We start from the raw sequence: 72,089 nt of genomic DNA on the forward strand, positions 1-72,089 counted from the left end.
AAGCTCGGGACACAGGTAAGAAAATTGTTGTACCCATAGAGTTGTGTTGCAGGGCATGACCCTATATGATTGTGTTGCAGGGTTGTAGACCTTTGATTGAGTTTATTCAAGTTTAAGTACATGTTTAGTTATGCTATGTGTGCATATATGTGAATGAACGGCAAGAGCCGGGAACGGCAAGGGCTGAGAACGGAGAAGGTCGAGAACGGCGAAGGTCGAGAGCGGCAAGGCCGAGAACGACAAGGGGCCATGAGCAGCGTTTAGCCCGCGGAGTGCAAGTTGCTAGGGCGAGACCCTAAAGGATACCTGGGATGTCCTTACGGTGTGGACCTCTAATCTGGGGCCTGGTAAAGCACTTGGGACGGCATGGCCATACGTGTATAGCCTGAGGATGGCTTGTGTATATGTTAAGTGTTTGATATGAATATGTTATCTGCTTGTGAGGGTTTTCTTGTTGGGCTTCAGCTCATGGGTGCTCTATGGTGCAGGTAAGGGAAAGGGGAAAGTCGACCAACCATGAGTACGGAGAGCGTGAAGCGACACGTACATGTTTGGCCTGCCTGGCTGCCATGGCCAGGGGAATTTTTTTGGGAGATGAATGTACTAAACCTGAATTTTGTCGTTTAGACGAATCTGAATATATTTTTGAGTTGTAAATATTTCCAAACAGTATTTTGGGATCAAATGTTAAACGTTTTATGGTTTTCAGTAAAAAGAATTATTTTCATTATTTTCAAAGTTTATGACTCTATTTATGGTTTAATTACACGTTTGTCGTAAAACCTCGATTAGCGAGTTAAATGCACGTTTTAAACTCACTTAGTAACAACTCTAAGGAAGTAGGGCGTTACAGTGCCTACACTATAAAAGGGGTAAATTAGAGTTGAAAAGTATTGATCACACTTCTCAATTATCTCTTTAACTTGTCTCTCTCTCTCTCTTGCTCTCAAGAACACTTCTCTCTAAGAGATTCATCAAAAATTGTTTGACTTGTATGATTTTCAAGGCTTGTTGAATCCCAATTCTCAGTTCACTACTGTAGAAGCTTCAAGCAACTTGAGAAAGGCTTGCAATAGAGAATCTGGACAACGATTCTCTTTGTGACAAGCTTTGTTACTAGGATTTCAGTATCTCTGAGATAGAATGTTTTGATTTTGTTTTTTAAGTTTCCCATCTTCTTTTCTATTATTACTTTTGATATTTACATTGTACTTACTATTTAGAATTGTAAAATTAGGGTAGTGACGACTCACTTTCCGAACAAAGTGTATCACCACTAGAGTTGGGTCACTGAAGACCCCAAATTTTGTCATTGATACGTATTATGGGCGATATATTGTCGCTAATATGTCACCCATTCTACGTCAATGCTATATTCATTATTAGCAGCGACTGAAGATGTTGCCCCTAATAGTTAACGAATCGTTGCAAACTATACTCGACGTGGTGGTGTCTTGTTCTTTTTTGCAGTGACCTATTTGAATATGTCGCCTCTGATAGTCTTAATGTTGCCACTAATAGTTGACACTACAAGAAAATTTACTTTTGCCAGTTTTTTTTGTGCCGGTAAAACTTACTTTTGTCGACGAAGTTTAGCTATGCTCTGGGAAAAGTAAGTTTTACAAGCACATTGACGAAATGTGCTGACAAAAATAAAAAAATGTTTGACGACGACACTTTTCCAAGCACTTTTAATCTAGTTTCACTGGGAATAATTTATTTTCATATAGACATGTTGGCTTTTGGTGACGTATTATACAAATGCGATAGGAAAAGATAAAAAGAATGCTCCTGGAAAAATCATAAAAGTGTCGGCAAAGGTATAAATTGTGCTAGGAAAAATATAATTTAATAGAAGACACAATTTTTAAAAATTTAGGAGTGCATAATTCTAAGAAGCATATCTAAGAGTCCCCACTAACTCAACCTCTCTGAACGGGTCTAAGGTATTTTGTGAAAAAAAATAATTTAGAAAAAATTATCATTATGTGATAATATATAACCCTTCTATCCTATCTTTGGTTATCAAATTTTTCCATCAAAGAAAAGGAACAAAAATCAAATATATTCTTATGCCATTTTATGATGTCTTATGATATCTCCTATAAATTATAATGTTTTGTAACGTCCTTTTGTAAAATGTTTATAATTAAATGCTATTTAATATTTACCTTTATATTTATTAATTATGTTATTGTAATTAAGATTAATTTAATTTATATTTTAATAATAATTACTATAATGAGTAAATGGATGTTAAAATACTCAATATTTTTAATGTTTTCAAAATGTTGTACTTTTATACCCAAACTTTTTTTTGCGCTAAATATACTCAATGTTTTTAAAATGTTGCAATTTTATACATATTTTTTATTATTTTGATAAATAATAAGAAAGTGAAGGAAAAATATAGTATTTTTTTTACATTTTAAATTATTTTCTCTTTCTTATTCTTTCTCAAAATAACTATTTTAAATTAAACATCAATACATTTTATATTAAAATTAATAAAAAATAATTAAAATAATTAAAAACTTATATAATTTCATCAATTTAAAATATAAGTTTTTATTATAAAAAATATAAGTTTTAATCATTTTGATTAATTTTACTAATCTTAATTTTTTTTATTATTTTGAAAGTGCAAATAATTTAAAATTTTAAAAATAACTAAAATCCTATATTTTTTCTTCACTTTCTTATTATTTTTCAAAATAATTTAAAAATAATAAGTATAAAAGTGGAACATTTTAAAAACATTCGGTTCTTTTACTGCCAAAAAAAGTTTGGGTATAAAAGTGTAACATTTTGAAGACATTGAGTATATTTACCGCAAAAAGATTAGGTATAAAAGTGCAACATTTTAAAAATATTAAGTATTTTAGCCGCCATTTACTCTATTATAATTAATTAATTATTAGTAATTATTTTCATAATTAATTTTTTTGTCACGGTTTTCAATAATTAGTTAGGCATTTTTTAGTTTTCAAACTTAGTTTTTCTTCCTTTAAAAAAACTTTGTGTTTTCTTTTAATTATTAAATTTATGAATAATGTTATTTTTTCGAAGTTTAATTTATCAATTTTTTATTTTTGAATAATTAATTTAATAATTATTATTGTAATTAATTATTTGTAATTATTTTCATAATTATTTAGTAGTTTATTAATTGTCAAACTTAGTTTTTCTTTTAATTATTAAATTTATGAGTAATCTTATTTTAAGAGTGTAATTTATTAATTTTTTTATTCTAAGTAATTAGTAATAGTATTTTTTTTATTAAATTTAGTAATTTCTTTAATAATGTAATTTTCTACAAATTTATTTTATTTCTTAATTTAATTTTTTGAATAATTATTATTTTAGAATAATTCAATGGTTATTATTAATGATTTTTTATCAAGCAAGTATTTTACTTTTTAATGTTCATTTATAAAAATTATTAAATAAAAATATGTTTTTACTAAATGTATTTATTATTCTAAGTCTAACGAAATTTCGACAGCATAACGACTGCATTTTAACTTACCCAAAATTTTTAAATCTTGTTTACAACACAAACTTTTTTTCCAGAACATTACAAATAATATTCGTAAATAATAAATTAATTATAAAAAAAATATTTTTCAATTAAAAAAATAATACAATATAAATCTTTTTCCAACAATGTCATTTAAAAAAAACAGATGTCATTTTTTATTATAATTTTAAGTTAAATCAAAATATTTAAACATGAAACATAAACTTATTATATTAAGCAAACTGTATATTATATATTAAACATAAAAGCTAATTTACATAAGTATATATTATAAAAATATATATATATAGATATAGTGCCATAAATGTAGAGAGGGAGGACTAGGGAGCACCACAGAGGGCAAGGGAGGGTCGGCAGGTGTCTGGGGAGGCTGGGCGATCGTCAAAGCTTCTGCTTCCTCGGAGGACAGAGAGAAAGAAACATACAGTGTGAGGGAAAAAAATAAATAGATAATTATAAAAATAAAAAATTGAAAATCATTAAAAAAATTACACAATGAGAGAGAGAAAGGTTGGAGAAGTCAGATTGAGGGATTTTGGAGTTGGTATTTATGGGTTTTCAGATTTGGGGATTTTGGCAAAGGGGAAGAAGATGGGGTGAGTTTTGGGTAGGATTGGCTTGAGTTTTGAGTTTTTGGTGTGTTTTTGGGGAAGTGGGACGCGAATTTCGTGCAGAGAACACCTCGGAAGTCAATGCATCCTTTTGGGATCTCTAGGTCGAATAAGGAAGACAATGCACATATTTGTATACAACAAGACTATTAGCAGTGACACTTGTCAATGCTAATATTAAGTATGATCGCCGCTAATAAACTAAATGACAATGTATAGATTAAATTAAAACACAAACCCTAAAACATTAGCAACGACCCGTCGCCACTAATAACGTTTCGGCACCCCTAAAAAATAAACTGCAAATTTTTCCCATGTCTTTTTTTTAAAACAAAATTTTCAAAATATATCTCTATCTATTAGCTACGACAAGACGTCACTAATACTAATTCATGTCGCCGCTAATAGTTTTCTAAACCATAAAAATTTAGCAACGATAATATCAACGACGACACTCTCTTGTCAAAGTTAATAATGTGTCTATCAGCGACGACATGTCGTCGTTGCTAATAATGTTGCTGCTGAAATACATTTTTCTTGTAGTGCTATAAAAAGTGATTTTAATAGTAATTTTTTTTACTTGAAGAAATTAGAAAGACAATACTAATGACTCCTAAACCCTTAAGAAATTGTTGTTATTAAGAAATTTTTTTAAAATTTAAATATTACTTATGCTGCCTTTTTAGCATAAGAATTTTATAATTTGAGTTCGATTCATTCAAGATTATAATAATAGTCTATTAATTGTAATTATTTGGTACAAAGGGATACCTTTTGATTCCAATCACAATGATATTAATTACGTTAAATAATTTTAGAAAATTTCTGGTGAATTTGGGATTGCGGCTACTATTAGTGAATTTGAATAATATTGAGTTGCCTATATACCTTCTTTGAGAATGATCAAGGCACTTGTAGTTTCAGTATTTGATATTTTAGAAAATGAGTGGAAGAATTCTAGTAAATGACATTTATAGGAATCCACCATAATTTTTAGAATTAAACAAAATTTTGGTAGAAGACCTTATTTTTGAATTGTTTGTAATTTTAAAATTTTGAAAAAATTCCGAGGTAGATTACATTTTATGGAATTTTAACAGTTGTGTTTGATATTTAATGATTTTGAGAATTTGTGATTATACTAAGCTTTAGCAACAAAGTTGCTCGTATTTTTTAAATAATCAAGTCATACATAGTTCAGAACAATCTTTGTGATGTGTTGAAATTTTTGAGGTAAATAACTTATTTTGATATGGTTTTATAATTTTGTTGTCTTTCTAACAAAATTGTGTCTTGCAATCTAGAATTGATTTTACTAATGAGAATAATGCCTATTTTGACATATTGAGATTTTGAGAATTTAATTATTCTGAAATTTGGGAATGGATAATTATTTACCATTTTATATCAAATAATATTTTTTGCGTAAATTTAAGCAATTAAAATTGTGCAAGTGTATACAGTTGACAAACAAGTAATAAAGTGATAAGTTGAATATTGTCTCCATAGTGATTTGAATTAGAAAATAATTGTGCACAACACTTATTTATAAGTATATTGAAAAAGTCTTATAATATCTAAAGAAAGAGAGGCAAGTGAAAATAATAAAAAAACTTAAAAGGCGGAAAAATGAAAAAAGAAGTGGAAAAAGAAGTAATTGTGTTATATTATTTGTTTCTCTTCTCTTTCTTTCCGCTGATTGACAACACACACAAACAACCCTAGGCCTCTTATTTCTTTGTCCCACCAACGAAGCACACAATCTTATCTTCACTGCCTCTCTTTCGCCGATCTTCTCCTCATCTTTCCCGAGGTTTTTCATTAACACTACTCTTTCATTAGATGCATATTTTTCTTGAGTATTATATTTTTGTTCGACTATATTTTTGCATACTCAAATTCTTTTATTACAAATAAAGCCCTAATAATGGTAAGTTGTGTATTTTTTCATTATGAGTTTATCTTATGTCTTCCTAAATATTTGAAGAATTTTAAGGGTATTTTATTGATTAATTTTATTTGTTTATATATATATATATATATATATTTAAAAGCAATTTAAGGAATATTTAGATATTTTTTTTTATCGATTTGGATTGGATGGGTGGTTTTTTTTGGCTGTGCTTATGAGTGCAAGCCAATGGTTTTCTCGATGGGAAAGAGATAATAAAAACGAGAAAGGAGACACAAAGCCATATATTTTTCCAGCTGGGTTTCTATCTCGATGGGAAAGAGATAATAAAAACGAGAAAGGAGACACAAAGCCAATGGTTTTCTCGATGGGAAAGAGATAATAAAAACGAGAAAGGAGACACAAAGCCATATATTTATCGATTTGGATTGGATGGGTGGTTTTTTTTGGCTGTGCTTATGAGTGCAAGCCAATGGTTTTCTCGATGGGAAAGAGATAATAAAAACGAGAAAGGAGACACAAAGCCATATATTTTTCCAGCTGGGTTTCTATATGTGTATTTTGCTCTTGCATATTTTCATTTTCTTCCAAAGTAGGTTACTAGATAGATTTTGTTTTTAGTGATTGGAATGAATTTATTTATTGTTATTATTATTATTATTATTATTATTATGTTTATTTTGTGATTACAAAGAACATGTCATCAGATATTTTAGCGGGGATAAAGATTATAAGAACTTGACACAGAGGTATTAGACTTTCCTTCTTTCAAATCAATTTTTGAGTTTCCTGTAAGCTACCATCAAGTATTATAAAAATATTATTTTGGGGGAAGTACTCAAAACAAAAGTTAAAAAACTTAGAGATTTGTTTAGTCACAAGAAGTAATGAAGTAAAAAATAATAATAAAAGAATAAAAGTTACATATGCTTTGAAATATTCTAAATTGGAGTCTGTAAACTCTGTAAAAATAATTTTTAGCATTTTGCAAGTGGCGAGATTTTAATTTTATTTTAAAAAAAAGACTAAATGACCCATACAAGAGAAAAATAACACATTCATTGCTCTTTCTCCAATGACCCATACATCTTTAGCCACCAAAGTTTCGATTAGACTGATAGAGTGATAATAGAGATGCAGCTTATACAAGCCGTTTCTTTTTATAAATAGCAAAGCAAGAGACATACCAATTAAGAATCACAATGACAGTGTTCTTACATGTATATCCCTACATTTAAATATTCTTCTCAGACAACAGAATGATAAGTTAGAGGTGAGTATAGTTATTGTTTATCTTGTTTCTTGTTTGTGTAGTTTTAATCACTTCAAGTATTCACTTATTTCCTCTGAGTCTGTTTCATATTGATTTTGTGGTGGCCTTATCTCTCAGCTAACAAAGTGCATACATGGGACCTGAATTAACACTAATGTATTGTTTTTAAGTAGCATGATGAGTACTAACCATGAGATAAACTTAATTTTGTTCTATATATATTCCAGGCATGGCATGATAAGATCATTGAATTTGTTGTTCTTAATTATTTCAAACATGTTGGATTTATTTTGTGACTATAGGTTTTTGGTCTAATGTTCATGCTCTCACTATAACCATTTGACTATATATTATTATATAAGTAATATTGGTTTACAAACTCACAACTTGTATTTTGTTTGTCCATATTACAACATAAATTTTGTTTTTGAAAATAATAGTTAGATAATTTATAAATGGACAATTTTAAATATAAAATCTAAATGCTCCCCATGTGTTTGTTACATTGTTTCATTACTGTCAATTATCATTTCATGTTCTTGTTGTACTTATCTCTTTTCCATAGGTATTATATATTTGAGTTGGTATTAGTATTAACAATATTAGCGCTGAACAATTGATTTTACAATTTGTTGACCATGATTTTGGCCAACTGACACGGAGTCAAATATGCTTGATGTGGACAAATGCGTTGAAATGAATGTGATGACAAAAACAATAAAGAACACAAGAGTTTATAGTGGTTCGGTCCCAGAATCTGGTAACAACCTACATCCACTTGAACTATTATTGATATAGGATTCAAAGGAGTGATAAAAAAACTAGGGTTCGATAAGTTTCACAAACCTCTGAAGAACAAAAGAATATATTGAAAGTGATAGTTCAAATACACTCGTAAAACTCTAATCTCCAATAATTCGAAAGACAAAAGTCCCTTCCTTGAGCTATCTTTCTCTATTTATAGGCTCAAGGGGGATTAAATTTGTTACAGATATTCTTTCCTAAATAATCGGATACTTAGGAAATCATGGGAGTCAATCTCGGGATTGACTAAGATCTTTATAAAAATTATTGTGAGACACGCGGAATGTGCGACCATACTGGTCGCAGGTAAACCTCAACCGCCTTTTGCTTGCAATATCTTTATTGGTCGATACCCTAGCAGAATTCTGCCAGGTGTCAGTCACGTGTCCAGAAATCACTTGCCACATCATCCGTGCTTGTTTTTTGGATAACATTTGCCCCCCAAGTTTATTTATTACGAGCAATAAATAAACTTTTGAGGAAACGACTCTTCGGTTACCCCACCAGACCTGTCAAAACAGTTCGTGCAATCTTGGAAACAGCAACCTACTCTTGTCTAATCACGGCTTTTCGCTTCCCAAGTAACCTTTCGACGGCCATCACCCTTCCCCATGCTTCGAAAAAAGGGAAACTGATGATTACTTCCTTTTAATGCTTACAGACAAAAATATATATATAGTCTCCTCAAAGTCTCGTTTTTCTTTTTACACAAGCCATCACTCCTTCAAGAAACCCTAACACCAGAGCCCCTGTCTTCCTCTGGAGACCGTCCTTCGGCGTTTCAAGATTCAGTCCGTGAGTTCTTTGACGCCCGAAAAATTTCTCAGATCTCCACGATCTTTATCCTGGTAAGTTTCTGAACTCTTATGCTTTATATTTTTGCCGTGCATGCTTCTGTAGACTGAATATTGGGTTCATTCGTTTCCGGGTTGAGATACATGTCAGTAGAGGGTTTAATGGGTGATACTGTATTAATTGATATTTCTCTGCCACTAAGGAGCTACGAGTTAGTTTAATAGTTGAGATCACGACTTTTAGGACGTAAAACCGAAGTAAAAATTCGATTTTTATGCTAGCTGAAAAACCAAGTTTTTCCCGCCCTAAAAGGAGTTGAAAAAGCTTTTTCAAAAAACTTTTTGCTTTCACTTTTGATCTGTTTCTCAAACTGTTCGTGCGAAAAATTTAGTTTTTTGTTAGAATGTTGTTGTATAAAAGCTTAACTTTTATACTCGACCAGCGTTATTCTAAAAAACTTTCAAAATTCTTCATCCTCACCTCCCCATTCTTCTGTTTGCAGACTTTAATGCCAGATTTTTGGGGAGGTGAGCGGCCCATCGACGACGATCTTCTTACTCAGCTGCTCGAAGGCGAAGAACAACCCATCGACCGAGTTCACGAGATTCCATTTTCTAGAGTTTCTTCTAGACCTCATCCATCACTACCTCAAATGGCCCGCTCTAAGTCTCTAGGCAAGAAAAGACCTGACTCTGAAAACAGTCCAAATTCTCCTGCCCAGCCTGATTCACAGGCAAGGGTTCCCTCGACCAGCTGTCGAGAAAATGCCGCCCCAGACCCTCGTATCCAAGTCAGAGCCCGCCCTCGGCATCAAAACCTTCCTGATGTTGAGTGGTATCTCTCCCCTACCAGCCAAGGGACTCCTCGGATGCTTGCCAATTATCGTAGAAAGTATCCTCTTACAAGAGTCAATCTCACAATCTCGGCTGCTGACCAAAGAGCTAACCTCCCCGGGGGTGCCTATAGCGCTTGGTCTAGATATCACATAGAGGCGGGGGCTATCCTCCCTCTACATCCTTTCTATCAGGGGGTGGCCAACTATTTCGGTGTCGCCCCCTTTCAAATTACTCCAAACGGATATAGAATGCTGACCGCACTCTATATCCTCTATAAACTTAAAAAATGGCCAGAACCCACCCCTCATGAGGTCAATTTTCTCTTCAATCTTAAGTCTAACCCTCAACAATACAGGACGAGCTTCTTCCATCTCTATCACCAGGAAACTAACCGAACGTTCCTGAGTGACACTACCCACATTTCCAACGTGGGGCAGTACAATAGAGAGTATTTCCTCATGCCAGACATGACTACGAACAACCTGGCCTTCGCTCGAGGAGGTAAACGATATTTTCACTGGTCACTACTTTTCCTTAATAAATTCTCCTGCACTTCTCTAAAGTATACAGTGCCTTTCAGGACCATGGTTATGCCCGAACCCAACACCAGACATGGTGTTGAGGTCCAACACACTGGCCAGGATGGCAGACGCAGAAAAAAGCGTTAAGTCCCTGGTTACTGATGAAAATCTGAGGCTATCTGGCCTCCTGACTCCTCGCCATGAAACAAGAGAACCTGTGGTAGCAGATGCCATGGCCGAGGGGGATCCCGAGCAGCAACCCCCGGCGTCCCCTCCCTGAAGGAGGCCAACGGGGGTTACAATCAGGGAACCCACTGGCGTCCCTTCAGCAGAGAGGCCTTCTGCGCCCCAAGGCAAGGGGAAACAAAAGGCAACAGAGTCTGTCATAGACCTGGATGAATCCTCAGATGAAAACGGTATTGTGATCTTGCTTTTAAATAGCTTGCCAATTCCCTGTCACTTATTTGATGGGGATGACAATTTTACGTATACTCCAAATCTAGGGCCAGACTTCTTCGTGCCAGATAGTGAGTGTATGACTAATAGAGTTAGTAGTATAGCGACCAGTAGTTGTAGCTCGGGTATTAAACTTTGTGACCTCTTTTCTGTTTTACCATGAATTTTCATCCACCTTTATCTTACTATCTGCATATTTTTCTTTATACGCAGAGATGGCTACTCTCAACGTTTTCGATCTGTATTAGGCTTAGGAGGAAGAAGAAGATCCCCTGGTTCGACGGAAAACATCCAGGAGGCACAATGGCGAATCAAGCCAAGGACCCCCGGCCAAGAAAGGTCGAATAGATGATCCTTCCAAGGGCGTGCCTACTAGACAAGCTTCTGCCCAGCCTTCTGCTCCTGCTGAGAAGGAGGCTGCCCCTGCTGCCAACCCTCCGCCTGCGGCCCGAAGGGAGCACACCCCGCAAGCAGAGCTTCCTGGGACCAAGCTCTCGAACCGCTCCCTGCGATCAGCTAAAGATCGCCTTGCTCATATCTTAAAGCACGACCGTTGCAGGGAGGCAATGGCTGAAGCTGAGAGTATGGGAGTTGACCAGATCCTCAACAGGGCTCTTAACGAAGTAGCCAGTGTAAGTATTTTTCCTCTTAGATTTTGCTTCTCCTTTTTGTAGCATAGTCTAACTTTTATTTCGTTGACTGCAAGCCATGCTGACAATAACTGCCGCTCGCACCCGTGCCTTGGCTACCATCGAACAGGCTCGGGCAAAGGCCATCGAGGAGTTCCAGGTGAAAGCCATCGAGGAGCTTCAGGCTGTAGAAGCCAGGCACGCTGGGGAGTTGGAGGTGGTCACCCAGCAGAAGGATGCTATGGTGGCAAAGCTGGCGGAGGCTGAAGCTTCTCAGGCAGCTTTAAAGAAGCAGAAGGATGACTTCCAGGAGTCCAATCGAATCCAATATCATGAAGTCAAGAGGCTTAAGGAGGAGCTCCTTGCTAAGGACAAGACCATATTTGTTTTTGAGAGCCAGGTGGAGCAGCTGAAGCTTACCAATGCTAAAGATCTGGAGACGTACAAGAATGCGACACTTCGCTGTTTCTACGACTTTTGGAAACACAACTGGGGTGCCAACTTTAATTACCTTCCAAAGGATGCTAGGAACGCTGAGTTGGCTCGCTGCACTGCTCAATTGGCTGTAGAAGAAGAAAGAGCAAGGGTCCCTGCTTCCCCAAGCATCCAGCCGACCGTTGACGCAGAGGAAGGAGGAGTTGTTGAGGATGCAGCCAACCAGACTGCTGAGCAAGACCCTCCTGCTCCTTATATTTCTCTTTTTATTTTTCTTCAATTACACGACCCACGGGTCGTGATGTAAAGACTAAATTTTTATTTTTAAATTTGCTGCACGGGCAGCAAACTTTCCCTTTTATTTTAAACAATTGCATCCAAGCAGTGATGCTTGCGGTGTAAAAGAATGCCTTATGATATTATAATATTTCCATCTATTATAACATCTGTTCGCATGACCGAACTTAGCATAGTACTTTGGCTTGATTTAGAAAAATATAAATTTTGAAAAATACTCTAAGTACCTTAGCATGCTTTCACTCATTTTGTTCATATGTTTACATACCTCTTGGAATGCTTTGTTATCGATGTACCTTATATGCCCCCCAAGTGATCGAGGAGCTTTAGGTCCTTGGTCACTTGCCTTGACCACGACCTGTGCGAACATTATTGCTCGATAGGAAACGTAGTACTTATAGTACAGCAAAACAACACACATAATGAACAAATACTTGTAAAAATAAATTTATAAAGGTTGGCAAGAATGACTAGCTGCGCACAGTCCCTTATAATCTCGTATTAAAAATGGACTAAACATGTCTTTACGAGTGATCTTAAAAAGATCTTACACTTATAAGCGATTAGCCATACAACGTGGCTAACTCTTTTTCGAAACTTGTAAAAAGTAAAAATTAATACAAGCCAGTTCTTTAAAAAGGATTGTTTATTGGTAGTACTTGCGCAGGTGTTCACCGTTCCAATAGCGTGGAACGAGATCTCCATTCAAGCGTGCAAGTTTGTAGGTGCCCGGATGAAGGACTTCTTCAATTTGGCAAGGTCCTTCCCAGTTTGGTCTGAGCACTCCAGTAGTAGGGTCATAGGTATTTAAGAAAAACTCGTCGTAGCACTAGGTCACCGACGTTGAATTTCCTTTCTTTCACTTTTGAGTTAAAATAACGGGCGACCTTTTGCTGGTACGCAACGACTCGGAGTTGGGCTCTTTCTCATATCTCCTCAATTGAGTCTAGGGACTCCATCATCAGTTGGCTATTCTGGTCCTGGTCATATGTAATGCGTCGATGTGAGGGGGAATCTAACTCGACAGGTAACACAGCTTCATACCCGTATGCTAAGGAAAATGGGGTATGACCTGTCGCTGTTCGATGAGAAGTTCTACATGACCAGAGTACTTCAGGCATTTGTTTTGGCCATGCTCCTTTAGTGTCTTCAATTATTTTCTTCAGGGTGTCCTTAAGCATTTTATGCACTGCTTCGACCTGCCCATTTGCTTGTGGATGCGCGACTGAAGAAAAGTTTTTAATGATCCCGTGCCTTTCGCAGAAATCTGTAAATAAGTCACTGTCAAACTGGGTGTCGTTGTCTGAGACAATTTTGTGAGGCAAACCATATCGGCAAACAATGTTCTTGATGACAAAGTCAAGAACCTTTTTGGTCGTTATGGTAGCAAGTGGCTCAGCTTCGGCCCATTTGGTGAAGTAGTCTACTGCTACGACTGCGTACTTCACTCCGCCTTTTCCCATTGGCAGGGATCCAATCAAATCTATACCCCACACTGCGAAAGGCCAAGGACTCTGCATCTGTTTTAACTCATTTGGAGCTGTGCACGAGATTTTGGAAAATCTCTAACACTTATCGCATTTTCACACAAACTCCATTGAGTCTTCGTTCATAGTCGGCCAGAAATAGCCCTGCCTCAGAATCTTTTTCGCCAAACTTTGCCCCCCAGCGTGATCCCCGCAGAAGCCTTCATGTACTTCCCTCATCAGCTCCTTAGCTTTCTCTGGTGTAATACATCTGAGCAGTGGCGTGGAATATCCTCTACGGTATAGAACACCATCGACTAGTATATACCTAGCAGCCTGCCTTTGAAGAGTTCTGGCTTTGTTCCTATCTGCCGGTAGTACACCATTTGTAAGATATTCCAAGTAAGGCGCCATCCATGTGTCTCCCATCCGGATTTCTATACTGGTTTCATTTGGTCGTATGCTTGGCTCGCTCAATCTTTCTACTGGCACAATATTCAAAGTGTCAGCATCTTTCGCGCTTGCGAGTTTGGCTAAGGCATGTGCGTTAGAATTCTGATCCTGAGGTATTTGCTGGAGGGTATACTTCTCAAACTGAGCCAATAAATCTCTAGTTTTGTTCAAGTAGGCCACCATTTTGAGGCCTCGTGCTTGATATTCCCCTAGAACTTGATTCACTACCAACTGTGAATCACTGTAAATATCCAGCACCTTTATACTCATGTCTTTTGCCAATCTTAATCCAGCGAGGAGTGCTTCATATTCGGCTTCATTATTTGACGCTGTGAAGTCGAACCTAATGGCGCAGTGAAATCGATGCCCTTCTGGCGTTATCAAAATCACTCCCGCTCCCGCGTGAGATTTGTTGGACGATCCATCCGTGAATAACTTCCACAAAGGAGCTTCATCTTGGGGCTCAGGCGCATTAGGCTTTTCGCACTGTTCGTTGTCTGGGAGCTCAGTGAACTCCGCAATAAGATCAGTCAAGACTTGTCCTTTTACTACTACTCGCGGTGAATATGTAATATCAAACTGCCCTAGTTCGACTGCCCATTTTAATAAATGCCCAGCCGCCTCTGGTTTTTGGAGGACTTGCCGAAGGGGGTGGTCAGTTAAGACTGTAATGGGATGGGCTTGGAAGTAAGGATGTAGCTTCCTTGAGGCCAAGATTAAACAATAAGCTAACCTCTCGATGGGAGGATACCTCAGCTCTACTCTGATTAGCCTTTTGCTTACATAGTAAACCACCTTTTGTACGCCCTCTTCCTCTCGTACTAGTACCGCACTAGTAGCGACTTCGGTTATTTCCAGGTAGATGAACAAAGTTTCTCCTTCAATAGGCTTTGATAAGATAGGAGGCTGTGCCATATGGGCCTTTAAGGATTGGAAAGCCTGCTCGCAGTCTCCTGTCCATTCAAACTTCTTGTTGCCTCTAAGTAAATTGAAGAAAGGGACGCATTTATCCGCCTTCTTGGAAATGAATCTACTTAGGGCGGCAATTCTTCCAGTTAAAATTTGTACATCCTTGATCCTCTCTGGCGATTTCATGTCGATCAGGGCTTTTATCTTGTCGGGGTTGGCCTCGATTCCTCTTAAATTAACGATGAACCCCAAAAATTTCCCTAATCCAACTCCGAAGGAACATTTGAGAGGATTTTTTTTCATCTGGTACTTGTTCAATACATCGAAACACTCTTGCAAATCCTTCAAAATGTCCTTTTTTCGACTTTACCAGCATGTCGTCTACGTACACCTCCATGTTTACTCCGATCAACTCCTTAAACATGTGGCTAACCAATCGCTGGTAAGTCGCACCTGCGTTTTTCAGTCCGAAGGGCATCACTTTATAATAGTATAATCCTGTATCGGTCTGAAAGCTGGTGTGATACTCGTTAGGGGGATGCATACTAATCTGATTGTAACCTGAGTATGCATCCATGAAGGAGAGGATCTCATGTCCTGCAGTCGCATCGACCAGCTGATCGATCCTTGGGAGTGGGAAGCAATCCTTCGGGCAGGCCTTATTGTGGTCTGTGAAATCCACACAGGTTCGCCATTTTCCGTTAGGCTTGGGAACCTACACTGGATTAGAGACCCACGACGGATAAAACAGCACCCTGATGAACCCATTCTCCTTTAATCTTTCAACTTCTTCTTTTAAGGCTCTTGACCGATCCTTATCGAGCAGCCTTCTTTTCTGTTGCACGGGTGGAAAAGTCTTGTCTATGTTCAGGACATGGCTGATAACTGCAGGATCTATCCCAGCCATGTCTTTGTGCGACCAGGCAAAGACTTCCTGGTTCTTCCACAAAAACTCCACTAGTGCATGCTTCGTGGTTGGTTCTAAGTTTTTCCCGACCTTCACAACTCTGGTCGGGTCTTTTTCGTCAAGTTGGACCTCTTCCAGGTCCTTGACGGGTCCAACATTTTCCTCAAAATCCCCAAAGCGAGGATCCAAATCTCTATCCTCCCTTTGGGAAACACCATATTTGGTGACTTCATCACCATATTGGGCTTGTGTATCAATAGCCATCTGCAACCTATCTGGGGGAGTGCTCTTTGACGTTCCCTTCTTCGCCTTCGTGATTGAGGCGTTGTAGCACTCCCTGGCCTCCCTCTGATTTCCCAACACGCGTCCTACCCCTGCGTCTGTCGGGAATTTCATGGCTAAGTGCCATACTGAGGTGACGGCTCGAAGATCAACCAATATAGGCCTTCCAATGACCGCATTGTACGCCGAGGGACAATCGACTACTATGAAACTAGCGAGTAATGTCCTGGTAGCAGGCGCTGTACCTGCTGTCGCTGGAAGTCTGATTGACCCCGCTGGGGCGAGTCCCTCACCAGAGAAGTCGTATATTGTTTGATTGCAGGGCTCCAAGTCCTTAACGGAAAACTTCATGCGTTCCAACGAATATTTATACAGGATGTTCACTGAACTTCCTGTGTCAACTAGCACTCTTTTCACCATCATATTGGCCATTTGGATATCTACGACTAGCGAATCGGAATGTGGGAACCGGACATGCTGAGCGTCGCCATCAGAGAAGGTTATTTCACCCTCTTCTGACCGAGCCTTTTTCAGTGCGTGGTCCTCCACAATCATCATCTCGATGTCCTGGTCATGGCGCAGAGTCCGAGCATATCATTCCCTGACCTTTCCACTGTTTCCGGCGAGGTGCGGGCCTCCACAGATGGTTAACAATGTGCCAGTTACGGGATCAGGCTGCAAAGGTAGCGAGTGTTGGCATGTGGGCGCTTGCTCGTTGCCACCTGGAGCTTCTCGTTGGGAATTTCCCGAGGCCCGTATATACCTTCTCAAGTGTCCTTGTCTAATAAGGAACTCGATCCCATCCTTCAGCTGGTTGCATTTATTGGTATAATGTCCGTAGTCGTTATGATAACGACATAACTTGGTAGTGTCTCTTCTCGAAATATCCTTTCGAATAGGGGCAGGTTTCTTATAAGGCACACTGGAACTCGTGGCCTGATAAACCTCTCCCCGAGACTCAATAAGGGCAACATAATTAGTGAACCGAGGTTCATAACGATTACCCTTGGCTCGTTTATTGTCAGAGGTGGAAGGCTCATTGTGCGGCCATTTCCCCCCATTCTTGCCATTGCCATTGCCGTTCTCGTTGCCTTTGCTGTTGCTGATGGGCTTTGACCCATTGGCGGCTTTGGCGGGCTCGGCTGTCCCCTTGTCCTTGCCTGGGGGCTTCCCTTCATTGGCGATGGCATCCTCGAGCTTGATATATCGATCAGCTCGATCCAAAAATTCCTGGGTAGTTCTGACCCCATGTTTTCTGAGGATGTCCCAAAGAGGCGTGCGGCGCTTAACCCCTGCAGTTATGGCTATCATCTTGCCTTCGTCTCCCACTGTTTTCGCTCCAGCAGCTGCTCGCATAAAACGCTAGACGTAGTCCTTCAGTGGTTCTCCATCTTGCTAGCGTATTTTGACCAGCTGATTTGCCTCAGTCGGGTGCACACGACCCGCATAGAACTGTCCGTAAAACTCCTTCACGAACATTTCCCAGAAAACTATACTTGCAGGAGGGAATTTGAAAAACCACTCCTGTGCGGCATCAGAAAGTGTTGCAGGGAAGATCCTGCACCGAGCGTTTTCGGACACTTTCTGAATGTCCATTTGTATCTCAAACTTGTTGACGTGAGATACCGGGTCACCATACTTGTCAAAGTTCGGAAGCGTAGGCATCTTAAACTTGCCAAGAGTTTCTGCCATAGCTATCCTTTGGATGAAAGGAGTGCCTTTTCTCCTATCGTGGTCGATATAAGATGTTCTTCCCCCGACCAGCTGCTGCACTGCCTGGTTGAGGGCATCTATCTGGGCCTGCGCGGCGCCAGGAATCGCCGGGGCCTCTGGTGCTGGGGGGAACGTACTCGTCGTGCCGCTCCCGGCGATCGTTGAGTACGTCTCTTAAATCCTCGTCTCTCCTCCACTACTCACAAGCTCCGAGCCGGTTAATGATGTTATTTTGTCTGGGCCGCCCCCTAGCGTCCCGTCTTTCGGGTTGGTCATCCCTAGGTGGTAGGCTTCTGCCCCCACCTATTTCTTCATTCCTCCGATTGGCGTTTCCTCTGCCTGAGTCGGCCTCATTATAACCATGGCCATCTCTGAATCTTGATTGGCTATGATTGGATCGACTGTTCCCTCGGTTGCCTTCCCGAGCTGGAACCTCCTGAGCGTTAGAGGGTGGCCTGCGTTGGTCAGTAGGTCCCCGTGCATTATCATGCCGTGGGGGGCCTCGGACCGTAGAGCCTGACTCTGAGTTCCTTCTGTTACCAGGAGGACACTGTCCTCTGCTCGGGGGGTTTGGCTCGTCGCCCCTATGGCGTCTAGGACTGCGAGGCGCATGCCTGGCCCTATTCTGCCTTTGTTGCAGGGGATTGCCACGACCAGCTTGGGATGGAGGTTGTGCCTTAGGGTCCCTCAGCGGGACATCGTCCTGAGGCACCGGTGGCTGCTCGGGCCTTTGGGGGCTTGAAGGATGCATAGGCGGACTAGGATTAGGACCCCTCTGGGGCGGCCCATTCGTAGGTTGATCAGGTTGCGAGGCAGGTGCAGCCTGGTTCCTAGCCAGCTGTAGGGCTGCTTCGAGGGCTGCCATGGCCTCCATCTGACGGCGGTCCATCTCCGCCTGCCTCTCACTCAGTTCCAGACGCTGTCGTTCAATCTCTTGTTGCTGCCACGCCATAACCTCGGCAACACTTTCCTGGCTGGCCCTTAGATTGGCCAGTTCATCCTGCAATACCCCCAGGGTATTCCTCAACGTCTCGGAATCCATTTCTTCCTCATCGAATTCCAAATGTGGCTCATCCTCAGTCACGTTTGGAGGAGGAGGAGGCGGGTGAGATGGTGCAGCGCCAGCTGCCTGTCCAGTTTTCTTGGTAGTTTTCGCCATTGATCTTTCAACGATACTGTATCAAGCTGTCAATGAAAGCACCAAAATGTTGACCCTGATTTTGGCCAACTGACACGGAGTCAAATATGCTTGATGTGGACAAATGCGTTGAAATGAATGTGATGACAAAAACAATAAAGAATACAAGAGTTTATAGTGGTTTGGCCCCAGAATCTGGTAATAACCTACGTCCACTTGAACTATTATTGATATAGGATTCAAAGGAGTGATCAAAGAACTAGGGTTCGATGAGTTTCACAAACCTCTGTAGAACAAAAGAATATATTGAAAGTGATAGTTCAAATACACTCGTAAAACTCTAATCTCCAATAATTCGAAAGCCAAAAGTCCCTTCCTTGAGCTATCTTTCTCTATTTATAGGCTCAAGGGGGATTAAATTTGTTACAGATATTCTTTCCTAAATAATCAGATACTCTAGAAATCATGGGAGTCAATCTCGGGATTGACTAAGATCTTTATAAAAATTATCGTGAGACACGCGGAATGTGCGACCATACTGGTCGCAGGTAAACCTCAACCGCCTTTTGCTTGCAATATCATTACTGGTTGATACCCTAGCAGAATTTCGCCAAGTGTCAGCCACGTGTCCAGAAATCACTTGCCACATCATCCGTGCCTGTTTTTTGGATAACACAATTCAAGTTATATATATAAATACATATGGATGTTCATGTTCATGTTTATCTTATACGATACTTAATTCCATATTGTGCAGTTCTTGTGTTCTTTTGACTATTTAGCCTTTAGTTTGGTTAAGTTTACCAACTATATATTTAATAGATATATAAATATAATTAAAAAGTACACTCGGAGTTTTGCTGATTGCCCTGTATTAATAATTTTTTAAAAAAAAATATTGCATAACTAAATGGTACAAGACTATGGTCAAACTCTGCTATCTTTCCATTACTACAATTTTACTAAAAACTAAAAATTCATATGGAGAAGACAACATGGGTGATTAGTTTAAAGATCTGCAAATATTTGCATTTACTTAATTTTATTTCTGATGAGGTTTAGATAAATTTAAGATGCATTACTACACCAAATACCCATTTTCATAACATATGAATATAATAGTAATGAAAAAGTATTATGATATATATATGTGGCAAAGTAAAAAAAATGACGGTATAATTTTGGGAGCCCGCGCTACGTTATAACTTGTAAAAGTTATATTTTTATCCTAATTCTTTTTATTTACATTGTTTGACTAAGTCTGAGAACGACTCCTCTTCTCCGTTCATCTTCGCCTATAACTTCTGGGATCGACTTCTCCGTTCATTCGCCTATAACTACTGGGATCGACTTCTGTGTTCATTCGCAATCTTCACCAAAAGTTAATCTTTGTTTGACTCCTCCATTCATCTTCGCCTACGGTGTCTCCGAAGTCAGTCCATTGCTCTGAGTACAACTTCGGCTCTTCGGCGTTTCCAATCGTTTACAGAGTATGTTCTTGATTCTAACAGTGTGTGTTTGTGGTATTGTTTCATAAAACCCTATTTTTGATTTTCCCCTTTCCCTCTTCAGCACCCCAAAGCCTTAACGTCCCTCTGTTCTTCTACGCTTATAGTTTCAATTATATATATATAAATAAATCGTTAGTTCAGTTTTCTAAAGCATCTTATTTTGTTATTAATTTGTCATGATATATGCAAGAATTATACTGGTGACTTGAGCTGGAGTAGCATGGACTATTTTTACATAATTGTATTTGATAAAATAGACGGAATCATTTTGTGATGGTTTATGTTTTGTTTGGACAAGGCCGATACTAGGTGGCTATATGAAGCAATAGCGTGATATGCTTGGTTTAATGTAAGTTATTTTGTTTTGTTTTTATGCATTAACTGTGTGAGTGTGTGATGGTGGTTTTGAATATTAATATTTTAATATGCTTTTCTAAAGAACTCAGTTGGAAAAAATACAAAAGGAAAGGGAACAAATTCGAGCAAAAGGAGAGGGAATAGATCAATATGTTTTTTGTTAGTTTTAAACACACTTTTATTCTTGAGAAAATGTAGAAAATAATGATCAATAGAGGTGGAAGAGAGTTGAGAAATAGTGGGACATGAAATTTTCACCCTAATGACAAAAAAAATACTATTCTTTTTCTTAAATTATAGAGTTTAATACTATAATATCAAGTTAAAGTATTGTTTATAAGGTTTACCTCAGTAAGAGATAATTTTTGAAGGGCTGCTACATCTTTCTTACTAGCAAGGGCCATAGCTTTTCTCAAAAGAAAACGGTTTTGGTAATAGCAGGCATTCTATAGTCATAAAAATTTGTCCTATAATATTTCTCATTTGTCTCTTTTCTTCAGCCAAGCTCTTACAACTGTGGATCACTTGATATTGAAATTTCTAAAGTTGTTTCAATAGTGACCAAACACAAAATTGTAAATTTAAATATGAAGTAAAGAATTAGATAAGAAATAAAAGGGTAAAGGGGGATGTAAACTAATATATACATGGTTGTCTAGTTCATAATGCTTTCTCTTTTCCACTGATAACAAGCTCCACTCCATTGCTCCTGTCTCATATCTTTGGTAAATAATAAAAATAATGGCAGATTTAATTCAAATAAAACTCTGGGTATTATTGAATTCAGAGTCAAAGTATGTATTATAACATGTTATGAGATTGAAATATTTTGTCCCCCCTGAAACAACCAGAAGTGTTATATCTATTTTAAAGAAATGAAGAATAAGGTCCTTCATGGCTTGCCAAATTTTTTTCACCCTTATCTTTCCCTCTCTTGCTTCCCCAGCCTTGTCTGATCTTGTTCATAATAGGCCCATGTACATTAGACAAATATATGTCTATATATATATATAAATATGCTTCATCGATAGAAACTCAAGTGAAGTTAAATGGCGCTAGAATGTTACAGTAACAAAGATATTCATTGTGAATATTTTTTTATGTAGCCATAGCAGGCATAGCTGCATATAACAACCACAAGCTAAAAAAAGAAGCTTCTGGACACACTACTAAAGCTGCTGAACCCACCATTGATGATACAGAAAATGCTGCTGAGTCTGTACCACTGACCACATACGTGTGTCCCAACAAGTAGAACTACATTAGGAGCAGTCTTCCAAGTTAAGGTATGTCTAACAAAATCCATTCTCACAAAGTACATGTTTTTATTTTGACTAAGGGAGAAGAGGTTGGTCTTTAAGAGAGGAGCTGCCATTGTAAGATTTAGTAGTTTACTTACTCTTCTTTTATGCATGTCACTTTAAATAAGTATATCTTTATCTTTCTACTACTTGTGAGGTGTGCATTTTTGCTTAAATATGAGGTTGAGATACTACCAGAATGAGATATGGGAATTTTATTTCCATCACCTATAGTTAGCATTTGCTTACCATCATATTCTGATTTTTGAGACAAATTGCCCACATTCAAGGTTGTATGATTGCTTGCTCCACTATCCATAAACCATGCATCATTGTCGATTACTTTTGGTGATGCTGTAAAAGCGGAGTGATTTCCTTTGTGTTGATTTTTAGCTCCATTTGTTTCATTCCCAGTATAGGATTCATCAAACCTATTGTAACATGCTACAGCAGAGTGTCCAAACTTTCCACAGATCTGACAAGTGGGTCTCAAACCACCAAACCTTCCTCTTTCTCTAGCACGATTTCCTCCACCTCTATTTCCTCCATTGTTGTCATATTTGTTGCTATTTTGTTGCTCACCATAACTCTGACCTCTTCCCACAGCTTGGATATTTTGTGGCTATGTTTGCTGTTGGACTTGATGGTGGTGCTACAACTTTGTTTGCTGCATTTATGGCTTGTAGTCGCTCGAGTTTGCAAACAAGGAAAAATTATGTATATTTTGTAATGAAGGTTCAGCTATGAATTTATCCTATTATTGAATTTTCATTGAATATTATGATTAAATAACTATTTGCACACAAAATATGTACATATGAACTATTAAAAAATATGGATACATACTTTGCAAAAGGTTATTTAGCCATAAAATGGCTGCATAGAGGGAACCTGAGTTTGTGATATGCGGTTCCTAATTGTCCTATTAACTTTGTTCTTGTTGTTTTGTATATTAAAGCCTTATTATCTCTCTTTAAAAATTACATGAATACATTTTTACATTCTGATACCATCTTCACCTCACACGCTTGCTTAAATTTTTGGGTGCTCCTTGGACTTGGATCTCAACAGATTACACTAGTTCTTTGTCACTCGCTGAATTAGCTTACATAACTAACTCTTGAACTCTCTTTAAACATTCTTCACAGTTGCTACTTTATCATGCCATTAATAGAAGATTTATTTAATTCTTCCTGCTGAAAATTACAATGTCCAAGTAACGCTTGAACTTTGAGAGAGTTGGAGATTTTTCACCATAAATCTCTGCTGTATGAACTTACTTATGTCAATATGGATTGATGCTGATATTGTACAAGAATCTTACTTATTTTTTCCTAATAATGCGATGCTTACAATACAAGAAGCAGTTGGTTCCACAGTTGCATGTCTTATAATTTAGTGTTTGGTTTCTTTGTTTGCTTTGGTGTAGTTGTGAATTCATTATTTTGTATGTGATGTCCTCTCTTGGAAATAATTTCCATAGCATTTTTCTTGAAGTAATTTGTGATGCTAGATAATAACAATAAAATATTTCTTTGTTTACTTTGCAGATGTGACAAGCAAAATAGAAAATGATACTTAATTTTGAAGGCTTTGTGTTGGGTAGCTGTAGAATATTTTGTGTTGAAAGTAGTAACTTTTCAATATGTTGAATATTTAAGACTACTTGAATACTTAAAGAACATTTTGTTGTTGATGATAGTGTTGAATGTTTTAAACTAATTTGTGGATTGTTAATACAATGTTGAATTTTTTTACTTTTTGTTATTTGAAAATCAAGTTTATTTGATGATGCTAGTATATATTAGAAAACTAATTTTAATTATATAAATAAAAAATAAAAATATAATAGAATAAATTAGTGTTATATAAATGAATATATAATGAGAATTTAAACTTATCTAAATAATAAAATAATACAAAAATGTGTTATAATATCTATTACAATAACACTTTTTATAAGTAAAGAATTTTGTTATGCAAACTTCATTATATAACACAAAAAATGTGTTATACTAAAGTGTAGTATAACACAAATTTATAAGTATTGAAATGTGTTATATAATCGACTATAAATAATATAATTAAACACTTATCTATTTATTAAAATAACACAAAAAATGTGTTATTGTTAACAGTATAATAACACATCTGTATAACAATGATAAAGTGTTATGTAAAGTATCATGACCTACGATAACATAGTCGGTATTAATACGTCAAAAAATATTATGGTATGTTTTGATAACACACTTTTGGTCTTATTAAAAGCATTATTTCTTGTAGTGAATCAATTACCAAGAAATTTAATAGTGATGAAAAATAAATTGAAAATGCTTCAAAATAAACTAGGATGACAATCCAAAAGCAAGAAAAATTCAATTTGGTGAAATAGGCTTGAATTATTAAATTCATCTATGTCAATTAACCTGCACATTTTTGCTAGAACAAAATCTCAGCAAAATTACCCAGAGTTAACAAGAATTCTAAATTAATTCATAGAACTTTTCCAAATCCTATGGTATTAAATTCTTTCACCTAATTTAACATATTCCTATGTCAATCAAGTTTAAGAACCCAGAATTTAAGCATCAATTCATAATGGTTACACAATGTAAATAACACATTCCTATATTATTCACAAACATAACCTAACAAGATTATTCACTTGTGTCATTCAAATCTCTCAATTGCCAATAGTGGCCAATCAACAACAAGAAATCATCAATAAGCATATTTGAATGTTCAATGAGTCAATTGCTAAGATAAAATGTTAGAAAATTGCTAAGATAATTCAAGCCTCAAAAAATTTAGTTCATGGCTCAATTCAAGAGCACAAATCCAAAATCAAAACAACCCATGGGTATTTAAATAGAAAAAGTTAAGGAAATTACAAACTTGAATGAGATTAAAGAGGAGAAAACAAGCCAAAGATGATGACTCAATAATCTTATCTTCCTCCTCTTCCTTTTCTCCTTGGATTCTTCTCTTCAAACTTGGAATTTTTTTTTTCTTCTTCTTCTTCTTCTTCATTTCCCTTCCTTTTCTCTTTCTCTAATGGCAGCTCTAGAATAATTCACTCCAATGGTGGCTGCTTCCTTTTTATGATGCTAGGGTAATAATCATTTCCCAAATTAGAAGGCCCACCACATTTGTCTATATTTTTGGCCCAATCATTTTTCTCTCTTTTTTTTTCTCTTCTAGAAAATGCTCCAAAAATGCAGCTCATTGCCTCTGATTTTTGTCACCTCATCACTCCTTGTCAAGTCAATTAATGAGATGCCAAGTGTCTCTTCTTCATATGCTGAAATTCCCCACTTGAATCCCGATGAAAATGCTCCAGCAAGATTTATTCTACAACAAAACCTGACATTTCAGCACAAATTAAATAACTTAGAGCCAATTCACTTTTCATTTTTTACTTTCGATAATTCATGCACAAATTCTTTATTTTCCTACTTTTAGCTCTTAAAAACTAACATGACACAATAAAATCTAAACAAAACAAAAAAAAGGGAAAGAAATTAACTAAAAATAATAACAAACAACAAACATCACTCTTCCTCATTCTACATTTATAAGCTTAAAAGTATAAAAATAACTCTGTATTCAAGAGTTATCATACCCCCAAACATATGACATTGCTCTTCCTCAAGTGATGAATCTAGAAAGATGACTAAAGAAACAAAAGACACCACAAATTGAACAACAAAAGAACCAAAATTGGAAGACAACAAAAACAAGACACAACAAGAAAGGATAAACTTTGCTTTTCTAATGCTTAAAAATGGATAAACTCTCAAGAATTTAATTGTTGAATAAGAGAAACTGAATTTCAAACTTACACAAGCCTTAAACCAAAATCTTCAAGTATTAATGTTGCTGTCAAAATATGAGTCAAGTGTTTCTCCCTTTAGTACGTTCATAGCTTTTCCTAAATATTTTCAATCACCAAAAGCACACCAGGCCTTGGTCCTAAAGCTTAAATAATGCCTCCATAAGTTACTTAGTGATTCCTTCTCCACTAATATACACAAACACTACACCAGATATCAATAGGACTTTATCAAATTTGTAGTGATAGGCTAAGGTGAAGGTAGGATAAGAGAGATTAATTTTGGCTCAAATCATCATAACCACCTCACTCTTTCTAGGACCAAAATCAATGCACACATTAATTTTCCCATTGAACACCCCACAACAAAATATAACTCTTGCCACTAGCCTTTATTATGAACATACAAAAACAAAAGCTAAAGCAAACTTTTCTTTTATTTTAATAATTGCACCCCCAAACTTGTTTACAAACATACTTGACTTTCTATTTCTTGATTTTTTTCTAATTTTTTTTCCACAAAACTTTCCTTTGATTCAAGGGAGTGCACTCTTTAATCATATTTTTTTTATTTTCTTTTATATATTTTCCTATTTTTTTTTTCAAATAATGATAAATAAACTAGATGGCAAGATAAAAAGAGAAATGAGAATACACTCTCCCCCCAACTTAGATTCAACATTGTCCCCAATGGTGAAAATAAGAAAAAGAAGAAAAGAAAAATTCTCACTCAAATGCCTCTCTCACACGCAACTCCTCTCAAACCCCGAAAATGCAACAAAAAATCGATCCAAGAAGGAAAAGGTGTGAAGGGTACGGTGAAACGAGGTTATTATATCTAGCTAGGCTAATGAGTGGCTAAGAAAAAAAAGTGTCTATTCAGCTCAACAGGGTGACTAGGGATAAAAATGCATAACAGGTAGGCTTAAAAGACTCAAACGGTTCAAAGATGGCCTAAATCATGACATTGGTGTGATGATGTCTAGGATTTCGCCTCAAGGAAAATCACTATGTAATTCTAGAAACTTAAGCTCTCACGAGAAACTAGCTCTTTCTAGGGTATCAAAAGTGTTTAATCAATCTATGCACACACTAAAAAGCAAAACACTCTCATCAATCAATTGCTAACAACATTCATACCCAAATAATTTTAGTTTAAAACTTAAGTAAGAGAGACATTCAACTACAACTTGATTTTTTTAATATTTTTGTAGTTTTTGCAAGATTGTCATCGAGCCCCCTAGTAAACACTAAAAAAGACAAAGGACATCCTCAAGACAACAACAAAATAAATACAACACAATGAAAAACTAAAAACAAAAGGATGACAACAACAAGAAGCAAAAACAACAAAGTTACAGCCAAATAACAAAAACAACAAAGGAAATAAATGAAAACGAGCTGAGATAAGAAAATTCCTCCGTCTATCCTTCGAAATAGTCATCCAAAAGGATAGGGTCGATTTACAGTGAAGGCCTTCTTTTTGGTTAGTTGTGGAGCTGAGGAGTTGGGTGCTTTCCCAAATTGCAAAATTTTGCTCCAGAAAAATTTTACGAGTAAAAATTTGCTACAGCAGGCGGAACCCTTCATTTTTCAGAAATTTTACACATTTCGCTCCCCATTTTTCTTCAGCAAAATTTCTGCAAAATCTTCAGACCCCCAAATTACTTCCAATACACCATTTTCTTGCTATTTAACACATAAAACACGAGAACAAACGTAAAACCACTCCAAAAGACAACATAATAAAATAAAAATAAACTAACAAAAATAAAAATAAAAATAACTTAGTTTTTTTTCAAACATAAAAATATTTAATAAAGGAAATGCAATGAGCTTAACAAAACTAAAACAAAATTAAAAACAAGTTTAGAAACTTGGGTTGCCTCCCAAGAAGCACTTGATTTAAAGTCGTCTACTTGACTTTGTTGAAAAGTGCTCATCAAAGAGTGGCTTTCGCCCATAGAGAGTGGCATACGCCCTCACACATGGGTCTCCATTGTGGACGCCCTCAAGCTTGGTGAGATTTGAAATTGATGAGCTCCAATGCTCAACGTAACTTTCTTTGGAAGAATAAGCATGATGGATGCCAAGGAATGATGCTAATGGAGGTGGAGGTGGTGATGGCCAATAAGGATCGTCATATGTGTACTCTTCCATTACCATGAGCTCACTATATTGAGGGTCAAGTACTTGTTGCATGAAGGGTGGTGGTGGATTTAACCTTTCTTCACTACTTTGCTCCAACAATCTATCCACATCTTGGGTAGAGATAGCATTCAACATTACTACTTTCTCTCCTTTGTTTTTATCACTTTGGATTGAAGAGGGCTCCACTTGATGTTCTTCTTCCATTGGTAGCTCCATCTCCTTACCACTCTCCAAATTGACCTCCTCACTTTGTGTTTCCCCCCTTGAATTTTCCCAATCATGAAGTACAGCACCATGAGGTCTATTGCACAACTAATTGGCCAATAATCCCATTTGATTCTCCAAATTCCTCAAATATGAAGCTTGGCTTTGGATCAAAACATCATTTTTAGCCATAAACTCCATCATCAATACCTCCAATGAACATGATTGAGCTGCTTGATGAGGTTCTTATATGATGACGTTTTGAAAATCCTGTAATGTCTCCTCCATGGTTCTTGAGTGCAATCTTCAAAAGTAAGCTCCATATGGCTAAGATTGTTCTCCTAAACATGGTTGGATATTGGAGAATTTAAACAACACCACTCGTCATATTCTGCCATGTCTTCCAACATCCAATAGGCTTCATTAGTGGATATTTGGAAGAAATTGGTGGTACCATCTCCTCTTTCTACCCATTCTCTTGTGGTGGCATGCAACCCATTGAGAAAGACTTTAAGTAAACACTCCCTAGAGAAACCATGGTAAGGGAACCTCATGAACAAATTTTTGTATCTCCACCATGCTCTATGTAAAGGCTCCAAGTCATGTTGAACAAAAGTTAATGAGGACTTGCCAATGAGACATCTCAAGTACCTCACAAAAGAACCAAACAAACAAAGCGTAAAATAGAACAAGGAAAAAAAAAATAAACATATGAAAAATAAGTAACCAAATCGAAAAGCAATTGATTTTAACAAAAAAATATCCACTAAATCAATACCTGGCAACGGTGCCAAAAACTTGTTGCGTAAATTTAAGTAATTAAAATTGTGCAAGTGTACACAGTCGACAAACTAGTAATAAAATGATAAGTTGAGTATCGTGTCCATAAGAATTGAATTAGAAAATAATTGTGCACAAATCAATTACCAAGAAATTTAATAGTGATGAAAAATAAATTGAAAATGCTTCAAAATAAACTAGGATGACAATCTAAAAGCAAGAGAAATTCAATTTGGTGAAATGAGCTTGAATTATTAAATTCATCTATGTCAATTAACTTGTACGTTTTGCTGCAACAAAATCTCAGCAAAATTACCTAGACTTAATAAGAATTCCAAATTAATTCATAGAACTTTTCCAAATCCTATGGTATTAATTCTTTCATTTAATTTAACATATTCCTATGCCAATCAAGTTTAAGAACCCATAATTTAAGCATCAATTCATAATGGTTACACAAGGTAAATAACACATTCATATGTTATTCACAAACATAACCTAACAAGATTATTTACTTGTGTCATTCAAATCTATCAATTATATTCAAACTTCTCAGCACAAATATAATTCAATTTCTTGTCATTAGTGGCCAATAAACAACAAGAAATCATTAATAAGCACATTTGAATGAACAATAGGTCAATTGCTAAAATAAAATGTTATAAAATTAGAATTAAGACATAGTCATCAATAATTTAAGCCTCAAAAGATTTAGTTCATGACTGAATTCAAGAGCACAAATCCAAAATCAAAACAACCCATGGGGATTTAAATAGAAAAAGTTAAGGAAATTACAAACTTAAATGAGATTAAAGAGGAGAAAACAAGCCAAAGATGATGAATTAATAATCTTATCATCATCCTCTTCCTTTTCGCCTTAGATTCTTCTCTTCAAACTTGGAATTTCTTCTTCTTCTTCTCTTCATTTCCCTTCTTTTTCTCTCTCTAATGGCAGCTCTAGAATAATTCTCCCCAATGGTGGCTGCTTCCTTTTTATGATGCTAGGGTGATAATAATTTTCCTAATTAGAAGGTCCACCACATTTGTCTATATTTTTGGCCCAATCATTTTTCTCTTCTAGAAAAAGCTCTGAAAATGCAGCTCATTGCCTCTGATTTTTGTCACCTCATCACTCCTTGCCAAGTCAATTAATGAGATGTCAAGTGTCTCTTCTTCATATGCTGAAATTCCCCACTTGAATCCTGATGAAAATGCTCCAGCAAAATTTCTTTTGCTACAACAAAACCTGACATTTCAGCACAAATTAAACAACTTAGAGCCAATTAATTCACTTTTCATTTTTTTACTTTGGATAATTCATGCATAAATTCTTTATTTTCATACTTTCGGCTCTTAAAAACTAACACGACACAACAAACTCACAACAACACAAAAAGGGAAAATAAATTAACTAAAAATAATAACAAACAACAAACATCACTCTTCCTCATTTTACATTTATAAGCTTAAAAGTATAAAAATAATTCTTTATTCAAGAGTTATCAATATTATTATTTTAAAGTTCAAATTTGGTATTAACTTTTATTAAAATGTTGTATATTTATATGTAAATTTAATTCATTCCAAACATAATATTATATAAAAATATATTGTATTGTATGCTATACAATTTTGGTTTAAAGTGAAGTGTCAATGGGCCAAGGAAGGGGATGCTAATTCCAAACTTTTCCATAGCATCCTCAGTGCGCGGAAAGCGAGGAACTTTATCTCTAGGATTGAGGAAGAAAATGGTACTGTTTGGGTTGAAGATGAGGATATTGAAAAGGCTATTTTGGTTTTCTATTCTGCTTTGTATTCAGCGGTCCCCAGAGAATGGATTGGAGTGGAGGGCATTTCGTGGTCACTGATCTCAACAGTTATGGCTTCCTTTTTAGAGCGGCCTTTCGAGGAAGATGAAATCAAACAAGCGGTTTTCGCTTGTGATGGATCTAAGTCCCCGGGGCCGGATGGTTTCTCCATGGCTGTGTATCAGGATAATTGGGATGTTGTCAAAAGTGATCTTCTCGCAGTCTTTCAAGATTTTTTCAACGACGGAATCATTTATGGAAGGACTAATGAAACGTTCATTTGTCTTATTCCTAAGAAATTAAATAGCTGTCGCGTGAGGGATTATAGGCCTATTAGCCTGGTGACTAGTCTTTACAAAGTAATATCTAAGGTGTTGGCTTATAGACTTAGGGGGGTTCCTTCGGACACAATTGCGGAATCACAAGGAGCTTTTGTAGAAGGTAGGCAAATTCTGGATACAGTTTTGATAGCAAATGAGGCAGTAGAGGAGTACAGGAGCAAGGGTAGGAAGGGTTGGGTTTTCAAAATTGATTTCACTAAGGCTTATGATTGCGTGGATTGGGGATTCCTGGATTTAGTTATGAAAAAGAAAGGGTTTGGCGATCTCTGGAGAAGGTGGATTCGTGGTTGTCTCTCCTCCACTTCTTTTTCAATATTTTTAAATGGTCGTCCAAGGGGTAAGTTCAAAGGTTCACGGGGTCTGCGGCAAGGGGATTCCTTATCCCCGTTCTTGTTCACTCTGGTAGCAGATGTTCTGGGAAGAATGATTGATACGGCTAAAAGTAATTCAGCTTTTAGAGGTTTTTCAGTAGGAAAGGATAAAGTGGATGTCAGTCATCTTCAGTTTGCCGATGATACGATATTTTTTGTGAACGATGAGGAGTCTTTGGTTGTACTTTTGGATATTCTCAAGGTGTTCAGTGTGGTGTCTGGATTATCTATCAATCTGCAGAAATGTCAATTGTTGGGAATCAATTTGAATAAGGAGATCGTGGAACGACAAGCTAAAGAGATAGGTTGTGAGGTAGGTCAATGGCCAATTCAGTATTTGGGTCTTCCTTTGGGGGATTCTCCTCGTTCCAAGGGTTTTTGGGAGCCTGTTATTTCGAAATGTGCTAATCGTTTGGATTCTTGGAAGAGCGTTTTTTTTTCTAGAGGTGGCAGATTGACTATTATTCAATCAGTTTTGTCTTCAATCCCCGTTTATTATTTGTCTTTGTTCTGTATCCCTAAGAGTGTGGTGGGGATTATAGAAAGGCTGATGCGGGATTTCTTGTGGGAAGGGGCAGAACATTCAGGGGCTGACCACTTGGTATCTTGGAACGAAGTTTGTAAATCACGTAGTCACGGGGGCTTGGGTATTGGAAATTTAGCGCTGCGGAACAAGGCTTTTCTTTTCAAGTGGTTGTGGCGGTTTCCTATGGAGAGTACTTCTTTGTGGCATAGGGTGGTCAGAAGCAGATATGGGAGTGATGGGGGCCATTGGGACACTAATGTTGGAGGAAGATTTTCGACTCGTGGCCCTTGGAAAGACATCTCGTCTTTGTATGAGGAGTATAGAAGCTTGGTTTATTTTAAAGTAGGAAGGGGAGACAAAATTCGTTTTTGGGAGGATGTTTGGATTGGTGATTCATCTTTCAAACTGAAATACCCAAATTTGTTCAGGGTATCGGAGGCCAAGAATTATTTGATTAAGGATGTGTTAGTGGGGGAGGAGATTAACAGTTCGGAAGGCCGTTGCTTGGACTTTAGATTCAGAAGGAATCCTTTTGATTGGGAGATTCCAAGTTTGGTTGAGTTGTTTAATTTGGTTAAGTTTGTAGATTTACCCCAGATTTTGGAGGATAAGAGGATTTGGATTCCAGATACTAGTGGAGTTTTCAATTGCAAGACTGCATTTCAATCTTTGTCCTGTGCTAATTTAGGTCCAGAGTTACCTTGGGCTAAGAGGTTATGGAAGAGTGTGGTCCCTTACAAAGTGAAAGTGTTTGGCTGGCTGTTATTTTCGAATAAATTAAGTGTCTTCGACATTTTGCAAAAAAGAAGACCTTTTCAATATTTGTCACCAAGTTGGTGTGTTTGCTGTAAAAACAATGGTGAATCAATTACCCATCTTTTCCTTGAATGCTCTTTCTCCTCGGCTTTGTGGAGTAAAGTGTTAAAAGAGTTTGGGGTATCTTGGGGTATGCCTTCTTCGTGTTCGCAATTGTTCTTGTGTCAACTAGAGGGAGAGAAAAGAATGGCTCGTCTTTGGCAAAGTACAGTCATGGCAACTTTTTGGGTTATTTGGCGGGAAAGAAATAGCAAGATCTTTGATGAACCCTCTTGTTCTGTTGATTCTCTTTGGGATAAAATTAGATTCTGGGTGGCTACCTGGGTTTATAGGTCGAAAGGATTTGAGGATGTTTTCTTTTTGGATCTTTGTAGGGAATGGATGTATTTGTGGTCTTAATCTTTTTGTTCTGGTTCTTTTTCTAGGGCCTTGTTTTTGTGTTATTTTTGTTTCCACGGTATTCTTCTGCCAAAAGTGAGGGTTATAATTGATTTTGAGAGGAGGTCTTTCTAATATAATACTATACAATATAGTGCAATATAGCGCATCAAACACACCCTATGTCTTTTTCCTTTTGCTTGTTTGGTGTACTAAGTAATTTATGCCAGGAAAGCTTTTTTTTTCTTCACTCTTTTGATTTCCTAAGCATGCGGTCATATGTATATTTAAGTCTCTACACCAAAATTTGGGTCCGGATGGCTCTACTTCTTCTTTTAATTTTGGACTTCTCAAAAGTTTTTTGGATTTTTTCATTAATATGGATATTTTTATATAGTTTTACATTAATATGACTTATTTTTTAAATTAATTTAAATTTGAAAAGAAAGAGAGAAAGTTTCAAAATATGGAAAAAAAAAACGTGAATCCTATGGGCCTGTTTGGTAACCCTTTTTTAAACAATTTTATAATTAAATCATTAAAAATATGAAAACAAAGTCTAGGAATACGTTTAAGATTATTTTTACTTTTAATTTTTTAAAATTTCTAAAATTTTGAAATCAAGTTTATCACTTTTAAATTTTTAAAAAAAAATTTCATATCGTTTCTTCCTCACGCAATTAGGGTTCAGAATCCTCCATGGCTCATCTCATTCTCCATAGCCACCTCTCTTCCTCATGTGAGCTCTCCTTCTCTTCTTCTTCGCTATGTCCCATTCCCATTCTCATATCTCTGTTTAAAAAGTTATCTTTCACACCTCTTTCCCTCCCCGTCAACACTCAATCTCATTCCTATTCCCATATCTCTGTTTCTTGCTTTATTCCTTATAGGTTTCCTCTTTCCCATACTACCAACTCTCTTAAACTTCCAGTTGCAACCAATAGAGTCAATAACGATTTCCTTCTACATTTCTCTTCAACTTCCCAAGAGAAATCTCTCGAGTGGTCTCCGTGAAGTGGTGTCACTGAAAGTGAAGAACTTGAGACCAATGAAGTTCATAAAGACAATTTGTATGTCATGCCTTTGGATTACACTTCCCAATCTGTTTGTGCTCTTTTTTCAGAAGTACGGGACTGTTGTAGACGTTACGGTGAGGTTTTCAATTGTTCTTGAGTATGAATTGTTATGTTTTCCCTGAAATTATTTTCTTTATTGAGTATGAATTTTTATGTTTTCTTTGAAGGGTTTGTTATTTTTTGAGTTTCTGATATGGATCTGTGTTGGTTTGTTGTGGTGGCTTAGCTTCCTAAGAATCCCAAAATAGCATTTGTTACAATGGCTTCACCAGAGGAGGCTCTTGCGGCTCTTAATAGTCTTCAATCGTGTGTAAGGATATTTCTAGTTTGATCAACTCGATTACTATGTGTCATAGGAAACTAAACAATATTTGGGTCATGTGATAAATAACCAGAACTATACAAATAGTAATAACAATGAAGGATCTAGTATTTAAAGTACAATTGTTATTAAGATCCGGAAGATACATTAAGTGTTTCATCTTTAGAAGAAAAACTAATGTACCAGAAGAACTTGAGCTGGCTATGATTCAGAAAACCCAACTCATCACCTTCACATTGAAGAAGTCTCACCAAATACAGTACAAAGTTTACCTTCTCTAGATAGAAGTTGTGTACTACTCAAATGATATAAAACCAAACTAATTTATCCAAAAATAATAAATTCAAACTAAAACGAAGTAGCCACACTAGAAAACAGTTCTATGTACATTTAAAGAATGTCTAGTTCTGGATGCTACTCTCTTATTTTCTCTTTAAAAGTACCATGTACATATTACATTTACATGCATAATGGACAAAAGACCTGCTCTCATCCTTAGAATAAGGCAAGTTTGACCCCACTATAGAATTTGGTACTGGAATCATGTTGCTCTTGGAAATTGTTAGCTTAATCTTTTTTTCGTATTTGGGTCATTTTGCAAAAGATAACAAATATTTGGCATTCGACAAAAGTAATCACTTTCTCGTTAGAGGACCTAATAGTATTTATTATCTACATAGCCATGTTCTTCTTTACTAATATAAGTTTTTACTTTCTTTAATTTTATATAATTATAGGATGAACCAAATAGCTAACAAACTTAATTCGTCCAGACCTTTCTGTATGTGTTTTTCGCTAAATGTACTGAAAAAATGGTTCCTTGTACTGTAATTTAGTGTGTAAATTCTAGTCCAGTGGAAAAAAATGGTTCCTTATACTTCAGGTTACTGACCTTTTAGAAGTTTTAGTTAATTCTTCAATTGGGTTAGTCTTTTAGTGCGTGCTAAACCATCTTGCTCTGTAATTAGATTTTGCAATTAGTGACAGCAAATTAAAGTTTTATAAAAATATTTGTCACTGCATATAAGACATGATTGAACTACATGGAGATCCTCACAACAGTTTTGGGTTTTGCATGGAGCCTATTCTCAACTTAGACAATGACAATCACAACAGAGTTGACAAACATTCCATTCCCTTTCAACCATCATCCCTCGTCACCTATCAACAAGGTTTAGTACATTTTCACTCTCTATTTCTCCTAATATGTTTTAAACAACTTTTTTGCTCTGTCTAAGTTTCTTATCTTTCTCTATCTTTGACAACTACCCTTTTTCAGAAAATTTATAAATATGTAAAAATTTCTATTTGAACAATTGACCAAGACACTGTTTTGCTATAGCTTTTCCAGCTATTATTGATAATAGCTCCCACCAGCAATCAATCTTGCTTGGCAAGAAGATTTTGGCTCCACAAATAGAAGTGGTATGTTAATCTCTTCCTTTCCTTAGTTTTTTTTAGCTAGCCAATTAATACTCTCTAACCACCCTTTTTTTTCCCAGAAGTATTTTTAGGCTATTCAATGTATGTGGCCAGCTTGAACCAAGTAATGTAAGCGAGGTCTTAGCTTCACATACATTTAAGTGAGGTCCTTGTTTTAATTCATGGTCTTAGTCTAACTGTCTTCTACATTTGATTAAGAACAATAACAATGATTAAAGGCTCCGAAGATCTCTATGTATATGGTTTTGTAAGTCTCTTTCTGGGTTATTAGGCTTTTCGCTTGTTACAGGGCAATGATGTTTTAACATATTCTTATCTCATATATTCCTTGAAAGGGTATTTTGATTCATAAAAAAAATGAGAAAATTGCACAAGGCAATGTATTTTACCATTTTATTTCTTGTTGCTTTGAGTTGTTTGTTTTTGGATGTGTTTATTATAAATATTTTATCTAGTTTGTTCCTGTGTTGTTATTTTTGGAAAGCAAATATATGGCATATATCTAGTTTCTTATTGTTGTTCTTGACATGGATGTTCCTTTGTCATTTCCTTTGGAAGTAAGTTTGTAGCTTGTCATTTAAATGACTGATTATTTGGTTTTTCTTTAGGAATAGTCTTGTATTTGCATTTAGAATTCATATTGAATCCTTAGGTCTTACATAGATGGCAGGTGTGGATAATGAAGTTCATATTACAAAGACTAATGCAGAAGCATGTGTATTTTGATGGAGGTGAATGAAGTATAGGCTACTACTTTAGATGAAACTTAGACTGATAGTGTATAGTTTAGTATTGTCAGAACTCATACAAGTGAAATGATTCATGTTCATGATGAAATTACTGATCATATATGGAGAGCTAATCGACGATAGTGAGATTGAGTATAGACATCAGTTGATTGTTATGACTCGTTTAATATTTTTCTTTAAATTTGGACAATTATCCGTTCACATGTTTTTATTTTATTATGTAGACTTTATTGATTTTGTGTTATCTCATGGATAAATATTGAGTTTTGAGATTACTTTGATATGATTAATTTGATATTTTTTATTATAATTTTCTTGTATTTATTTTTAAAATAATATATAGTGGTAAGAAAAAATATTTTTATCTTTTAGTTTAGAAAATAAAAATAAAAATATGTTTACCAAACATGTTTTTTGTTTTCAAATTTTTTAAACAAAAAATAAAAATAATAGCTACCAAACACATTTTTATTATTATTTTTTAAAAACTAAAAACAAAAATAGTTATTAAACATATTTTTATTTTATAAAAATAAAAAATATATAAAACAAAAATATACTTTTATTTTTGTGTTTAAAAAATTTAAAAACAAAAATTTTACCAAACACAACTTATATAAGCCCTTATTTCATAAAACACGAACTCGCTATGGACATTCTTCCGACGATATCTTCATCTTTCATAAAACTGACACCGACTTCTTCTTCCATCAATCTCAGGCAGTCCTAGTTACCGGAAAGGTGTCCTCGGCATATTCCTCTTTTGTCTTCAATCTATAAAACCAACCTCCGGATTTTGCGGAGTACTACAAATCTCCATTTCTAGTCTTACTGGGCCATCCTTCACGGAAATCTCCTAAGATTGGCTATGCTATAAGAGTCAATCAAATGGACATGAGTTCTACTTGTTGGATTAAAGTAGGCTTTCCATTTTCAATTCTGTGCTCATTGTGAATGAAGATCCTGAATTTGACCTGGCTTCAAGTTTGGGTTGGAATTAAATTTTAGTTTTTTGGGGTTGTGAGTAGAAATTACTGCTATTTCGGTCAACTTTCTCAAATATACATTAATTTCACTATGTTTTTATTAGTTTGTATATTGTTAGATTATAATACTTTTATTTGACCCGCACCTCCTACCAGCCCTTTAATCTTTGAATTAGTATTCTAAGTTCTAACACAGGTTCTGTATAATTGTACCACTTTTCCATTTCTTTTGTGATACGTAAGAAGAATCAATTTCCTCTGGTTAACTTTCTACCTTTACATTATTACATATATATATATATATATTCTTTTTCATAGTAATATGTACTTGAATAAGTGTAGTTTCGTGGTTTGGGATTCGAGTTAAAAAAATCACATTTTATATGTGTTCAATTAGTTATGCATATCCATATAAATTTTCAAATATTTTTTCTCCCAACTTATTTTGGATTCTTTATTCACTACTATAAAAACATGCTTTTATGATACTTTTTAGGACATTCACCTAAATGCGAGCCCTAAAAATATCTCTTGGACTTTTTAGAACACTCATTGAGAGTCTTTGAAGAATTTCTTTTAGGACACGCGGTGCAAGTCCTAAAAACTGATGTGTGTCCTAAAAGTTTGATTTTTTTTTTACAAAAGCTCTTGGATTTTTTAGGACACTCATTGAGAGTCCTTAAAAAATATCTTTTAGGACTCGCTTACTGATGTGAGTCCTAAAAGACTATGAGGAAATTTGAGTGAAGACTTTTAAGGACACACTTTGAGTGCCCTAAAAAAATAATAAATAAATAAATTAACAAATTAAAGTTTTATTAATAACTAAATTTTTTTAAAAAATAAATAAATGAAACAAAACCTCTCTCCCACTCAACCCCCCTCATCCTTCTCTCTCTTCTCTCTCAGATTCTCTCCCACCCGAAGCTCTCCTTCCCTCTCTCCCGCCTTAGAATTTGCAGAGCACGACCGCCACCTTCCCCACCATCACCAACAACACGTGCCAACTAGGGAGCTTCAGAGGCCACCGAAGCTTCAACCCACGCGAGCTTGAACCCTCATGCGCCTCCTAAGGCAGATAGCGACGCCTGCAATTTTGGATTTTCCCAAAGTTTTCGACGAGATTCTGACCACCTTGGGTCATTGTGAGTCGAGCCACCACCACCATCGTACTCAACACTTTCATGCGAGCAAAACCCAACCAAGGATCGGGTTAGAAGTCACCGAATTTCATTTTTGTTGTTCGTCAGAATCTATGGAGTCCGAAACTTTTTGGCTCCAATCCGACCACCACGTTCAGTTCAACGAAGAACCACCACCACCATGACGTTCCTCGAGCCTTAGGCTTTGAAAGCCAATCACTGTTTTCTCTAATAATCGTCGTAGGGTGGTGGCGCCGCTGCTGTCGCCAGAGCTCCGATGGAAGCTTTGGCTACCAATTACTTTTTTAAAAATTAAAAATAAAACTTTTTAGGACTCGAAATGCGAAGCCTAAAAACATTATTTTAGGGCTTGCAACGTGAGTCCTAAAAAACCTCACTTTTTAAGGCTCTCAAATAAAGGACTCGTGCTCCGCGAGTCCTAAAAAGCCTGTTTTGTAGTAGTGATTTATTTAATAACTAGATTAGTAAAAGTAACTTGATACTAGAACAAAGAAATAACATAAGTGAACCATATGATTTAGGGTATCAGGTTACCCCAATTATCATTATTATCATTTTTTTTGGGTATATTATTTAGGAATTACATAACAAACAAATGAGTTGTATGTATTTGTGTGGATTCAAAATTGTAGTGACCCAAAATTTATTTTATGTTTTATTTAATTGTTTGATTATTAGAAAATAATTTGAATTGTTTGTTTTGTGTGAATTAGGATTTAATTGATTTATTTGGAATAATTGTGTAATGCTTGTTTAAGTATTAGTGTTACATTTTTAGGTGTGACAAATTATGTGATTAGAATAGGTTACATTATTATTTATTATTTATTTATTGAGTGAGCGTGTGTCGAATTGTGTGTGTGTGGTTGGGTGGGTGGAATTTATTTAATTTTAGTTTGAGAAAAAGAAAAGAATTGTTGAGTTGTCATCTTTTGGGAAAAGATGACAATGATTATCCATTGTAGTTTTTTTCACATTGGATAGAGTTTAGGTGAGGTGTAAAGAGAAGAAATGGTGAGATTTAGGCTTATGTGGTGGGATAGGATTTGAGCTTTCACACTTAGGTTCTTTTCTTAGGGTTAGATCGTTGGGATGTTATAAATAGAAGAGTGTGAGCCCTGGGAAAACCCTTTGTGGTTGCTGAAATTGAGAGAGAAAGAAAGAGAGGAGGAAAGGAAAGAGAGAGAGAGAGAGAGAGAGAGAGAGAGAGAAGAAGGGTGGGGTTGAAACTCTTTAGGTATGTATTCTTGTTTGGTTTTGTTTTTTGAATCCCTAAGTCAAAGATTCTTTTTCTCAATTCTAAGAAGTTCGTACCTCTTTTCTTTTGGTGGTGTATTTCAATATCCCTACGTGCTTAAGGATTGATTTGTTTTGTGTTCTTGAACACTACCAAGGAGGTAATGGGATTCCCTACCCTTTTGTTGATTTGATGTTGATTTTATTCTTGTTAATGGTCATGGATTAGTATTTGATGTTCTGAGAAAATATATCTATGTTTGATCATATAGTTTGATGGATATCTCTTGATTAGAAGCATGATTAGGTTTTAATTAAATTTTGGAGCAACAAGAGTGTATTGTTGGATGTACGTTTCGACCTAGCCTATAGTGTTTGGTTCATGTTATTCTTTTGAATTTTTATAAAACATGTTTCTTGATTAGAGGATATGGTTTAAGATTTGAGCATGAGGAATATGAGCATGAGAAATTTGATGTATGAATATTTTATGTATTATTAGAAAAGGCATGTTAGAGTTTTTCTATTAATATATAATAAAATGTGTTGAGGATGTATGATTGAATTATGTAGCATGATTTAGTTTTTATATTTCTTGATGTTTGATGGTGTATTCGACCAAGGCTTTGTTTTTGGTGTTTTATGTTTTTGAAATGATTTAACTCTTTGATGCATGCTAATTGTATTTTGGAATGCACTAAAATATAGGAACACGTTATGTTAATGGTTAAACATAAACATGTGCATATTTAAATAGAATAATGTTTGCTGATTTTTAGTTTACATTTTATGCTAATGTAGCAATAGTTTTCAAAGAGCACACTTTATGTCATAAAAATTCACATTTTAGAATTAATATAAGTTGTGGATGCCAAAAATCTGCCAAGGAAAAAAGGTCCGATCCCATGTTGAAATAAATGGCTAAGGGTCACTTAGCCACTCCATCGGGCTCTCACTTATAGGTCTCAAGAGACCACAATCTAGGTAGCACTCCCAAGTGCCCTGCAAGGTCCCTGCTTCACTGAAGGCCTATGTGCCTCACACGTGCTAATGTCTTGCGCCTATGAGGGACATGCCTCGTGCACCTGATGTCTCGCGCCACCATAGGAGTCTCTCGCGTCTTGAGAGTGTTGAACCTCGTAAGTTGGATGCCTTGCGCCTGAGCCCAAATCCGCGCGGCTATCGTACCTTGTCTCCTTGGAACGTTTGCCTCATTAACGAGGCCCTGCCCTACCTTCTAGGGTAGGTGTCAACAGTGGGGAGTGAGTAGCTCCCATATACACCCTTTCCAAAGTCTGCATGTATTTCAATACTTAGCCAAATAAAAAGAGGTTTGAGGCACATACACACCTCGAACAGGTGAAAACACCTACTCGGTATGTGATACAAGTTCCTTTCGCCCAGAAGGGGCACGTCTCACGCGCTTGGTGTCTTGCGCCAGCTGGGGCTGGGGCACCTCGTGCCTAGGAGGGACATGCCTCGCATGCCCCATGTCTCGCGCCAGATGGGGTTCCTCGCCCCTAGGAGGGACATGCCTCGCGTGCTCGATGCTCGCACCACCACAGGCGCCTCGCGGGTCCCGAGAGTGTCGAACCTCATAAAATGGATGCCTCGCGCCTGAGCCCCAATCCGCACGACTATCGTCCCTTGTCTCCTTGGAATGTGCGCCTCACTAGTAAGGCTTTGCCTTACCTTCTAGGGTAGATGTCACTAGTTGGAAGGGAGTAGCTTTGATATATACCCTTTCCAAAGTCTGTGTATGTTGATACATAGCAAAATAGAAAGAGGCTTGAGGCACATACACACCTTGAGTTGGTGAAAACTTCTACTTGGTATGTGATACATGTACGGGTATGAAATGTATGTATCAAACAAAAGGAGACAAAAAATGGCTGTAATGCCCACGCTCGACAGGTAGTGGTAGTACAAGGGTAGTAACTGGTGAGGCCTCCCTTACCACGCTCCTAACATTTGTACCAGACAAGTGGTGGTGGTACAACATAGTAAAAAGCCAGGATCCCTACAAGTCTCTAACATGTATTTGACTCGAATGCCAATCCTCTAGCAGCACTAGCATTTGCACGAAGATCACCTGCAGCCTGCAAGTGTGTCTTTTTGTCCCATCAGGACCACTATGTATTAAGAGCCACCAGTGCTAACCTATAGATAGGACCTCACTTCACCAAGAAGGGGAGGTTGGAAAGTCATCGTAACTTTGTACCAAGAGAAATACAAGTTATTTTCTCCATTTTCTGCTACAACTATTTTTTAAGTTTCTTGCTAAGTTCTTGAAGTTCTTCATTTATAAGCCCTATACTTTTATTTTTCCAACCTAACATCGTTGACGAGTTCTCACCGTCAATATAAGTAAAAGGTTATTTTCACATTTTAATAATGTATTTTCTTCATAATAACATGCAGATTTTTATGGTTTAAAGATTGAAAAAAACTATTTTTAAAAGATGCATAGAAATTGGTTTATTAAAACTGTGAGTATTAATAGTCATTTTTATCAACTTTTAGGTCCTTCGAGATTTAAAAAGATAAATTGTTTCAAACATGCTGTGAGTTTTAGGTGATGTGAAACATGAGTTTTGGTCAAAATTTTGTAAAACAAAGTGTCACATTTTTTATAAATTTTGTTCAAGTCTAGAATTTCAAGTTAGGATTTTTTCAAATTCTTTAACTCTATGATTTTATGTACAAATTGTAGCATGTTAAGTGGTATTAAATGCATTATGAGTTTTGTGAAATTCTTTGTAACCTATAGGTTTTGGCATAGGCATTTAGAAAGTATACAAAGCTCATACAAACTTTTGTGATATGCTTGTGTGAGTATGAATTGTGATTGAGACCAAATTGTACTTGTTATGCTTAGGATTTTGAGGAAGTGGTCCTATGTTGTTTGGGTTTTGTGCTTGGCCTTGAGGTAAGGAAGGTAGAAAGTACTTACTCTTGGATTGCTATAATGTTGCTAATGTTTTATGAATGTTTTTTTTTACGAATATAAGGAAGTTAGCTAGACAACTGTTTTGTTTCTGAATGGACTCTTGTTATGATATAAGTCTGGATTTGTTTGTGTTTGCTTAACCTAGTGCTACAACATTATAAAGACAGACATGCCTGAGATTCTTGACAGTAGGGGTGCCAAGTAAAAACATGGACAATAGTGGTGCCATATAAGTCACCAAAAGGAGAGTCACATGTGATCATTGGAGAATAGGAGAGCCATGATCTTATGTTGTATGCTTATGTTGCTGATCATTGGACAATAGGGAAGCCATGATCTTCTGTTGTTTGCTTATGTTGATCATTGGACAATAGGGGTGCCATGATCTTATGTTGTTTGTTTATGCTTATATTGCAGTTGATCTTATGTTTATGATTATGATCTTATAATGTACGATTATGCTTATGTCGCAAATAGTCTCATGTTTTTTACTATAACTTATGTTGATAATGATTGCTATAAGAAAAGTATGCTAATGATGTATGAGATATGCCGTTTATGCTTGTATATCGTGTTTGTACTTCCTTACTGGGCTTTTAGCTCACTCCCTTACTTTCCCCCTTGCAGGTAGACTTGTTTGGCACGCATAGTGACTTGAGTCATCCATAAGTATGTATGTATGCTGCGGGGAGCCAATAAGTGAGGAAATGATCCAGAACGCCATTGTGCCTGAGAGTCTTTCCTTTTGTTAATTTATCAGTGGGATGTATTTTATTTATTTTAAGACTGGATTAAATTCTCTTTTGTTTTTGGACATTGGATCCAAACTCTGTATTATCTTCAATAAGGACCCATTGAGTTTTTAGTCATACTATGTAATCTTTTAAATTATTATTAAAATTAGTATTTTAATAAAGATAGGGAATTAATGGCGTTACAAAAATCCCTTTTGTTGGTTCCCTAATTTGGTAGTAGTGGTGAGCATCTCATGGTTATTTATCATGCCAGTCAGTAATATTATAATAGCAAGATTGAAGAGAAACTACAAGTGAGAATTGGAAAAAGCCAATACAATCTTTTATAAAAATCTAGTCTCAAAATATTAACATACAATAAAATAAAAAATCTAAAAAATACTTTGTTGATTGTGTTTTTAGCCAACGACGTGAGAACGACAATAACGATAAGCCTTCAAGAGAAAGTAAACAACACAGACAGTTTAATTAAGAAAAGTAAATAACGCAAGAGATTTTATAGTGGTTCAGCCCCGATCAATTGGTAATAGCTTAGTTCATTTAGAGATTTTATTACTTTATCCACACTTAAGATCAGATGAACCAGTATCAACTAAGTTTCTTCAGTGTAAATATTCAAGAATACAAAATGGGTTCTCTCAAGAAAAAACGCGCTTTCTCTCTCTAAAACTCAGACCAATTCTCAAATTGCCAAAAGTCCCTTTACGATCCCATCAACCCTCTATTTATAGGCTTGGGATCCTCAATTGATATCCCCTTTAGATAGGGATATTTTATTATTCATATTATATTTAAATTACAAGAAATGTTTAAAATACAACAGATTCCTCAATTTGAGTAAGGAATGAGAGATTCCCGCGGTGCCCAGATCGATTCTTACTGAAGTCGTTTCTGGAAATTTGACGTAGTCTAGTCTGTTTTGTTGATGAATATCGTCTTCTGGTCGGACATATGCATGCTGGACACCTGCATATGAACCATACCCCTTACTTTCCTCGGACCAAGATCCGACCACAACTCCACTTGGTTCTCCTCGGACCAAGGTCTGAGCCACATGCATTGGCTCTCCTCGGACATGGTCCGAGCCAACCTTTTTGAGCATTCCTCGGACTAGGGTCCGAGCCATATGTTTTGGGCCTCCTCGGACTAAGGTCCGAGCCAAGTCATTTGGCTCCTCGGACTAGGGTCCGATCGGACCTGTTGTTGCCTTCTCCTCGGACTAGGGTCCGAGACAATCTCTTGGGACCTCTCCTCGGACTAGGGTCCGAGGCCATTTCCTTGGCACACACGTAGGGGCCTTCCTCGGATGTCCGAGGCACGCATGGGACCTCTCCTCGGACTTGGTCCGAGCCAACCACCTAGGAAGCCCTCCTCGGACATGGTCCGAGCCAATCACCTAAGAGGCTCTCCTCGGACATGGTCCGAGCCAAGCATCTAGGAGGCTCTCCTCGGACATGGTCCGAGCCAAGCATTTAGGAGACTCTCCTCGGACATGGTCTAAGCCAAGCACTTGGTTCCTCCAACTAAGGTCCGATCGGACCTTTTGTGGCCTTTCCTTGGCCAAGGTCTAAGTCCATCTCTTGGCATGCATGGGTTCCTCGGACTAGGGCCCGAGCCAAGCACTTGGGCTCCTCGGACTAGGGTCTGAACCAAGCCCATCTTTGCCCAAGTATTCTCCTCGGATGCATTTGGCTTGACTATGACATCTCTCAAGCAGTCCAAATTCTTCACTGATGCATTGGGCTACTGCTAAGCCAGATCACCCAACTAATCCATGCCACGTGTCAATTTTACTGCCACATCATCTCTTTCAAATTTTGGGATAACATACTTCATTTAAATTAGTCTAAAAAAAAGAAACTTGGTCTAAAAATATTAATGTATTATAGAAATTTACAATAAGAAAAATATAAAATGTCGAATAAAAAATAAAATAATAAGCTAGAGATTTTTGTAAAAAAAAACAAGCTAATATAAAAATGTTAACATAACATAAATACATATATATTGAATTACAAGTTTTTTTAGTTGCTTTATATTTATATACGTAGGATTCAAAATATTTATTAAAATACCTTCAAAAAAATTATGTACACAAATACCAGTGCCATATCAACATTATATACTGAAATCCAAAATAATCAATGAAAAAATTGAGAAAAAAAAAAAAAAAAAATCTCGCTTCCTGAAATTTTCTTTTATGAGTTTTAAAAAAGTAACATTTTTATTGCTTATGATGCGAATAAGATACTAATTAGTTACTCTTTCATAAAAAGTTTTTTTATTGATGGACTAATTAGAATAGACAGAAATTAATCAAGTTTGAGATCAAGGAATGGACGAAATAAATATTTTCATTGATTAACTAACTATATCATGGCCTTTGTTGGCCTAGTTTAAGCTTTTAGCTTTTTAAAAGCATTTCTTAAGAATCTCCTATTTGTTGCTTCTTGCAAAATAACTTTTCAAAATCAAAAGATCTTTTACAAAAGTAAATCCAACCAACATCTAAAATAACTTATTGGTTAAAAAGTAAAAAAAAAAAAAAGTGGCTTTGGAAGTCTAGCCAACCACACCCCGTGTCTATATATAGCTAGACACATTATGAATACTACTAACCTTAGTTAGATTTGTATTCATTTCAATAATATATTCTTATACATTTATTTGCGCAACTTTTAATTTATTTTTATCAAATCTAAAAGGATTTAGAAGACATTAAATTAATATTCTCTCATAAAATGACTAATTACATCGACATATAACCAATGTAATAAGCATCTATCACATTACTTAAAAGTTGATGTGATAGACTTATTAACTTGGCTATAGCCAACATAATAACCTTATTATATATGATGATTGTACAATGATGGCCCGACCCAAGTTATTTTAGACCCTCAAGTAATGCAAGCCCAAATGAAGAACTGGACACGACATGAGGCACTTGAGGAAAGCACTCAATCAGGCACACAACCAACTGCTGAAGGGATAACCACACCCATTGAAGAGAACAAGAACAAGGAACTTGGGAAGGCATCGTGTGCAGCTTGTACACGCGCAAGGCCTTGATGGGTGAAGGAGTTCGTGATGGCCGAGCGACATTGAGGAGAAGGATTCGAGGAGCAACCAATTATGCTTTATTGTATTTTTCTTATCTAGCCTTTTCCTTTACTGGTATATGTAGATGGAAACTGATAATTGGGATTTTTATGTTGTATGAAGAACTTGGCTAATTAAGGAGTTTGGCACTGACTCGAAGAGTGCATAATTCTTATAATTTCGATATTATTGGTGCTTTCATTGAGAGGTCCTCCCGCAATGAAGAATGATAAAATAGTAGAACTCTTGAAATCCATGGAGCTCAACTTCAAATAGCACACTGATTCTCAGCTAGAGAAGTTCACTTGCTTGAACAACACTGAGCTTCAACAGAAGAATGCTTGGTCCAACTGTCCCAAGCTCCATCAAATTTTGCATCCAATGAAACGAGCAAGAGTATTGAATTTGAGCAGAGTCGCGCCATGGGGTGCTGAAGTGTTGGGGATTCATTATTGAAGGAAATGAACACAACTCTAAAGACTATTCGGGTGAAGGTTCCTCAATTTGATGGAAAAAATGTAGAGAACTGGACTTACAAAATTAACAAGTTCTTTAACCTGTATAATGTGGAGCCGGAGATGCGATTAGTGGTTGTTGTTTTTCAGTTAGACAGTGGTCCTTCTACTTAGTACTAAGGGATGGAAAAGGGGTTTTTTTTTTCACTAGTTAGGTTGTGTTCTTATAAGAACTACGCAAGTGATATAGAGCTTCAATTTATGACAATCACTTGGGGTGAATTGCTAAGCTCATGGAAACAGGTAGAATCACCCAGTACCGAGATGAATGTGAAGAACTTGTGACCCAAATCACAAGTGTTTCTCACTCTATGTTTCTCAACTTTTTCATTGATGGCTTGAAACTGGAAATTCATTGGGAACTCCTCATGGTAACCCCGACGACCTGGCTGATGTCATGGCAAAGACTCAACCATGTGGAAATGACGGGGACAATGAAGAATGTGGAGAGTTGCTATCTCCAGCTGAAGAAGAACTAGAGGAAGAGGTTACCCTCAATTCCTTATCCAATTAAGCCAACCCTTGGATCTTTCTCTTGATGGCTAAACACAGATCTAAAGCTTTGGAAGTATTGATTGATACTGGCAACAACAAAAATTTTATTCAAGAGACCTTAGCTGAAAAAATTCAACTCATATGTGAACCAACTAAGAGCTTTAAAGTCTACATGGGAAATGGGAAATTCTTAACTCGTTCCAAGCAATGCAAACAAGCAGAGTTGATATTGCAGGGACACAATTTTGTGGTGCATTTATATGTCTTTCCAGTTTGGGGACTGGATATCATAATTGGAATGCAATGGCTTATGACCTTGGGACATTGCATTCATGATCACAAGGCATTAACGATGGAATTTCAGCACGGTGGTCAGGTGGTTAAATTGGATGGTAATAGCACCTCGAAGGCCTAATAGATCTCATTTATGCAACTCAACAACTTGATGGTCGAGGGCAAAGTGAGTTGGCTGTTATGAATGACTCTAGTGGTTAGTGAGACAACCAGTAACTCAGAAATGGATCAGCTCAAATCCTGACTCCTACCAGTCAGACATGACCTTATTAATGAGTTATGAGAAGTTCTTGATACCATTACCACCTGCACCCATCCGAAATGTAGACCATCGCATCCACCTACACCCCGAAACTTTTCCAGTAAATGTTTGGCCCTACATGTACCCTTATTTTCATAAGGACGTCATGAAAAAATTGTTTGAAGAGATGTTGGAAGCTGGGTTCATTCGCCACAGTACCAATCCCTATTCTTCTCCCATGCTCCTTGTTAAAAAGTAGGATGGCTCTTGGAGATTTACGTGGGTTATCCTGCCTTAAATGGAATTACTATCAAGGATCGATTTCATATTCCTACTATTGATGAACTCTTGGATGCGTTGGGGGCTGCTATTATATTCTCCTAGTTAGATTTGAGGGACGTTACCACCAAATCAGGATGGACTCTCGCAATATCCACAAGACCACCTTCCGGACACACGAGGGCCATCATGAGTTTATTTTCATGCCTTTTGGTTTCACGAATGCATCAACTACATTCAAGGCAGCCATGAACTAAGTTTTTCAACCCTATCTGTGTCAATTTGTCATTGTATTTTTTGATGATATTCTCATCTACAGTCACAGCCTAGCAGACCATGTTCTTCACTTGTGATTGGTATTTCAATTGTTAGCTGACCACAAGTTAGATGCGAAGGGCAACAAGTGTTTCTTATTTCAGCATTCCATAGAGTATTTGGGGCCATATGGTCTCTCAGAATGGGGTTGTTGCGGACCCATCTAAGATTGCTGCTATATTGCATTGGCCAACACCATAAAATCTAAAATAGTTACTGGGATTTCTGGGACATACGGGGTATTACAGACGCTTTGTCGCACACTATACTTCGATTGTCACTCCTCTCACAGAATTGTTAAAGAAGGACAATTTTCGTTGGTTAGTTGAGGCTACACAGGCTATTGTTAATTTGAAACAAGCTATGACAGCCACATTGGTATTGCGCTTGCCTGATTTTTCTATGGTTTTTATTGCTGAGATAGATGCATTGATTGTTGGCTTCGGTGGGGTTTTGATGGAGGAAGGTAACCCCTGGCTTAATTCAGTAAGAAACTAGGTTGTTGGGCGCATTGGCTTATCACAAAGAGATTTGAACTGTAGTTGAGGTTGTTACCTGTTGGTGACAATATCTCTTGGGTCGTCCTCTTATAATCTGAATAGATCACAAAAGCTTAAAAAAGTTACTAACTCAAGTCATTCAAAATTTGGAGCAGCAATTTTATTTACACAAATTGACGGGGTATCATTTTACCATTGAGTACAAGACCAACTAAACAAACTCAGAAGCTGATGCTTTATCTCGGTGTGGGGATACTTTTTTTTATACAACTTAGGGCTGCCTTGTCAGTGGGCCAATTGAAATTTTTAGTCCACATACGGCGTAAGAATGATACTTATGTCGACCTTATTCAATTACACCAATAGGTGAAGGTCGTCCATCTATCCGAGTCATAGTACAACATCCACGATGGTCTTTTGTTATACAAGCATCACTTCGTTCTCAACAAATCTTCTCCATTGAAACCTATTTTGCCTCAAGAGTTTCATGCTATGCCAATTGGGGGACAAGCAGGTGTCGACTGCACCTTGCTTTGCCTTAGTGCTAATTTTTTTTGGGATGGTATGTGACATGACGTCTAGGACTTCGTTTCATCTTGTCTCACTTGTCAAATAGTGAAGTATTAAACCACAGCTCCTTACGGACTCTTACAACCCTTGGAAATTCCCGAACGCATGTTGGAGTACCATGCTATGGACTTTATTGTCGGCCTCCCACTTTTCATGCTCTTACTACTTTCTTGATTGTCATTGATTGCTTCACCAAATGTGCACATTCCGGCGCCCTTCCCATTCAATATACAACTACAAAAGTCATCGAGGTGTTCTCCACCATGGTCATCCACCTTCATGGGTTACCTCGTACCACTGTGTCTGATCAAGATCCCATTTTTACTTGCTCTTTTTGCAAGAAATTGTTTGAACTTATGGGTACCCACTTGAAAATGAGCTCGGCGTACCACCCCAAATTGATGGCTAATCTGAGGTCACCAATTGTGATGTTGAGCAGTACTTTCGTGCCTTCACACCCGAGAATCCCAAGCAATGAAGTCGTTTCCTTCCATATGCTAATACCACTACAACACCTGCCACCACTCAGCCATTGGTACGATATCGTTCCAGGCTATTTATGGTCACCCTCCTCCTACTATCCCTTATTATACTAGAGGAGCCACTTTTATTCAAGCTATCGAAGATGAGTTACTGACTAAGGATGTACTATTGCGCTAGTTGAAGACTAATTTACAATAAACACAAAACCATATGCGCCAACAAGCTAACAAGAAATGTCACGATATTAAGTTCCACATTGGCGACTTGGTGAAGCTTCTGTTGGTAACTGGTTTACCATATGCGCAACAGAAAGCACGGGGTTTTGGGCCCAGAGATTTCAATTTTTTTTTAAAAAATAATCTGATCCATTAACATGCAAAACATTAATCATAGAGAAATAAAAACATGAGGATTTACTAGTTGAAGAATTATTAAGAATCCTCGCTATCCTTTTGTATCTCCAACGAATATCCAAGCCAAAACAGTCTTTGAAAGATACTCATACCAAGATCTTCCAAGATGTATCTCTACATCTTAAGACATGTGTGGGCACGTATAGTAATGGTAGGAAAATTTCTGATTCATAAGATATTCTCAACACATGCGATCTTGGAATATTAGGTCTGAGATAAAATTCAGGGATTGGAAAATATTATGATATATTTTCTTTCTCTTTTGAATATTCTTAAAATATGACACATCTCTTCTAAAACTATATTTCTCATAGATTTATAAAAGAATTACTTAAATTCAAAATTTAAAATTCAAACTATAAATCTATTATTAAATAAATAAATAAAAGAAAAAATCAAGATCCAATCTTGATATTATTAATGTTGTAAACACCAACTACAATCCCTGTGGTTGGCGTGTAGCATCCCTATTTTTAGGGATATGTTACAACCAATTTTCTTTTAAATATATTTAATAATTTATTTATTAAAAAATATCTAAACTTGATAACTTATCTTATCAGATTAATTAAAGAATAAATATTAATTCAAATTCAAAACTAATTTGAATGATAAAAAATATCTTTTCACAATATTTAAATAATAAAACTAATTAATTATTTTAGATTATTTAAATGATATTTTTGAAAATGCCATTTTATTTAAAAAATAATTTTCGAAAATTTCCTTAGTTAAAAATGCCAATTTCCACATTAATTAAATAATGTGTCTCGGTTGCATATTTGACCCTGAAGAACAAATTTTTTTCAAGTATGTCATTTTCTTGATTTTTCTCAATTTAAACTCTTACCTTGAATAGTGTTGATAGAGCTATTTTGGGGACCTATGGACCTATAATTTCAAGCTCCAATAAATTTAGATTATTAATTAAAACTCTTTAATATAATAACCTTAATTTATTAATCATAATATTATTCCACTGAAATATGAGACTGCACTCTTGTAATTATAGATATTTATTTATTGAGTATTTTAAATATATAAAAAGTGTCCATCAATATAATCACTACATACAATTCAATCCTATATTAATGGTTCATAATTAAAGTAAGAATTAATCACCGTTTAACCTCTTTAATTATATCTTGTTTCCTTAAGAACCATTAACTTTACTAGTGAAGGTTAATTCATAAATTGATTTATGAATTTGAGCTCAATAACCTTTTAGTTCCAAAAGCCAACCCTTAAGAGAACCATTATATAAATCCTCCCGGAAAGGTATAGATTCTATATATGTATATTATGTCCCCGGCCATCTACATCAATGAGTTCCCAAAACAAAAGATTTCAGCTTGATCATTCTGACAAACCATAACGAGTGAATCAAAGACTTCATATGACGTAAACTGAAGTTCATAATAACTTTAGGATTAAGATCAACTTGTATATGATCATCTTATTGATATGTTAAGTTTATACTTATAAAGTAAACGGTTTCATTAAGTATTAATAACATATCGGGTCCCGTTCATGTATAACCACTTTATACAAAGTAACTCCACTAAGATGTCCTACTACATCAGTAATCCAAATCTAGATTACATGAATTCATAATACTAGTGAACCGTACTTATAGTATTTGTAACGCCCTGCTAATTAGCGTCTCCTACAATGTGTGTTTAAAATTAGTGCTGGACTCGCTAAACGAGTCATTTGGACTAAAACATTTGATTAAGCCACTAAGGGTTCACGTATTAAAAATTTTGGTCAAGACATAAACATTTCCATTAAAAAAAACTTTAGTCTTTACATGGGATCCCAAAATATAGATATAAAAGTTGGTTACAATCCATAGATTATAAAATAAGCCGACCTAAGCGGCAAAATAGGATCCAACCCTAGCTCCCCTGTGATATCTTGCCCGTGGCGGTCGAGCGGAATGCATATGTACACATCACTGCTATCGCTCTCCAACTCATGGCTGACCAAGCTTCTCCTTACCCTTACCCGCACCACAAAGCACCTGTGAGCCAAAAGACTCAGCAAGAAAACCTATTTAGACAATTCACAGAATATAACAGCATGCCTAACAGTAATACCTGGCACCCAACATACACACTGTACAAATAAGTAACCATAGGGTCACACAAGTGCGTGTCGCACTCCCATTTAATCACATGGCATCCGAGCTAGTCCAGTGCATAAGGCACTCCCGGGGTGGCCTAGCCATAACGGCCTGCGCTCAATGCGCATAATGCCAATCACGGCTTATCAATCGAGCCTTACAGAGCCTCAACTTATAAGTCGATCCTTGGAAACCCTCGACTTATAAGCCGAGCCCCTTTTTTAACCAATTATACCCTTGACTAGTAGGTCAAGCTTTAATCAGATGCAACAGACAGAATCATGGCTTATCAACCGAGCTTCCTAGCCAGAACAAACATCCACATAATACATTCATCACACACACAGATACTATGCATTATAGTATACTAGAACAGATATACACATGCATAATTATATTCATGATCATTAGCTTGGCTCGAGCCCTAATCACATTCACATTTAACAAATGGGACAAGCCCTAATCATGCATCTCACACATTAGGTGCAGTTTCCTTACCTTTGGTCCAAGCACTAGATATAAGCGACCCCCGTGTACGATCCTGTCCTGAGCCTTAGCGATAACCTAGTCACAACCCATAGATAATTTCTTATCAACATTCAATTCCATAAAAGAACCCCGGGACCAATCCCGTGCTCTCGGGACCTCCAATTCCACCCAACGGGGTGGTGAAATCATCCCACGAGCCCCTGGGCAAAAACCCTAAAAATGAAAAAATGAAGGCTCCTGAAAATGGCCAAGCACCACGGCATAGCTTAACAGGCATTGTGGCACACAGCCAGGGTTCCCTACCCTGGCACATCCCAGCACCGTAGCTCAGAAGAATAGTGCCACGACATTCCTTCGCAAACCCAGAAAAAATGGGTTTTTCTTGCATTTTCTCCGAACCCAAACCTTCCAAAACCATGCCAAGATTTCCCCAAGGTCCCAACTGTGTCCCAAAAGCAATAATACACAACATATGCACCCCAAACATCCCAATAACCAACTCAAATCCAAACCCTAAACTTAAAACCCATCAAAGTTTGAAATTCTAAGAAAATGTAAACCTCCAGAAATTAACTCACAAACAGAAAGAATCCTTACCTCCAATAGCTGAATTATGGTCCCAAGTTACTCCTAGCTTGATCCTAGACACCAAACCTTCAATTCCCAAGCTTTGTTTCCTCAAATACTTCAAAATTCTCAAGTCACCAAGGAGGGAGAGAGAGAGTTACGGGAGAGAGAGAGAGTGAGAGCTTCTTCTAGTTTTTTCTGAGTGTTTCCCTTGTTCTCCACAGCCTTCTAAGTTGGCTAAACCAATTCAAAGCCTGCCAAGGACCCAAATGCACTTAAGCTCCAATTTTCCTCTCCAATGCCCACAAGGGTACTTTGGTCATTTACCACCGTTCCCTCCAATATCTAATAAACTCACATATCCAAATAAATCCCAACTATCTCCAAGTAATAACCATTTAATCTCCCATTACCCGATAATTCCCGCTAATGTGCTAATTTACCAAAATACCCCTAGGATCGCCCCGAGTCAAGTATTTGACCCCATTGTGACTACCCCGCTAACTTGCTCACTAGGATCGCCTCATGCCGAATAACCCAAATATATCCACATAACAATGTGGTCTCAATCATAAAATACACATATTCATAAATATACCCTCAACGAGTCAAAATTACGAAAATGCACTTCTAATAAGAAACGGGCCCACATGCATATTTAATAAACCTAAACATGCAAGCATAATCATATCATAATACATTTCTAAAAATTCACATAATAACATGCTCATAACATATAAGCACTCAATTAATTCAATTATTGCCTCCCGACCCCTAATCCAGGCACTAAGCCATATTAGGGAATTTGGGGTGTTACAGTATTTAATCCACAGTTTCCATATAACTTTGTTTTGCTGCAAAATGTTTAAATTCGTTCCCTAAAATCTTAATCTTCTCGTACCAATACAACATTGCAGTCACAATAATGAATTTGGGAATTTTCTGATAATTATATATAATTATTCTAATAATAATTATAAACAAACAATATATGCAAAAATTCATTTCAATTATTTATCTCTTAAAGCATTGTTCAAAACATATGCTTTAAAGGGCACTAATCCCAACAGTTTCAACCATACCGCCAAACTAATGTGGCACTCAGTCCCAATTCTAAGCTCTATTGATGTTACTTTGGGCCTTATCCCATCATTGCTCGTGTTGGCCCTATTGCTTACACTCTCGTTCTTCTTGCAGGCAGTCACATCCATTATACTTTTCATGTTTCGTTACTTAAACCATTTCATCGTGACAATCCAGGGTTGAGTTATCCATCAACCCCTGTTGAATCCTCTTGCTATCCTCGCGGGCTATATCATTCGTTGAGGTTATACTTCTGTGAAACAAGTTTTGGTCCAATGGTCTCATAAGCCAACTTGAAGACTCCACCTGCGAGGACTTTGATTCTTTTTGGAAACTGTATGGTGTCTCAGACCTTGACGACAAGGTCGTTTTTGAGGAAGGGAGTAGTGATAGCCCGACCCAAGTTATTTTAGACCCTCAAGTAATACAAGCCCAAATAAAGAATTGGACAAGACATGCCTATAAGGAAAGCTCTCAATCAGGCATACATCTAGCTACTGAAGGGATCAACACACCCATTGAAGAGAACAAGAACAAGGAACCTAGGAAGGCATCACAGGCAGCTCGTACACGCGTGAGACCTAGATGGCTGAAGGAGTTCTTGATGGCCAAGCGACGTTGAGAGAAGAATTTGAGGAACAACCAATTTATGTTAAGCATTATCGTATTTTTCTTATTTTTCCTTTTATTGGTATATATAGATGGAAATTGAGAATTTGGATTTTTATGTTGTATGAAGAACTTGGTTCATTAAAGAGTTTGGCACTGACTCGAAGTGTTCGTAATTCTCATAATTTGAGTATTATGTAACTGACGTATTAGCCTTTCCACACAAGTCATATAGTGACCCTAAAAATGAAAGAACATAGTATTAAAAATAGTGGGATGAGTATTATCTTTTCTGTGTTTGTCTAGTCCACAGGTGCATGGCATTAGAACTGTCGACATGTAGTGATGGATTTTTGTTTTTGTTTTGAATAAGTGATAAATTATTTTAATTAATTCTAGAAAACATAAAACACGGCGACTTTTCTTTTCATCAAGGAAACTAGTTCCTCTATTGAAATCTTTGTTTTATAGCTTCCAAATTTTAAATTGCAGTATATAATATGTGTCTATAATATTATGTGCAATCAGCCCCCATGAACTAGATAGAGAAAAATCCACATTGATAAGTTTTGAAAAGTATAGTTGCTAGTGTTCATCATCCGTTAGTTGGAGAATGACATGGGGTTAAATGAATGACCTTAAGTAACCCTAAACTTATTCAAAAGAGAGCTCATAAACTCCAAGAGTTGGTTAAGGCTTGGACACATATCATTATGAATGATCAAATAGAGCCAAACTAGATTATTTTTATTGGAGAACTTTTAGTTTCTATTAGGCTAAATCAGTTTACTCGGTAGAGTTTTATACAAAGAAATTTACTCAATTTAGTTTAACACAAGGATAACACTAAGTTCTTGCTTCTTGTTTGCATTGTTGCATGTTTCCATTTCGGACGAGTCTCATACCACTCCTTACTCATTGCACCCAGGCACCACGAAGATGTATAAAGATCTAAAATATTTGTATTGGTGGACATGGATGAATAAAGACCTGGTTGAATATGTGGTTAAATGCCTAATTTGTTAACAAGTGAAGGCTGAACACTAGAGGCCAGCAAGGTTGTTACAGCCTTTGGGTATTCCTGAATGGAAGTGGGAAGACATCACTATGGATTTTTTAGTTGGATTACCTAGAATAGTGGGACAGCACAACTCGGTATGGGTAATTGTGGATAGATATAGAAAGTAAGCTCACTTTTTTCCTGTGAGGACAAACTACACTGTGGACCAGTACGCTGAGTTTTATGTGAGGAAGGTTCTACGTCTCCATGGAGCTCCGAAGTCTATAGTATCCGATCGGAACCCCACTTTTATTTCTAAGTTCTATGGAGGCCTGCAAAAGCCTATGGGTACACAGCTAAAGTTCAGTACAACTTATCTTCCTTAGACAGTTGGACAGTCCGAGAGGATGATTAAGATATTAGAGGATATGCTATGAGCATGTGTATTGTATTTTTGGGGATCTTGGAGTAGGTATCTTCCCTTGATTGAGATTTCCTACAACAACAATTATTAGTTGACTATAGGAGTGGCTCCTTATGAGAGGATGTATGTTAGGAAGTGCATATTACCCATCCATTGAGATGAAATGGGTAAGAAAAAATATCTGGGTCCTAAGGTAGTTGAGAAGACCAGTGAGGCCATTGAGAAGAATAGATCTCGAATGCTTGCTTCACAGAGTAGACAAAAAAGCTACCCGAATCCAAGGCCCAAGAACGTGGAGTTCCAGGTGGGAGACTATGTCTTTCTCAGAGTTTCACCACTGAATGGAGTAAAATGATTAGAGAAGAAAGGAAAGTTGAGTCCTACGTTTATCGGACCTTTTGAGATCCGCAAAAGGATTGGACGGGTAGTTTATATATTATATATGCCTCCAGGTCTGTCGGGGGTTCATGACGTGTTTCATGTATCGATGCTTCAAATATATGTGTCGGATACAACACACGTGTTGAGTTATGAGAACTTGGAGTTAGATTAGGGTTTTTCCTATGAGAAGAGGCCAATACATATTCAAGATAGAAATGATAAAGTTTTGAGTAGCAAGACTATTGCCTTGGTGAAGGTGTTGTAGAGGAACAGTAAAGTAGAGGAAGTGACTTGGGAACTAGAGTCGGCAATGCGAGATCAGTATCCCGAGTTGTTCAGGTAAATTTTGAGGACCAAATTTCTATTAGGATGGGATAGATGTAGCGTCCAAAAACTCCTAATAAGGTTTAGTACTTTGGTTAGCATGCCGAAGAGACACGTGGGATAATTATGTGTGAAGTATATGAGTTATGTGATTATATGGCTGTCTATGCATGATTACTTGTAATAAATGTGTTAAATACCCCTTTTGTTTTTAAAAAAATGAGCATTTTTGTAATTTTGACCCGTTGATGGTATAATTGTAATTATTGTGGTATGTGCTTGTGACAACATTATTATGTGGATATACTTGTGATTTTTGGCATGAGTGGATCCTTTTGATAACTTTAGTGGAAAAGTCACAACGGGGGTAGTTGCCCGGCTAGCATCGAGCCAAGGGGTATTTTGGAAATTTTAATGTTTTGGGTTTATTGGTAAGATGAAATTAATTGGTGAAATAGTTGTATTTGATGGATTAATGGATTAATTAAGAGATTTGAGGTGTAATTAGAGTTTTAAGTGGAAAAACAAAAATGCCCTTGAGTTTAACCTTAAGGTTTAGTAAAGGAAAAGGGCAAAATGGTCTTTTGACAAATAATTAGACAAAACCATTAAGGGTTGAAGCTCTCATCGAAAAAACACATTCTAAACTCTTCTTGTTCTTTGGAGTCTTCTTGAAGACTACATACTAAGGTTTTAGCTTGATCAAGCTTTGAATTTGAAGATTTTTGGGAGGATTGAGCTTTAAGGAGAAGGATTAGAAGTTGTCAAGAACAAATATACTTGGAATTTTCGAATTAAGAGGAAGAGGTATGAACTATTTTCATTGTTCTTTTTTGTTCTTGAGTAAGAATTGGGGATTTGGGGTTGATTTTCGAAATTAAGTATGCTAAGTCATTTGTCTATGGTTGTTGATGATAGAAACATTGTTATACATTGATCTTTGGTTTCAATTTGGATTGAAATCCAAGAAATTTTGGTTGAATTTCAGATTTGGGGAATTGGGGAAAAATTGACCTAAAACTTGGATTTTTGATTTGGGAACTAATATTAGATGTTTGGTAGTGATGATTTTATATTTTATAAAGTATGTAATTGTGTTAGAGTGCAAATTCGGGGCTGGTTGCAGGTTTGGAAGAGTTTTGAATCAAATTGAGTTAGGTGCGCAATTCTAAAAATCGCAAAAAAATGCACTCTGACTTGAGTCAGTCAGCCGACCTAAGGCGCCCGGTCGACCGACTTGCAGATAGAGTAGGCTTGGCCATTTTGGCCAGGCAGTCAACCGACCCATGCTAACAGCCATGATTTAGGGTGGTTTTCAATGGGTAACCTTAGGGGATCAAAGTTAAGGTTCCTAGGACTATTTTGAGTATGTTTATAGTGTATTTGGTGTATAGTGAGGGTTATTGAGAAGTTGTGATGAGTTATAACTCAAGGGAAACTAAACCTACACTTTATTGTTGTGACTAGGGTTTTCGAGGGGCTCGTGAGAGAATCGCACTCGAGGTCGTTCTAATTCCTTGCATTGGACCGAGGTAAGAAAACTGGCACATGCACCCTATTATCTGAACACTGTTATTACTTTGCTTTGTACATGGTTAGAGTTGTGTATCTTTCCTATTATTACTATTGCATCTGATTGCTTTGTGATTATTTGTGTTTGATTGACATAGCCGTATTCGGCAATACATACGGAATGTAGGCCGTGATGGCGCAGGACCACTGTGGAGTGCTGTACACACTCGCCCGACATATGGTTGTATGCTTAGTGTTGGCAGAAGCACTTCGCTCGACACTGGTCGTGTACTCTGTTTATGAACTAAAATGAGTTGTTTATTACTTGTGGAAGCATGTTGTTAGCTATTCATGTTTAATTGGTTACTTATAATGTCATGATGGTTTTCTTGCTGAGCATTGGCTCACGGGTGCTCTATGGTGCAAGTACAGGCAAAGGGAAGGTCGACAAACCATGAGTCAGAGGGCTTTAGGGAGGCACCTATATGATCGGCCTGCTTGGCCACCACGGTCAAGTTATTTTGAGGGACTTAGGATATGAGTCCAATTTTGTCGCTTAGGTCGACTATTTTGTAAACTTCGTTGTAATTAAATTTTAATTAAATCTTTTTGGGATCTCTTGTAAATATTTAAAGTTTTAGTGAATAGTTTACATCTTTTGACAAAAATTCTTATCACCTAAGTCTTTAATCAGTTTTAATTACACTTTTGAGTCCAAATGACTCATTTAACGAGTTAAGCATTATTTTAAATACACAGTGTAACGGTACTGGATTAGTAGGGCGTTACACCTACCCTCTCGAGTATTGGACACATGTCTCATTTTTATAGGCGTCTGTTCGGGTTCCTGAGTACAGTGACAGTTGTCTTGTCACCTTTTTATTATTGTTTTGTCTGTTTAATTATGGCCATTCCATCTAAAATTTCCTTGATCTAACGGTCACAGGTTTTCTCCAAGCTTTTTCTATACATAAGCCCTTAGTGTGATCAACCCTACTACCACCTTTTTTTTTTCTCATGCAAAACTTTCTCTTTCATTCTCTCTCGTTCTTCAGACGTTTCTGGTAGCCATTTTCTGGATTCAACATCTCTGTTTCCCAAACTCTTCAATCAAAGCCTTCATCTACTATAGGTGATTTCTACTCTTCACTGCAATTTTATCTTCTTTATTTTGGCTATTTTTTCTTGGATTGTTTCTGTACCATTTTACTTTTAACGTATTGGCTCTATCCAAGATTTTTTGTTTTATAGTGGTATTTAGCAAAGAAAATTATAGGTTTGGTCATGTAACATGTAACGCCCTACTTCCTTAGAGCCGTTACCAAGTGAGTTTTTTTTTAAAAGAAAACTTTGTGCAATTAACTCGCTAACCGAGGTTTTGAAACGAAAGTGTGACTAATTAAAAGTTAAGGCTGTAATCTTTGAAAATGCGTTGATTCAATAAAAACTTCTAGTATTAAACATTTGGGATCCCAAAATGAGGTTTGAAAACCATCTACATCTTGAAATAAGTTTACAGTTGATCAGTTCTAAAAATCATAGATTATTACAGCCATTTTCGAATAAACCCCCAACCAAAGCAGTCGGGCAGGCCAAACATGTACGCGTCGCTTCACGCTCTCCGTACTCATGGTTGGTTGACTCAGTCTTTGCCCTTACCTGCAACACGGAGCACCCGTGAGCCGAAGCCCAGCAAGAAAACTCATGCAGTACATAACATATGAAAATTATACAGTTAATCATATCAAACAATCCACAGATAAACAAGTCAACCAATAGACTAAGCAAACACGGCCATGCCGCCCCAGAAGCCTTACCGAAGCCTGGGGTCTCGGTCCTTACCGTAAGGATCTCACATGTATCCACTGGGTCCTACCCTGACTATAAGCATCCCATGTGCTAAGTGTTACTTCTGGCCCCGCTGCCGTTCTCAGCCTTGCTGCCCTCGACCATAGCCGTTCATTTCACTATAATCACATATAGCATAAAATCAAACAACATTCAAATAAATATCAATTCATTTAAGTCTGCACCCTAACATGTAATGCAATATAGGGCCGTGCCCCGCAATCACACTATGGGCTCATGCCCTATCCTACGGGTGTTATAGTTTTCTTACCTGTACTCCGAGCTTCCTGATGCACTAAAGCCGCGAGCACGGTCCTCTAGCACGAGCCTCTCCAATATCCTAGTCACAACACACACACATGAAACATCCTTTAATACTAATCAATTCAAAACCACTTCCCGGGACCAATCCCACACTCTCGGGACCTCTAATTCCCTAAAACAAAACATTGGAACCAACCCCCGAGTCCCCGGGCAAAAGCCCTAAAAACCAGAATTTTGGCTGTCAAAATTGGCCTAGGGCCGCGGCACTCCCTTCAAGGGCCGCGGCGCTCATACGCGAACCCAGATTTCTGGGTTTTCTCTTGCGTTTTCACCGAGCTAAAACCTTCCCAAATCATACCAAACCAATACCCAAACCCCAAAATCAATTTAAAACTTCAAATGGACCATCTAACAACCCATAAACACTAAATTCAAGCTCAAAACACAATCACACTCACAAATCTACCCAATTGATTTCAACTTCAGCAACTTAAACCCATAGGCCAAAAACACAAACCCAAGCTTGAAAAACCTAAACCATACCTCAAAAATCTTAAACCACAACAGATAAAACTCTTAAAATTACCTAGGATCCTTACCTTTAAGTGGAGAATCCACCCTTTGCTTCCATGAATCCATCTCCAAGTCTCAAAAAAATCAGCTCCTCCCCTCTTCTTCTTCTTCTAGCTTTTCTTTTCTTCTTTTCTAATTTTTTTAACAAAACCAAAATATCACCAAGCCTAAACCGTGTACCCCATATAACCCAGCTGCCATATATCAAATTCCCAGCCAAATGACCATTTTACCCCTCCTTGCCTATCCTTTCCTAACTAAACCTCAAGGGCACTTAAGTCCTTTTACTTCTATTTCATTTCTACCATTTTCTATCTAGAACTTGTTACTCTCAGCGGTAATTAATGGTTACCCAGGTTACTCAATCACCAATAACCATTACCCGCTAAATCTCAACTTAACCATAAAATTCCCAAAGTACCCCTAGGCTCCTCCCGAGCCGGGTATAGAAATCCCGTTGTGACTCTTAAGTTAAATTTGCTCTCTAGGACCGTCTCGGCACGTGCATCACAATAATAACACCACACTCACGTGGTACAATTCACAGAATACAATTATCACATATATGCCCTCAGCAGGCTAAAATTACCAATTTACCTCTATCATGCAAACGGGGTCCCCATGCATATTTATTTCACCTAATCATGCATACTAACCACATAGTCATGCATCTCAAATAATCAAATAGTCATACAACACGCTTTAAATCATAACCATGCATTTAACTCATAAATCACACCTAAATCCCAACCTGCCCTCCTGGCACAATAATCAAGGCCCTTAAGCCTTATTAGCGAATTTGGGTCGTTATATAACATGCGTATTTTTTATGGAAAATTTTATGGGTTTTTAGGTTCAAATCAAGAACAGATCAGACCCATTTTAGGGAAATTTATGGGTTTTTAACCCCAAAACTGGGTAGCTTAAAGGCTATGTTTCTAACACACAAATTCTGAGGTGGCAGGGATCATCAATAAGGATCACGTAGAATTTGATTCCCATCAAAATATTTAAGTCCAGTTATCCAGCAGTTTACTCCTGGCTATTAATCATGACCAATTTACGTGATACTTTTGAATCTTATCCCAGATTTGTTTCCTTAGGTTCCGCGCCCACTAACAGTTAACACTGTTCTATACCCACGTGAGCTAAATTATGTTGGAAAAAGCTTATACATGATCTTCATTTATTTTCATGTATATCTAATATTAAACAAATTAATACGAGATAGCCTAAAACATGTTTCTAAAATTGAATTCAAAGAGAAACAAAGAATAGAATACTTACAGTATACGCAGCGGAATTAAAGAGTCCTTCCTTCAGTTTCTCTAACTCTTGTATCCTCTCTGTCGCAGAGTATTATCAAGAAACTGAACCGATCTTCTATTTTCTTCACAATCTTCCAATGTATCCTTAGAACCACCTAGACTAGTGTGGGCAATTATCAACACATGAGATAGATATAGAGAGAAGAAGAGAAAATAACAAAGTGGCTTAGAAAAGGACTTGTGTTTAGAGAGAATCTAAAACTATAAGAAAATCTGACTTGTAACTTATCAAAATTCTGTTTTGACTTCTCTCTAAGCACTCCTTTTATAGACTCAATTAGGCCATTTAATTTAATTAAAAAATTAATAAAATAATAGTTATTTTGAAGCTCTAGGTCGAAATTATCATGGGCTATAGGCCCGTGAAATTTCCCATTTGATTATAAGCCCATTGGACTTAAAATCAATGCCTGTATTATTTTCTATTGATTTAATTAATTAAATAATTATTTAAATCCTTTATCAAATTAATTATTTATAATTTGAACCTTGATTTAAATTTATTTATTAATTTAGATACCAATTTATCTTAATTAATAAATCTGCCATAATTTCTCTTTTCTTCTCAAAATTACACAACTCTGTGAAACTATCCAAAATTGACCTGGTCAACTTTGATAATTCTAATTGATGATTAAATCAATTAATTGAGAATATCTAGATGATTTTATCCAAGGTACAATGGGGACCATGGGCCTATGAAATCAAGCTCCAATAAGTTATCATAAATCTAACAAATAAATTTACTAACTTATTAATTCCTCGTGACTCCACTATAGACTTGGAATTGCACTCTTGAATTCATAGAACGCTCTATAACAAATATAGATACACTATTAATTATCCATTGTTACAACCATAATTGTCACTCAATCCTCTATAGACGGTCTACAATGAGATAGGACTAAAATACCGTTTTACCCCTCATTGTATTTTATCCTTAAAACACTTAATTCCTTGTAAATGATATTTCAGTAAACTAATTTAATTACTGAAATGAGATCTCTATCATTTAACACCTTGAACCAAACTAAAAGGAAACCATCGTTTCACTTCTTCATCAGAAGCTATAGATGTTCATATCTATGATTAACACTCCCACTCAATTATACTACCGAGTTCCCAAGATGTAAGTATGGGCTAGTCCGTAGGGTAAGCTGGTAACGAACAAGTCAATGAACTCAAATAATACAATCAGTTAGAATACTAACCACTCAGAATTGAGATTGAATTGACCTATGGTCAACTATATGATATGACTAGAATAGATAATAACGGTATGTTTACTTATCTTATCAACTGTCAATATCGGTCCTGTCCGATGTAACAAATACATCCGATCTTATCTACTTTGCTAATGTTTTGGAAAGAACATAACACTGTAATGTGTAAGTAGATCATATCATAGATTGGCAAGTCAGTGTAAATCTGGTGCACTGACTAATCTTAGGACTAACTTATTTTGAACATATAATCATATTTATATTCCACTGTGATTACGTCACTATAAATAAGATTAGCTATATGCTCAGGATTTAATAGAAGTTTATATTAAACAAATAATCATGAAAATAAAACATGTGAGCAAAGTGATTGGCCAAGTCAAAAAATGATTTCTATTCTTTTATTGATAATAAAATGAGATTACAAAGAATTTAGGTTTTAGTTAGGGCATAAAACCCAAACAAATTATACTAATCATAATGAGTCTACCTAAGATAGTAGCTGGCTCTTCCTCTCAAGGCCAGAAAGTCGCGGATACCTCAATTCCCCACTTTGGGCTGAAGATGGAAAAGGAGGTCGAGGTATACGTCGATAGCTTTTATGAGGCCAAGCGAATTGTGTCTGCGATAACCTCCATGCCCTAGGAAAATGCCATAATGAAGGGCCATGGCATTCAGACGAACTCAAAGTTTTTTTCTTGCCCAACATTCGAAGGAGAGCAGAGTTGCACTCCTTCAGAGGATAATTTTTGGGCTTGGAGCGACGAGCACCTGAAGGCGGGGGAATTTTTACCATTGAGCACATATTTTTTAGATTTCCTGAATTACGTGAAGCAAGCTCTATTTCAGCTCCCCACAAGGGCATATTGCCTCCTCGCGCGGTTAAAATTTTTATTTCTTAGAAAAGAATTGGAAGACCCCACCCCAGAGGATATCCTTTTCTTTTCCTGCCTTAAGGCCAATCATAACACCAAGATCGGAGGTGATGGGTTCTACCTCACTCAATTCCCCAAAATTACTACTATCATCAGGCTCTCGATTCATCCAAGCGATCTCGAGGACATGTTTTTCATGTCGAATGGGTTCGCGACCTGCTACACAAATACTTCAACTGACCTTATAAGTATTTTTACTTTGACGATTTTGTAAATATTTTTGTCTGCTTCACAATATTCAATATTCTGATCATGTTAATTGAATATGTAGATATCGACAAGAGGTCTGCTGCTCCTGAGGTCCGGAGGGGCCAATACTTAAAGCTTGCCTCTGTCTCTGCCAAAGAAAAAGATTGGTGAGTAATAATAACAGACGCCAACATGTTGGCTTACAAGCTAATTGAGGATGGCCATTCTCATGCAATCCGACCTCGGGGCCATATTAAAAAGAGGACCTTCACCAATTTTGAGGATGTCAAAGAGGAAGATGAAGTCGGACCTTTAGTGCGTTGACTGTAGAGTCCTAGAATGTTTACTTCACCTAGCTAGATAGTAGTAGTAGTAGTAGTTAGTATTAGTTAGTAGTATGTTAGTTACTGTGGATTTTGGTTCAAGTCAGGACTTAGTTGGAAACTCATAGAAACAGTTATGGATTTATAAGTTTAACCTATAATTTAAGAATATTAATTAAAACATAAGGTTTTATTAATATTACTGGTCATAGAGATATTATTTATTATAACCTAAGGTTTAGATAGAACCATTAAGAGCATGACACTTGTTATAATCATGATTATTAATGAAATTAAGTATTTTGATGAATAGTTTTAATAAACGAAAGATCTAGAAGCTCTAGAACCTTCCAGCTACTGTTAGGATCGTATTATGACTCAGTCAAAGCAGTTTATCCGATTCAAATTATGCTGAAAAAGTGCAAATACGTGTTTGATATATTTACGTATGTCGATATATCGCAGCATAGGGGCCGATATATCGCTTACGGAAGATATGGAAAACACGTCGACTTTGCACAAGCGATCGAACAAGCCTCGGGAATACTGAGGGAGGCAATATATCGCCTAAGGTGGGTGATATATCGGCTCCATGAGTACATTTTTGAAAGTTTGACTTTTTGAATTTTAAAAGTAGCCTTAACCACTTATACCAGCCTTTGAACGATTTTGACTGAGTTATGGGCGTTAGTTGAACGAAAATTCAAATATTTTTCATTTTATAATCATTTATTTATTCAAATTAAAAGGGGTTAGTTTCACTCCTTGAACTCTATAAATAGGACCTAGTACTCAGCCATTTTCTTCATTCTTCAAGCATTTGATCAGAGCCTCCAAGGTTTTAGTGTTACTATAGAGAGATACACTTGGGTTTCGGGTTAAAGCTTTTTCATTCTAAGCTTTTATAGTGAGAAATAGAGTGTTTTCGGTATTAAGGTTTAGAACAATTCATAAGGTCATTCAAGGTATTCCTATTCTTTAAGTCCAGTTCTTTATAATTCTTTAGTTTTCTTTAGTTTCTTGTATTCAGATCCTTGCTCTGATTATTGATTCTTGATTAGGTATTTAAGTTCTTGAAACTTAAGGCCCTTCTTGGTAAGTTTCTTCTTGATGGTTTAGTTCCCATATTCATCTTTATTCTTAAAGATTCTCACCCTTTTCTACTGTTGGTTTATAGGAGTTGCTAAATCTCGTTCTTGTTCGCAAATGTCTCGACTTTTGGTAAGGAAAATAGGAAAGATTTTATATGCTTATATGTTATGATATGTTTAGGTTATTGTAACGCCCTACTTCCTTAGAGCCATTACGAGGTGGGTTTTAAAATGAAAAATGTGCAATGAACTCGCTAACCGAGGTTTTTAAAACAAAAGTGTGACTAAGCAAAAGTTAAGGCTGTAATCTTTAAAAATGCGTTGTTTCATTGAAAACTTCTAGTATTTAACATCTGGGATCCCAAAATAAGGTTTGAAAACTATTTACAACTTAAAATAAGTTTACAGTCGATTAATTATTAAAATCACAAATTATTACAGCCATTTCTCAAATAAACCCCCAACCAAAGCAGTCGGGCAGGCCAAACATGTATGCGTCGCTTCACGCTCTCCGTACTCATGGCTGGTTGACTCAATCTTTGCCCTTACCTGCAACACAGAGCACCCGTGAGCCGAAGCCCAGCAAGAAAACTCATACAGTACGTAACATATGCGATTTATATAGTTAACATATCAGATAATCCACAGATAAACAAGTATTCCATTAGACTAAACAAACACAGCCATGCCGTCCCAGAGGCCTTACCAAAGCCTGGGGTCTCGGTCCTCACCGTAAGGATATCCCCTGTATCCATTGGGGTCCCACCCTGTCTACAAGCACTTCGCGTTCTAAGTGTTACTTCCGGCCCAGTTGCCGTTCTCGACCCTTCACCGTTCTCGGCTCCTTGCCGTTTCGGCTCTTTTGCCGTCCCCGGCTCCGTTGCCATACATTCTTACTATAATCACAAATAGTATAGTTCAAATAACATTCAAACATATATCAATTCAATCAAGTCTGCACCCTAACATGTAATGCAATATAGGGCCGTGCCCTGATATCAATCCAATCAAGTCTGCACCCTAACATATAATGCAATATAGGGCCGTGCCCTGATATCAATTCAATTAAGTCTGTACCCTAACATGTAATACAATATAGGGCCATGCCTTGCAATCACACCATGAGCCCATGCCCTGTCCTACGGGTGCTATAGTTTTCTTACCTGTCAATTTGATAGCTTTCATCACTTGACTCCTTGAGCACGATCCCACTCGAGCCCTAGCGCACACCTAAACACAGCCATAGGTCAAAGTCATCACCGAACCTCAAGTCCAAAAACCTAGCCTCGGGACCAATCCCGAGCCCCCCGGGAAGTCCTAGATCCACAAAACAAGATGGTGGAATCGAAGCCCGAACCCTAGGTCAAAATCCCTTAAAAATAACACAAAAACCCCTTTATGGGAACAGGGTAGCGCTACAGCGCTCAAAAGAGAGCGCTATAGTGCTACAAGCAGAACCGCACCACCCAGAAACAGGGCCTAGCGCTACAGCGCCCAAAGACTAGCGCTGTAGCACTAGTTGCAGGCAGGCAACACCCGTTTTCTTTTTCTGCGATTTCTTTTAGCCAATCTCAACCCAAACTTCCCCAAATCCTCACAAAACTCAAAATCAAGCTTATAAACACTCTCCACTCATCCCAAGCATCCCCAAATCTCAAAACCCAAGCTCATGCATCCCAAATCTCAAGATTCACCATAGATGAACCCTAAACCCAGAAATTCAGTCAAACATCAAGTTAAAGGCTTAGAATTCATACCGTTGATGCAATTTCGACTTTGATTCAACTCCTAGACCTCCTTAGCTTGCTCTTCTCAAAGCTTGCCCAGAAATTCCCCTAAGATTCCCATCAATCCAGCTTAGATACACAGCCCAATCCAGTCAAAACCCAAAACTGAAAACTCTAAAAACTTACCTCAAACATTGATGTGATCTTGCTAATCCCTTGCCAAATCTTCAAACCTAGCTTAGGATCCTTGATGCTCAGCCTATCCTAGCTCTCCTCTGAGCTTTACCCCAAGAAATTTGAAGAGAAATGGTGCTAGAATCCTCAAACCGCCCCTTTTTGGAAAACCCTCTGTTTTTCTCTCTTTTCTTTTTCTTCCTTTTTCTTTCTTTTCCTTCAGATTTCGCACACTCTCTAACAATCCCACTCACTATATAAAGCCTCATTAATCTATCTCTAAGAAGCCAATTGACCAAAATGCCCTCCCTATTAATTCTAAACCCTTTTGTCCATGTAGGGCCATTTTAGTCATTTTACCCAATTCCCGCTAATTCCTCAAGTGTCTCTAATATTTTCCCGTTGCTTCCCAATACCTGATAAATCACCAAATATGTATTCCTCATTATCAAAATTAATCTCAATATATTCTCTAAATTCCTGTTTATACCCCCAGGCCCGCTCTGAGCCGGGTATAAATTCCTGCCTGGACTTTTCCGCTAAACTGCTCTCTCTGGGATCGTCTCGAGTCACAAATCACAGATACATCCACATCACAATGTGGTCTCAACAATCAGCACATATCAATACAGTTATGCCCAAAATGGCCAAAATTACAATTATGCCCTTCCAACACAATCAGTGCCTACATGCATACTAATACACATAGTCATGCATCTCAAATAGTCAAATAGTCATATAACATGCTTTAAATCATAACCATGCATTTTACTCAATAAAGTCACACATAAATCCCAATATGCCCTCCAGGCACACTAATCAAGGCCCTTAAGCCTTATTAGCGAATTTGGGGTCGTTACAGTTATGATATGTTTATGTTGTGATATATATATATATATATGAATATGCCTTGTAGTCCTTGGGGCTTATAGTTTCTTAGCCAGCAACCCTCAATGCTTTTATGTCGCTTGGGGCTTATAGTTGCTTAGCTAGCAAACCCCAATGTTTTTATGTTGGTTGGGGCTTATAGTTGCTTAGGTAGCAAACCCCAAGATTACCACTTTTATGGGTTAAAGTTATGATATATGTTTAATAGTATATGTTTATGATATTGTCTTTTGTTTATGATTTATATTATATGATTGTTAGTAGATTTTTCCTTGCTGGACATTCGGCTCACTCCATTATTTTTTAGTGTGATGCAGGAAAATGATTATGGAGGCAGAATGATTCTTGGTAGCTTGGCTTGTGTGTTAAGGATGAAAGGAATGAATGGAATGTGTGTCGATCGAGGACGAAGTTATTTATTTTAAGTCTTTTAAATTATGTTTTCTTAATGTAATTCCGCAATTAGCATTTAAAATTATGTTTTATGTTTTGTAAACAATGGGATCCCATACCCTATTACACTTTTATATTATTGATACAATAATTATTTTAGAGTTTTAATAAATTTATGATTATTTCTTATGTATGTTTTCTCCAAAAGTAGTAGCTAAGTCTAGTAGTTGTTAATGGTCCAAGGTATTAGAAATAGTTGGGTCATTACAGTTGGTATCGGAGCAATGGTCCATTTGCATGAAGTTCTCCTTGATACACACACTCAAGCTCCAGATCTAACTGCCAATGTAAGTGTTTATGTTATAGTTATATGTTTATGTGTTTAGCAAACATTTTAGCCCTATGTTTTCAGTTAAGATTGGATGGAGCCTTAACCTATGAGGATATCCGAGCCATTAAGGCCTTGAAAAGAATTAGAGCGCCAAGAAATACAGTAGGAGTGCTAAAAAGAATCACTCGGAGATTACTCTTATTCCATAATAAGATAGGTCACCTCCAAACAACTAAACAAATCATGATGAGAGCTACGAAGCAATATGTTTTAGTGATTAGACTTTTTAAAGATTATCCTACTGTAATTGCAGCTTTAGAAGAAATATGGGAGACTATAGATGATGAAGATGGATTACCACTAGCTATGAGATATTATTTTCTCATACTTAGGTTCACCTCTAAGATGGAATTCCAATTCACAAATGAGCAAAAACATAGAATCTTTACGAATCTTCCTATAGGAAATTTTGAGGCTCAAGATAATGATGATTATGAGGAGATAGATGATGATATGTTAGATGAAGGGTCAGATGTAGAAGATCCTGATTTTTTAGATTAGATTAGATTAGATTAGTTTATTTATTTATTTTATTTATTATATTTGCATTTATGATTGTATAAAGAGAAAACCTTTTTCCAAATAAATATCATTGTTATTTTGTTGACATGTATGAGTTTGATTTTTTTTTACAATCATAATAAATAATAAATTTAATAAATAATGACCAAGTTCGGTGAGGGTGGATAGAAATCAATGGACCGGGTTCTATATTGAGAGTTAGGGGGCCATAGTAGTGGGAACGATTTTACTGATCCTAGCCCTCCCTCAATATGGTTAACTTTGGAACAACGACGAGTTTCGAGCGTGAGAATTAAGTCATATAGGATGATTAGAAACAGACTTAGAAAATAATAAAGATGGCTTATTTTTCTAACGTATAGAAACACACCCTAATTATAAAGAAGGCTTATATATTTTTTTTCTCATAAGGAATCATAACTAATAGGTCCGAGTTATGTTTGCTTAGATTAAGTTTTTTCC

General features: G+C 36.7%; 1 protein-coding gene and 1 long non-coding RNA gene across 31 annotated transcripts; both read left to right on the plus strand.

Annotated features, from left to right (window-relative positions):
- The first annotated feature begins 5,756 nt into the window (after positions 1-5,756).
- On the plus strand, positions 5,757-23,159 carry LOC133777446 (uncharacterized). Of its 13 annotated transcripts, none has more exons than XR_009868585.1 (7): positions 5,757-6,082; positions 6,772-6,813; positions 7,235-7,337; positions 10,963-20,468; positions 20,788-20,838; positions 21,953-22,132; positions 22,754-23,159. It is a non-coding gene; the product is annotated as an uncharacterized LOC133777446 (long non-coding RNA). The 13 variants fall into 13 exon arrangements; XR_009868583.1 differs by having other exon boundaries at positions 5,757-5,965; XR_009868588.1 differs by having other exon boundaries at positions 5,776-5,965; positions 20,239-20,468.
- A 10,820-nt stretch (positions 23,160-33,979) lies between these two features.
- LOC133777448 (uncharacterized) lies at positions 33,980-44,246 on the plus strand. 18 transcript variants are annotated; one of them, XR_009868592.1, is made up of 6 exons: positions 33,980-34,507; positions 34,660-35,927; positions 36,098-36,180; positions 36,258-36,306; positions 37,668-40,333; positions 43,910-44,246. XR_009868592.1 is itself a non-coding variant. In XM_062217041.1 (6 exons), the coding sequence occupies exons 1-5, from the start codon at positions 34,406-34,408 to the stop codon at positions 36,267-36,269; spliced, it is 372 nt and encodes a 123-aa protein (XP_062073025.1). In that variant the 5' UTR covers positions 33,991-34,405; the 3' UTR covers positions 36,270-36,306; positions 43,910-44,246. The 18 variants fall into 18 exon arrangements, 10 of the variants coding, with proteins under 10 accessions (XP_062073029.1, XP_062073021.1, XP_062073023.1 ...); XR_009868593.1 differs by having other exon boundaries at positions 36,261-36,306; XM_062217041.1 differs by lacking the exon at positions 37,668-40,333 and having other exon boundaries at positions 33,991-34,507; positions 34,660-34,743; positions 35,837-35,927.
- The last annotated feature ends 27,843 nt before the right edge of the window (positions 44,247-72,089 follow it).

This window comes from Humulus lupulus, chromosome 5, assembly GCF_963169125.1.
Source record: "Humulus lupulus chromosome 5, drHumLupu1.1, whole genome shotgun sequence".
Taxonomy (NCBI): domain Eukaryota; kingdom Viridiplantae; phylum Streptophyta; class Magnoliopsida; order Rosales; family Cannabaceae; genus Humulus; species Humulus lupulus.

What these genes read in the sequence shown, in the direction of transcription:
- LOC133777448 (XM_062217036.1), top strand. Translation starts at nt 34,406, where the DNA reads ATGAAGTTCATAAAGACAATTTGTATGTCATGCCTTTGGATTACACTT. An exon ending in GGACTGTTGTAGACGTTACG is followed by an intron (nt 34,508 to 34,659) that starts GTGAGGTTTTCA and finishes GTGGTGGCTTAG; the next exon opens with CTTCCTAAGAATCCCAAAAT. An exon ending in TTAATAGTCTTCAATCGTGT is followed by an intron (nt 34,744 to 35,836) that starts GTAAGGATATTT and finishes TTTTGCATGGAG; the next exon opens with CCTATTCTCAACTTAGACAA.